General features: G+C 36.3%; 3 protein-coding genes across 5 annotated transcripts in view; 1 reads left to right on the top strand and 2 right to left on the bottom strand.

The window, feature by feature from the left end:
• LOC306851455 (chloride channel protein 2-like) overlaps positions 1-1,489 on the bottom strand; it is a 26,466-nt gene extending 24,977 nt beyond the window's left edge. For 2 of the 3 annotated variants that reach the window (XM_079387698.1, XM_079387700.1), the window contains exon 1: positions 1,332-1,489. In XM_079387698.1, the coding sequence (XP_079243824.1) occupies positions 1,332-1,364 (33 nt within the window). In that variant the 5' untranslated portion in view covers positions 1,365-1,489. The remainder of the gene's footprint in view (positions 1-1,331) is intronic. The other variant, XM_079387699.1, reaches the window with a different exon arrangement.
• A 10,390-nt stretch (positions 1,490-11,879) lies between these two features.
• Positions 11,880-27,008, bottom strand: LOC306851452 (chordin). The gene is made up of 21 exons (XM_079387693.1): positions 26,807-27,008; positions 24,858-24,961; positions 23,850-23,976; positions 23,407-23,538; positions 22,384-22,501; positions 22,210-22,297; positions 21,902-22,043; positions 21,682-21,816; positions 21,018-21,100; positions 20,778-20,925; positions 18,370-18,476; positions 17,998-18,289; positions 17,049-17,290; positions 16,595-16,708; positions 15,994-16,191; positions 15,807-15,900; positions 14,874-14,930; positions 14,678-14,781; positions 14,299-14,556; positions 12,736-12,829; positions 11,880-12,650 (listed from the first exon to the last, which is right to left on the bottom strand). The coding sequence occupies exons 1-21, from the start codon at positions 26,934-26,936 to the stop codon at positions 12,586-12,588; spliced, it is 2,832 nt and encodes a 943-aa protein (XP_079243819.1). The 5' UTR covers positions 26,937-27,008; the 3' UTR covers positions 11,880-12,585.
• Positions 27,009-65,539: 38,531 nt separating this feature from the next.
• Positions 65,540-72,089, top strand: part of LOC306851453 (solute carrier family 12 member 9-like) — a 53,900-nt gene continuing 47,350 nt past the window's right edge. The window contains exons 1-4 of the mRNA XM_079387694.1: positions 65,540-65,816; positions 69,751-69,885; positions 69,988-70,125; positions 71,064-71,372. Coding sequence (XP_079243820.1) covers positions 65,606-65,816; positions 69,751-69,885; positions 69,988-70,125; positions 71,064-71,372 — 793 coding nt within the window. The 5' untranslated portion in view covers positions 65,540-65,605. The remainder of the gene's footprint in view (positions 65,817-69,750; positions 69,886-69,987; positions 70,126-71,063; positions 71,373-72,089) is intronic.

Raw genomic sequence — 72,089 nt, 5'->3', positions numbered from 1 at the left:
AAGATTTTGCTGTAGTATTGAAATTGATAGAATTGTGAAATTTCACTGGTATCAGATTGGTTGGTATCACAACCTTATTTACACCAAAAAATATTGTGATGTGATTATAAAATTTCTTATTTTGTAATATAATATTTTGGTCATATTGCCCACCCCTAATGTGTGATACAGAGTGTTTGTTTTGGTAATTAAGAGTACTATTGAAAGAGCTAATTAATACAGTCAATGAATTTTCTCTTATACATTTAATATGTTTATGTATGGTACAATCATAATTCATGGTTTGATATTGATGCAGTATTTATAGTCTGTGAGTACAGCTAAATTATAAAAGTACACATCTCATTTTACATTCAAAGCACATTTATGTGTTTATTTCATGCACATTAATGTTATTGATCTATTTTTATTATTTTAATTAAGAAACAATAACAGACGTGCATCAGTAGCAAAGTATGTACACGTTGTGTAAATGTAGTTGTTAATAATATTAACTCCTTTTACTTTTAATTTACTTTAATGAAACATACAAACTTAATAGCTTTGACCATGTTCAGTGTCTTTTTTTAATGCTAGTGTATTAAAGACACTTCGAACCTTTGCTGTAATGGTTTCTGCTGCTGCATTTGTATTTATTATTATTTCTTCTTCACTTTTTACATGCACATTATTATTATTACTCTTTGTGAGTAAATATCCTTCATTTCATCAGACTAGTGTTATTTTAGTATTCATGAGATACTGTTGCAGTTTTATTAATAGTTTATTAATTTTTATATTTTCTGTTTTTATTTTATTTTCTGTTATAATTTGAGTAATTTTTTGTTTTAGTATTTTTTTTCATTGTCGTTATTATTATTATATTTAAATATGTCTTTTTATGTTCAGTTTTAGTTATTTTAATACAAGTTAAACTAACTGAAAATGAGCCAAATTAAAATTATTTTAAGTTTTTTTATTTATTTATTTTTATCTTATATATAGTATTTATTTAATCTCAAGTAACAAAAATATTTTTATGGTTTTAGTATTTTTTTTTCATTATTATTATTATTATTATCTTTAAATATGGCTTTTTAAAGTTAAACTAACTGAAAATGAGCCAAATTAAAGGTTTTTTTTTATTAATACATTTTTATTTTATGTAGTATTTCTATCATTTCAAGTAACAAAAATATTTGTATGGTTTTAGTTTTACTTCTGGTTAGCTATAATTCCCCTGCTCTCTATATAATGCATGTGCATTCCTATTCATCTCAGAGACACTTGCATTCACCTAAAAACCAGCATCTACCAGCAGGGAAAACGCAGAAAAATAGAGAAAGACTTACCAGATTATTTTCATCTGTACCGTCCACTGTCATGATTATGATCACACAGACACACACTTGGACTAATTGTTGGTCGTTACACACACACGTCACAAACACACGCGGCGAGCGTGGATGTGCGGTCAGTTGCGTTACAGCGTCTGTGAGTTTTTATATGTGGATTCAGTTTTTATATTGTATTCAGCTAAATATGAGGCAGGAATTACAGTGAGAGACTCCACCCACTGCGTGCTAGAGATGAACACGAGTACCTGAGTACCTGAGTACTCAGAAATTATCAATCACAAAAACAGTTCATTTTTAATATTATGATTGGCTATATTTATGTAGAAGCAGTCGACTCACATGAATGAATAAATAGAAAAGAGCTTAAATAATGAACTGAAATCTTGCCATTCAAGTTGCCACTAAATGAAGTTATAGATTTCTGTAGGTAAATGAATGTGAATCAAATCAAATGAATATTATTTTTTCAGTTTAGACAGTGCCAGAACAGTCAAATCTGTCCTTTTCTATGAACTGAATCAAATTTTGTGATTAAATTATAAATGCAAAAAAGAATTAATGAGAATTTTCTCAGTGTCTGAGACACATCAAGAGCATAAACACTTCATGGAGGAAACACATCGCTCAGATCCGACTGTTTTTACAAAGCACTGTTTACAGGTAAACACGTGCACAGACTTTTAGTTATATACTGATTTTAGCTCAAATTGGAAGTTGTTTTGATGCTCAACAGTCTGTGGGAGTGAAACGTACAGTTCCTCGTGTCCAGATGAAGAGCAGGCCTGAGATGAGGTGAACTCTTGGGTGTCATACAGATGAACAGTTCAGCAAAATGTTTTGGCAGGAGAGGGACATACTCAAAATAAAACGATGAATGCTTGTAAGGCTAGATATCTTTAGAAAACAAACACTGTACAATATTTCAATTATTTAACCACTTATGTGCATGTTCATTGTTTTCTGATGTCAGTTGATGTTTGCATGACATGCAGATAGGCAAATAAAAATTTGATATTTTTTTATTAATTGTTTGTATTTAACTTGATTTATTATACAATTAATATATTATCAATGTTCATGCAGATAAACAAACTTTTAAATAATTTTTTAGCATTAGTATGTTTTTAGTAAAATATTATTGTTAAAATATATTCATTTAAATATGTTTGTATTATTGTTTGTGTTTAATTTAGTAAAAATATAATTTAGAACTCTTTAGTATTAGTGTATTTTTATTGATATATATGTATTTGTATATATATATATATATATATATATATAAATATTTATTTTAATATATATTTATATTTATTTTATAAATGTTCATGTGGCATGCAGATAAACAAAATATTTTTAAAATTATTTTAATAAAATATTTTTAAAATATAAAAATATATTAAATTAAATTATATTAAAATATAAACATATTTATTAATTGCTTGTGGTTAACATGAGTTATTGTACATAAAACAATTATAAAATATTTTTATTAAAAAAAATGATATTATAAAATAAAAATATTGTAAATTTGTTTTAGTTTTCCATTTTTGTGATTTAATTAGTTCCTCTTCAGGAACTCGAGCTGCGTCAACGACGCTTTGGGGAACGCCAATAGCGTAACCGGCTCTGAATACCAATCAAATCTGTCCAGAAATGGGAAGGGATGTCACGGGCGAGGTGACGTAATGACCAGCTGGTACAAAAGCACGTGCGGTGAAACCGGCATCAGCTTTTTGTCATTCAGCGAAGCGCTCTGTGACTGGTGAGTCCTATTTACCGTTGTCTGTCTGTTTGTAAAACATGTCAAAGCGAAGTGGGGAGAGGAGTGAGGCGCAATACGGGCTGTGTGTTCCTCCGTGCAAAACGCTGTTTGTGTACGGAGGATACACACAGTCTGTGTGTGCTTTGCTTGGGAGCGAGGCATGCGGAGGCAGCCCTCGAGGGGGCTGATTGTCCGCACTGCGAGGGTTTTCCTCTGCGTGTGCTTCGCTCCCGAAAGGCTCTTTTCTCCGGAGAGGGCTCTTTCACTAGCGTTCCCCGCGGCACTGACCCGCTTCCGCTAAGGCGGAGCGGAGACGGCGTTCGTGGGGTTCGCAACGGGATCTGGCAGAGGGATCGGAGACGAGCGAGCTCTTTCTCCATCCGCACCTGCCGGATCCCGCGACCGCTCCCCGAGTCCGGAAGCACGCGTGGCGGTTTCTTCCCCTCGGGCAGCAGCATCGGCGCTTCTCGCGTCTTCCTCCGAGGAGGTTGACATGGGAGGCGTCGAGCATGTTGCACCCACTCTGTCGTCCCATATGAGGAGCCTGTGGAGTGTTTTGTCGAACCGCAGAGAGGGTTATACTGCGTTCTCTGCGGTTTCAGACTCACCTCCACATCTGAGCCTGCCCTTTTTTTTCCCCGACCTCCACACTGAGGTGTCGAGGTTGTAGGGAAAATATTTCGGCCCGCCTCTTCGTCCCCTCATTCTGTTATTTCGGTAGTGTCATGGGGACGAGTGAGCGCGGTTACAGAGCGATGCCGCGGGTGGAACAGACGCTTGCGAGCTATCTGTCCCCTGACGCTGCGTCGTCTCTGAAGGCAAAGGGTACGCGTCAGCAGGTCGGTCTGGCTTATGTTTGCACATCATGGTGGCATGCCAGGCTGACCTGCTCAAGGAGTTGGATGAGGGCGGGGGATTAATGCGGAGCACATCTGTGTGCTCCGCAAAACCGTTGATTTGTCTCTCCGCGCCGCCAGGGAGACCGTCAAGGCGATCTATGGCAGCCCTGGTGGCGGCGGAGAGGCATCTTTGGTGGACCCTGTCGGATTTATGGTAAGCAATCGTGACAGGGCCTTCCTTCTGGACGCCCCACTTTGCCGCCTGGCCTTTTTTGGTTCAGGAGGCAGGTGGCGGAGTTCCAGCGGTTTCTCCCTCGCCGCTCTCTAGCTCATGGGGCTGCTGGGCGAGAGCAGCCCCTGCCGCGTGCTGGCTCCTCGTATAGGCAAGCGTGCCCCCGCAGGAGCGGATTGGGGCGGTAAGAAGGGTGCGCGGTCAAAGACCTCCCAGCCAAGCAGGCGAAGACGTCTTCGGCCAAGAAGCCCTGATGTGAGTGGGATCAGGGCTTATGAGGGTAGCCCCCGCTGCGGTAGAGCGACGATCGCACGGCGATCGTCACTCCCCCCAGCGCCCTCAGGAGATCGTTCTGCCAACCCTGCCACCTATGGTGCTTCAGGGCGCAGCGGTCTCCAGCGAGCGCATATCTCAGTCTCTTCCGCCCGGTATCGTAGCGGAGCTGAGATGCTCGCCACCCCTTCGGGGGTCTCTGGAGCAGCTAGTTCGGCCGTTCCCTGCCGGGGTTCCGCTTCAGGGCACCGAACTAGCCGCTCCGGGTTACACCAGAGGCCAGTCTCGAGAGACTGGTTCCCTTAGTAGACTATTTTGCAGCGTGGATACTACTGCCAAATGTGTCTCGATGGGTCCTGCGCACTGTAGAGAGAGGCTACAGAATCCAGTTTGATTCTCGTCCGCCTCAATTCAATGGGGTGAATTCCACGTTGTGGGCCCCGAGCAGGCTCTGGTAATGGAACAAGAGGTAGATACTCTCTTAAGGAAAGATACCATCGAGGTGGGTCTTCCTTCCGAAGAGAGTCCGGGTACTACAGCCGGTACTTCATAGTTCCAAGGAGGATGGAGGTTTGCGTCCCTTTTTTAGATCTGCATCAGTTGAACCGCTCAGTCTGCAAGACTGAAGTTCAAGATGCTCAGGTAAGTACTCAGATCAAGTCCGAGGACTGGTCTGATAGCAGGTAAGTATCTCAGATCAAGTCCGAGGACTGGTTTGACACGTAGATCTAAAAGACGCATACTTCCATGTCTCCGTCCTTCCCACTCACAGGAAGTTCCTGAGGTTTGCTTTTGGGGGCAAAAGCTTACCAATATCGGGTACTTCCCTTCGGCCTAGCACTCTCACCCCACACTTTTACGAGTGTGTGGGCGCCACGTTAGCTACGGGGCGCCCGCATACTCAATTACATCGGCCTTTGGTTGATTCTTGCTCTATCAGAGCGGAGGGCGGCTCAACATTGAGGTGTTGTTCTCGCTCACTTAAAAGTGTTGGGGTTAAGACTGAACCCCAAGGAAAGTGTGCGTTCTCCATTACAGAGAACCACTTATCTGGGGGTGGTGGGGATTTGACCACGGTGCAGGCACGTATGTCTCCTGCTCGGATCGAGTCAATCCTCACGAAAGTCAGGAGGGTGAAAGAAGGCCAGTCACTCACTGTCAAGCGGTTTAGATACTGCTGGGTCTGGTGGCAGCTGCGTCCAACGGGATACCTTTTGGCCTGCTGTACATGAGACCCCTACAGTGGTGACTCAAGACCAAGGGGTTCTCCCCGAGGGGAAACCCGCTTCGCATGATCAAGGTCACGCGGCGGTGCCTACGTGCCTTGGACATGTGGAGACAACCTTGGTTCTTGTCCCAGGGCCTGGTGTTGGAAGCTCCTTGTCGCCGCGTATGCTAGCGACGGACGCATCCCTCACCGGTTGGGGAGCGGTCATGAGTGGCCACCCTGCCCACGGTCGGTGGAGGGGTCATCATCTCGCCTGGCACATCAACAGGCTCGAGATGCTGGCCGTATTTCAGTACTTCTCCTAGACCTAAGAGGTTGCCATGTGTTAGTTCGCAAGCGACAACACATCGGTGGTCTCTTATAGCAACCACCAAGGAGGTCTGCGGTTCGCGCCCCCTGTACAGGCTGGCACACCAGATCCTTGTGTGGGCTATGAGGCCTAGCTCTCCTGGTTGGTCGAGCTGGCATTGCTCCCCTCAACTTTGAGGGTCACCTTTGAGCATGCCGCTCCCTTCTGAGTGTCTTGAGCTCCCTCTCATGCAGAGAGTTAAGTGCTCCGCTCTCCAGAGATCTGCCTTGGTAGAGCTAGCATTGCTCCCCTCAACTTAGAGGGTCACCTTGAGCATGCCGCTCCCTTCTGAGCATCTGAGTTAGTACCTCATGGGGAGCCGACACCCTGTCGAGGCAGGGGCTGTTATCCGGGAATGCTTCACACCGAGGTGGGGAAGCAGATCTAGAGAGTGTTTGGCCAGGCCCAGGTGGACCTCTTCGCTACTCGGGCAGCGCAATGTCCCCTCTGGTACTCTCTACGTCATCCAGCTCCGAGGGGCTGGATGCTGTGGTACAGACGTGGCCGAGGCTTCGTCTTTATGCCTTTCCCCCGATTGCTCTGCTCCCCGGAGTTCTGGAGAGAGTGCGCCGGGACGGACACCGGCAGCTATTGGTAGCCCCGTTCTGGCCGGGCCGAGTATGGTTCTCGGACCTGATTTTCCTCCTTGACGGCTCTCCCTGGGAGATTCCAGTCAGGAGGGATCTCCTCTCACAGGCAGGAGGCACCCTTGTGCACCCCTGCCTGGAGTTATAGAAGCTGTGGGTGTGGCCCCTGAGGGGGCACAGCTGATAGCCTCTGGTCTCTCAACCGAGGTTGTTGAGACCATTCTCCAATCCAGAGCTCCCTCTACGAGGAAACTGTATGCCCTGAAGTGGAGACTCTTCACTTCATGGTGCGGAGATCGCCAGCTCGACCCAGTTAACTGCCCAGTAGGTACAGTGCTGGAGTTCCTGCAGGCTCGACTCTCCGCAGGGTTAGCCCACTCCACCTTGAAGGTCTATGTGGCGGCAATTTCTGCTTACCACACCCCTCTTGCTGGATTGACAGTGGGCGCACAACCCCTAGTTACATGTTTCCTCCGTGGTGCACTGAGGCTTAGTCCTCCTCCCTTTCGGGAGCCTGACCAGGTGCGAGCACGTCCACAGAGCTGCCATGTGGAGAAGGACGGACCAGTTGCTAGTGTGCTACGGTCCTTCTAAGAGGGGTCTGCCTGCTTCCAAGCAGACCCTCAGTCGGTGGATTGTGGATGCCATTCACATGGCTTATGAGTCTTCTGACCTCCCCTCGCCGATGGGAGTCAGGGCTCATTCCACTAGGAGTGTGGCGGCCTCCAAGGCCTTTCTCGCAGTTGTTCCTATTCAGGACATCTGCAACGCTGCGGGTTGGTCCACGCCTCTGACCTTAGTCAGATCCTTGGCCTGGACATGTGAGCCACTCCAGTCTCTTCCGTTCTCTTGCCCTAGCTGTGCGCCTCTTTTGGACACACAGGGCAGGGGTGCGGAAGTCTGGAGCCGTTGGTATCTCGTTCCCCAAAGCGTCGTTGACGCAGCTCGAGTTCCTGAAGAGGAACGTCTTAGGTTACTTGTGTAACCCTAGTTCCTCGAGGGAACGAGACGCTGCGTCACGGAGCCACACTTCCGGCATCCCTGCCAGCGCTTGCTTCATTCTATAAGCTGATGCCGGTTTCACCGCACGTGCTTTTGTACCAGCTGGTCATTACGTCACCTCGCCCGTGACATCCCTTCCCATTTCTGGACAGATTTGATTGGTATTCAGAGCCGGTTACGCTATTGGCGTTCCCCAAAGCGTCGTTGACGCAGCGTCTCGTTCCCTCGAGGAACTAGGGTTACACAAGTAACCTAAGACGTTTTTCACTTTTTACATTTATGCATTTAGCAGACACTTTTATCCAAAGGGACTTTTCATCCACTCTTGAAGCCCATTTTGAGAAACCCTGATCTAAACTAGACACATTATCTGGGTGACTTGAGTAAAGTATGAGTCATAGTGATTATATAAAGCTGCTTGCCATGACTTATTTATTGATGTATCATTTCAAAGAATGGATTGCTTGTGTGATATTTTTATAAAAACAGAAACATTTCCAGGTTTCTTCTACAGTAATCTTGGAAGAATGCTGCATTATCACTGTTATTACTTTGGGTATACATTTAGCTCATGTTGTTATTATAAAAACACACACATCAGCTGTTTTCCAGGCACACAGACTCATGAGAAGTGAAAAAGAAAAGAACAAAACAATCACAGCTGTTTTAGGGGTACGTTTCCATTGTTTCTGGGGAGATTTGAAGGAACTGGCATTGAGATTAACAGGATTGTATTCCATTGCATTTATTATAGACATTCTTGTTTGATAAAAAGACGTTTAAAAGCATCGGTTAAAACAAATGATTCATACAGATCAGTGCTTGAGCCCGCACTGTAATAGTGCAAGTCATCCTCAAATCTCTACTAACCACAGCCCAAAACTATTCAGAATACATCAGGAAATAATGGACAACAAGCTAAAGCAGGCGAAACGTTAAGAAAAAAAATGCTTTTTTGACATATTGAAGCACACAAGTGGGAAACTAATCGGCATTTTTATGTAATCTATTCAAGAAATAGACTAGATTTGAAGATTTATATTTATGCTATGCACAGGCCAGAAATGTATATGGTGTTGCATTTCAAGAGTTGCCATTTTTGCAGTATTATAACATTTCAGGTTTTACTAGAAGTGTCAAATCTGTCCATTTCCACGAATTGAAATCCATATTTAATGTTGAAACTGTAAATGCACCAAATATTTCATAAGAATTTGCTCATAGTATGACACATCAGGTGGTGTTTAGACTAAATTTTATGTAATAAAGGTGCATATTTATGCTATGCACGTGCCAGAAATGTTTTTTAGCATTTTATTGTTGTGCATTTCCAGACTTGACTTTAACTTCATCTTTTTTTCTGTGCTTCTTGCACAGGTGTTTGAAGTTACAGTAGTTACTCGTTCAAACACAAGATGGCACTTCCCAAACACTCCTGATAATCAAAACAAGTCAGGAGAAACTCAGTTGCATGGAAGTGCTAAACTCTGAGCAAAGATCAAATGCATGCATGTTTCATAAATACACCATGGCATGCATAAAACTAAAATATCAGTGAACAGAACTGACTGTAAAGTCTGTTGGCCTGTTGTTAATCTACTAAATAACCCAATGGCTTTAGTGTTATTTTGTAGATGAACAACAGACAGGATCAGCGAATGGAAAAACACAGAGGGAAGGTTTAAAAGTATTCTGTAAAAATTGATTAGCTGCTTTTATTTAGAGACTGGTGGAAAATAAGCTTCTTTCATGTTCCCTCGAGTTTTCTCCGTTTGACAGAGAAGACGCAAAAATTAAGTCAGACGACTGGAATGAGTCAGAGCGAGTTTGAGAAAACTGATCCAATCTGGTTCCTCGATGAGAAACATTCATTTGCTGTGGAAAGACGGGCCAGTGACCGGCGTATTAACCCGCTGTGGTTAATCAGAGGGGAAAGTTGTGAAACAAAAGTGGGAACCGAAGGAAGACGAGGCTGTTGGGGGGAACCTTGCGTGTCGTGATCCAGGTCCGAACTGCAGTCTGGCCAGATTGAAATTTAGAAAAATTGCAGTTGATTGACCAGTGATGGAATTATTTGCTTCATCGCCCCCCAGAAGTGCTGCTGGGAAAACAGAGAGTGCTCTGTAGGGTTTGCAGTAGTAGAGTGTCTATTTTTGTAGGCCAAACTGAGCATTTTAGCATCACCTTGAAATCAGTGGGCTTTTTGAATGGGTTTTTGGTTAAACGCCTCAATATAAGCTCAATATATGTTCGTGTTTTATTCTACGACATAAAATATGAGTAATACGCACTTGTGATTTTTTTAAAGCTTTTACTTATATTAAAATGTGGATAAAAGAGGTTGTTGGACATTAAACGTCAACAAACTGAACGTCATCATCTACTCACTAGTTACTTTCACAGCCATGCTGTGTCTATAATTGCACTTTTGCTAATTATTTTAACTATTTTTTTTTTTATATAAATACTGAGAGTTTTGGGAAGCGCAATAGTGGTGACATTAATAGTGTAGTTTGTTTATATTCTAGATTTAGTGTTTTACTTCTGCCAATTGCATTTCGGCTTTGGCTTTTGAATATTATCATGATGCAAAAAACATAAATGTTTGTTGGTCACAGAGCTTATTTTCTGCATGAATCTAAAAGTCGATGGAAAAATCCTATTAAAGATTTAGGTCCAGCTAATGGGAAACATTCCCACAAAGTATACTAACGTTTTTTCAAATTTTATATAAATGTTAGGACAATTCTTAAAGTAATTAATGTCGAACGATGTTATAACACTATTAATATTTTATATGCGTTATCATCATCAACATATATGTTAAGAGAAAATGTTCACAGAACAATCTCATAATGTCCTTATGATGTTAATTGTACTTGAATGTTCCAATAAACATTTTTTATTACCTTTAAATAACATTCTAATCACGTCAAGAAAACATTTTAACGTTCTTAGAATATTAAAACTAAACGTTCAAATAATGTTATATTTTCTGTTAAAATAAATTTAGTAGAACACTACAAGAAACATTTTTGTAAGCTTTACATTCTAATCACAACAAGAAAACTGGACATTTCAGTGTTTCAGAAACGTTTCAAAACAATGTTACCACAAAGTTTTAATAACTAAATTTAAAAGTAAAATACATTATCAATGCAGCGCTCCATAGAGATCTTTTCCAGCCGGGGTAAGCCACATAAAAAGATACGTTTCATGTTTCGCAGCATACAGATGTCCTACATCCAGACATGCACAGGAGCATAGGTCACCGTTGACCTTTGACCCTTCAGTGTCTGCTGTCTGGGGTTCCTGCAGGTGTGACTTCATTACCAGCTGTGACACCTGTAACACATCCAAACACACAAGGCGAGTGTGTAACCGAGCGTTTATTTGTCTTTGTAGCTTTTGCTGAGTTTTTGTGAAACTGTATGTTGGCAGTTTCTCTTTCTTTGTGGTTTGCAATAAATGTTGAATGAAAAATAGTGCTTTACGTTTTGGATCAACTTTGAAGTAGTTAAAATGTCTTAAATCGTTCTTCCACAAATTAAGGCCTAAATTGGAGCAGAAAGTCTTAAATTCATCAGTCACGTCATTAAATGATGCATGCACTGCAAAAAAAATAATTAAAAATTGTTTTCCAATGCAAATATCTAAACATTCAAGATAAATTTACTTGAGATGCATAATGAATATGATATCTTGTTTTCCTAAATTAAAAGTTTATTTTTAAAACTAGAATAAACATGTCAATGGGTAATCAAAAAAACAATTTTTCCTTTGAATTAAGTTCATTTTTCTCAGCTCATTTGCAGATATTTGTTCTTGTTTTAATCATAAACTCACGTTATTTTGATAAATTTCTCTGATTATCTTATGCCATTTTGCTTCTCAATGCATCTTGAATCTTTAGACGAGAAAAAACACTTTTTTGCATAGGAAGGCACAATAAAAGTTATTTCTATATTCTAGTGATTGGGAGCAGCGATATTCAAGCCATAAGCTTATTTTGTCAAATAAATTAAAACTAACGGAGATCTGTTGGAAGTTTCATTTTTTTTAAATGCAGTGTTGCTAATACTAATACATTTACTTATAAAGACCGTATTGACATATGGTGTCCATTCAATTTATTCCTTATATTTTCTGTACTTGGTCTTAAAAAGTCTTAAATTTACCTTCGTCAAACCTGCAGAAACCCTGTGAAGTCAATATGAATGTTAGTGGACATCCCACTGCAAGAGAAAGAACGACAATGTGCTTCTTTTTTGACAACATAAATTTTAAAACTGTTTATTCATCATAATTAATAAATATGCAAATACAAACAATATTCATAATATCCATCAAAATACTAAAAGAAAATAGCCATAAAATATTATATACCAGCAAACAGACCAGCAACATCAGGTGCAACAAAAATGAGTGGTCTTATGTTGATGAGTATTTGAAGCCCCGCCTCCACACCAAGCCCCACCCACAGGGCAAATCTCCAATCAGATGCATCACAACAGTCCTGCTGATTGGCTGGGATTTGAGTGTCATTATGAAGGATTGCAATGATGGCATGTGCAATTTGTTTTGAATCGTTGTGTGTGTTTTTTACTGTGGTACAAACATGTGATTGTACTTGCATTTACTTACACATGTGATGTACGAGTCTTGGATATTTTGCACCAAGTCAAATATGCAAACAAAAATAAAACAAACAATCCCATGAGAAAATCACTCAATGGGAAATTCAAACAACTGCAGCAGCTGAAATTCCTTCATCTTTTTATGCATTATCTGTTTTTGTCTTGATAGCTTTCATCTTCAGAGTGTCTTTCTCCCAAACTGTTCTCGATCCCTTTGTGTTCTGGACCTCTCCTCTGTTTCATGCATTGATTGTTTTTGCAATCCGCAGGCGTCCCGTTGTGCGTTTGAGACGACCTGATCTCAAGGCAGGAGGATGATGAACGTTGAGGAAGAAGGTATCAGTGTCTCCAATTTTTCTTTTTCTCCACCTTTTTTGCAATTTCTTCTTTATCCATTAAGTCCTCTGTAAAACAAAGACATAAAGTGTACTGAGTAAATTGTGCAGGATTTAGTAAAAAAAAAAAACTGTGTTTAGCACCAGAACTTACCCATGCATTCAGGGCAGCATTTTCCTTCTCTGCGAATGGGGTTACTGCAACTCAACAACGGACACTGTTTTCTCTGGCACTTTGTGACGCCATGCTGTAATGACAAGAGAAATTGAGTTAATTATGCCAATAATTACTGCAGGCAAAAACATTGTATTTTTATGCAGTGGTCATAAAGTGCTGTTTCAGACTAGTGGAAAGAAAACATCCAAAATACACTTTTAGGTGTTTATTTTTATCTATATATCTTTAAAAGTTTGTTTCTTCACTTCAGCAGCACTTACATACACCAAAACTTAGACTTTTATTCCTATCTGTATTCTGAAGGTTTTTACTGAGGGGGTTGTTCATATATCATTCACACAGAATTATAGAACATTTTATTTCTAAAAATATGGTGAAAATGCCAATTTTTTTAAAAAACAAGTAAGGTTTTTCTCCATTTAAGCAGCACTTACATACACCAAAACTTAGAGTTTTATTCCTATCTGTATTCTGAAGGTTTTTACTGAGGGGTTTGTTTATATACCATTTATATGGATTTATACAACATTTTGTTCCTAAAAACATGGTGAAAATGCCACATTTTTTGAAAACAAGTAAGGTTTTTCTCCATTTAAGCAGCACTTACATACACCAAAACTTAGAGTTTTATTCCTATCTATATTCTGAAGGTTTTTACTGAGGGGTTTGTTTATATACCATTTATATGGATTTATACAACATTTTGTTCCTAAAAACATGGTGAAAATGCCACATTTTATGAAAACAAGTAAGGTTTTTCTCCATTTAAGCAGCACTTAAATACACCAAAACTTAGAGTTTTATTCCTATCTGTATTGTGAAGGTTTTTACTGAGGGGTTTGTTTATATACCATTTATATGGATTTATACAACATTTTGTTCCTAAAAACATGGTGAAAATGCCACATTTTTTGAAAACAAGTAAGGTTTTTCTCCATTTAAGCAGCACTTACATACACCAAAACTTAGAGTTTTATTCCTATCTATATTCTGAAGGTTTTTACTGAGGGGTTTGTTTATATACCATTTATATGGATTTATACAACATTTTGTTCGTAAAAACATGGTGAAAATGCCACATTTTTTGAAAACAAGTAAGGTTTTTCTCCATTTAAGCAGCACTTACATACACCAAAACTTAGTTTTATTCCTATATATATTCTGAAGGTTTTTACTGAAGGGTTTGTTCATATATCATTTACATGGATTTATACAACATTTTATTCCTAAAAACATGGTGAAAATGTGTTTTTCCTGGCTTTTGTCAGTATTTTCTGATTTATGGGGTAATAAAAAGAGAGACCCAAAATCCAACAAAATAAAGCAAAATAGTTCAACCTGGCTTCATCCAATGTTCAGATTATTAAATTACATAACACCTCATTTGCCTACATTTCAGAAAATGTTTACACTTCTTAATGCAATTAATAAACTAGGGAAGTATGGTGAAATCTGTTACCCTAATCATCTGTGGCATCTTGTTTTAAATTCTCAAAATGCTCTTAAAAGAAATTTGAAATAAAGCAAAGAGAAACTTACATCACACCAGCAGGTAATGCACTTCATTTCTCCCACCAACGGGACTTTCGGGTGCCAGTGTTCACTATTCTGGTAGTAGTGTTTGCCAAACTTGCAGTGGCGCGTTCCATCCGCCTGCATCATTTCATCATCCTCTAGAGGGGGCGTGTCTTCGGCAGGACACTCCTTGCAGCAGTCTGAAGGGTTGCGTCTGATTGGTCGGCTGCAAGTGAGAGGCGGGCACGTCACTTTCTCGCAGTGTACTTCACCTGTGGAGCCCTGAGATGGAAAAAAACAACATTGTTAACTATTAATATTCATGTCTGTGTACAAATTAGGTATTTTTTATGGTTAAAACATAAAATAATTTTGTTGTGTATTATAATGTTTGTTAAATTACCTTGCAGGTACACACTGCACACTTAATGTAACCGAATGGAGGGACGAACGGATGCCATGTTGTGCCAGGTGCATGCATTTTCTGATCACCTTCAAAATAACAGCCTGAAAGAACAAATAAACATGTTAATATACAGCTGCACATTTAAAGTAATAGTTGCGATGATGTAAATTCTTGTAATTTAAAATAAACTCACCTTCTGGATCTTCCTCAACTTTTTCTACTGCAGTCGTCTCTTTGGATTCTTTCTTTTCTGTTGACACAACACAATGTAAAAATACAAATTTTAGAGGAAACATTAAACATATTTTTATGTTACTGCATCATCTTATAGTCCAAGCTAACAATCTGTACACTGCAAATCGAATCTTGATCTGTGTCTTTGTCTTGTTTTCCAGTAAAACATCCTCGAAAACAAAATATCTTCACTTAAGAAGTGAAATTGCATAAGATATTGCAAGAAAATGCATTTTTATGTGTATTTCTTACCCCATTATTTTGCCATTTTTCATAATATAAAATCTTATTAAATTTTTCTTATTTTAAGGATGCTTACATATACTAGAAAACAATTCTGATAAAAAAAAAATGTATGTCTAAAACCAGAATATTCCAACACATAAATGTACTACGTTTAAATAAAAGCTGTAGACATCAAAATGTGACCCTGGACCACAAAACCAGACATAAGGGTCAATTTTTTGAAACTGAGATTTATACATCATCTGAAAGCTGAATAGATAATCTTTCCATTGATGTATGGTTTGTTAGGATAGGACAATATTTGGCTGAGATACAACTATTTGAAAATCTAGAATCTGAGGGTGCAAAAAAATCTAAATATTGAGAAAATCATCTTTAAAGTTGTTTAAATGAAGTTCTTAGCAATGCATATTATTAATCAAAAATCAAGTTTTGATATATTTATGGTAGGAAATGTACAAAATATCTTCATGGAACATGATCTTAATATCCTAATGATGTTTGGCATAAAATAAAAATGTATAATTTTGATCCATACAATGTATTGTTGGCTATTGCTACAAATATACCTGTGCTACTGATGACTGCTTTTGTGCTGCAGGGTTACAAATATTAAACAATTATATTAATTTGACTCATTACTCACCGTCACAGATGGGACAGCACTGGTCTTCAGGCTGGATGGTGTGAGGACAGGAGAGCGCAGGACAGATCACAGGATCGCAGATCACTGTCTTCTTCTGCAGGGATTCAAACAGATCGTACACAAAATTAACCACAGTCACATAAATATGTAAACCAAAGCTACACCAGTGTGTGTGTGTGTGTGTTACCTGGCAGGTGCAGGTAAAGCAGGTGTTGTACTGCGGTGTCCACTGCGACCCATGTGCATGATGTTCTCCCTCAAAGAAGCATGTGTGTGGGTCTTTCCTCAGCTCGGCCGGGTCACGGACGAATACGAGATCGTCAAACTCTGCCTCCTCGACCACTTCACCGCGGGAACCGAACTCACAGATGTTGGGAACGTGAATCTGGAAAACGAGGATATGCATTAAACACAAAGGTTTAACATATATTACTCTGCATTTAAAGTACTCTGTTAGCATGATTGTGTTTACATACGATTTTGTGAAAGCATTGTACAATATACAAGTAGACTAAAATATATATAAAAAAATTAAATAAAAGACTAGTATTAAAATAAGGTGCTAAATAATATATATATATATATATATATAAATATATAAATATAAAAAACAAAGTTAAATACATTTATATATAATATATTTTTTAGAATTCTAAAATAAAAATTTTATGCAAATATATAAGATCAGATGGCAAAGTCTTAAAGGTTCAGCAGCGAAAAAAAGTCTCAAGGTGGAAAACAAAATTACTGTTGAAAATCTTTAAAACACTGAGCATTTTTGTACTCACCCGTCCTCGTATTTCTCCTCTTGGATTCATTTTGGTGCTGACCTGAATATAAGCTGTGCCTTCGTCCAAATGCCTCAATAACTCAACACTAATATCTTTCAGCACACCCTGAGCCTGTAAGAGACACAGAGAGACCGTTTCTGTAAATTCGTGCAAACGGGACAAGATGAACTCTTTATATTTAACCAGGATTAAATGCATTTAACCTACAAATACGGAATGCAATACTGGTTTCAGCTCATTTGGGAAAACACCAGCTTTGTTTTATAAACAAATACTTTAAAGAATTTTAATAAATAACAGCAGAATCATGTTTGTTCTGTTTCTGGCATGATTTCGCCAGAGCAGCCAAAGAAAACACGCTTTTGTTGTGCTGCAATCAGGCAGTTTACATTATCGCCGGGTGTAAATGATGCCAAATTGTGTTTAACTTCGAGGCTCTTGATTTGTTTACCTGTTGACCGTAGAAGCCAGTCAGAAGTCTCTTGTGATTGGTGGGTGAGTCGTCCATCTCGCCGATCTCGGCCAATCCGTGCAGGTGAGCGTTGACCGAGGTGTCTTCGCTCTTGCTGAGGCCGTTGATGACGATCTCGTAATGCAGATGACACTGTTCGTCCACCGAGGCCCAGGCGTGACCCGCCGCAGCCGTACGGACCGGAGGAGACACAAACTGACCCGCCAGAGGCACCGGAAGCTCTGCGGATGAAAAACAGCAGGTTTTAATTAAAAACGACTTATTCATTAATAATCAAATGATCAAAATTTAACTTTTCCAGTAAGCGGCAAATTTTGTATCCTGTATTTTAATTTTACATGGCACAAAATCATTTATAATCAGTATAAAGATGCATATATATTATATATAAGTACATAAGATCTAAAATCAATATATATATATATATATATATAAATTATTTATTAATGTTATAATTTTTATATTATAATTATATATATTAATATAAATTCATATAAATAGATATAAATTAGATATATACATTTTTATGTTATAATTATATATATATATATATATACATTAATATATATTCATATAAATAGATATAAAGCATGTTTAAAACAAGAAAATAAATTAATTTAAATGAGATGTACTGTATATATAATTTGTATTAATTTGATAATTTTTTAATTTATAAAATATAATTTATAAAAAAATTATATATATATATATATATATATATATATATATATATATATATATATGCTGAACATATAATATTATTTTTTATAATAAATTAAAAATATATATTATTATAAATAAATTTATATTTATTTATAATAATAAATTTATAATAATAAATAAATAAAATTATAATTTATTTATCTAACTTTTTTGTAACAAATAGATTTTATTTAATTGTTTTTAATGTAAATGCTGTCTTTCTCACCGTTTCGGCGAGCGTCCAGGCCGTTGTACGGCAGCAGTCGTATCTGTCCGCGCAGTTCGCTCTCCTGCTGCTCGTCCGTGGCGATGTTAATGAACAGTTCGTTCTGCAGCAGCATGTGAATGTGTCTGGCCTCGACGCGGCTGCAGCTTCCCACCGCTCGCCCGCCGCCGCGCTCCTCCGCCGCAGAGAAATCCGCCGTGATGTCGTACAGAACGCTGCGTTTACTGCGCCGCCGCGGCTTCATCTCGATCGTCACACCGACCACCGCGCTGCTCAAACCCGCCACCAGAACCTGCTCGAGAACATCACAGCGCTCAGTCGACAGACCCGGCCAAGCCATCGAGAAATGAGAGAATAGAACGGAGCCGTTACCTGGTAGTCGAGCGAGCCGTTGTGATGGAGAGTGAAGACGGCCGATCCGACGCCGCCGGTTTTCCCAGGAGTCAGAGCAGAACCGCTGGACATCACACTCTGAAGAGCTGAGAGAGGAATACATGTTACTTAATCATTTTTCAAACAAGTCAAATTGATCAGACAGCAAAAAGTTTTGAAAGTAGCCTACTGCAACAAAACACTTAGAAAGAGCGTGAAAAACATCATTTAGATTATTTTGTTGCATAAAACTAATATTGACTAACATTTTATGTTAACTTAGATGAAAATCTCACTGAATTTACATAATTTCCCAGAAATAAGAAATAGCTTGATATAAAAAAAAATTACTTGTAGTTTTTGTATTTAGAAAGAAAGTTAAGAAAACTACAGAACTGCTGGACTTCACGCTTTGAAGAGCTGAAAGAGACATACATTTACATCATTTTGCATAATCTTTTTTAGATAAAACCTACAATGTAAATAGTCAAATAGACCAGATAGCAAAAAGTCTTAAAGGTACAGTAACAAAAAAGTTAGAAAGATGGTAAAAAACTATTTTGTTTTTCAGTATTTTGTTGCATAAAACCTTGACCAACATTAAATGTTAACTTGTACGTAATTTCCTTGAGTTTACAACATGAAATAAAACCGTTTGATGTAAATGTACAGTAGGAAAAACTGTTTTGTAGTTAGAAAGAGTGTGAAAAACAACATTTTGATTATTTTTTTGCATAAAACTATGCATTAACTTCTCTGAATGTACATAATTTTACATAAAAATAGCTTGATCTACATGATTTTCTTTTTACTAGTTTTTTGTAGTTAGAAAGATGGTAAGAAAACGATGTTTTTATTGTCTTGGCACATACCTAGTCATGCATGACATTTAAACCTATTTAAAAATAAATAATGATAATATGACCTTTTTAAAATAACATTTATCAGGGTATTTGTAACAGAAAACTCTTTAAATAACTTGTGTTTGTGCATCTGACAGCAAGGGTGAGAGAACCGGGGAAAACTAAACCGAACGGAGAGTTTCGCGTGCGATTAGAGGTCCAGAGGGACTCAAACAATCAGCAGCCAGAGAAACAATCAAACCCACATGAACTCATGCGGGGTCAAAGGTCAAGGCTGGAGTCACGTCATCCCCAGAGACGAGGGGAATCAGCCGACGTGCAGGTAAATAGAGACCGTTTCGGTGTAGAAGGAAAGAAAGGCCGGCCGAGGAGTAAACAGAGAGCAAGAGCAGCGCAGGATCGCTTGGGTTTGAATTCTTCACACATAACGTCAAGCTGTTAACGGTGCAGCTGGAATCAGACAGCAGAAGCAGCGCCAGCACTGTGTGTGTGTGGACACAAGAGGCCTCACACACACACACAAACTCTCGTTTCGCTCGACTAATATACGGAATGACCACGAAACCGATCCTACAGCATTTGACCTCTGACCTCTGACCTCATCGCTGCGCATTCCTGACCTCTTCACGATCGCGATCATAATTATGAACGGGAAATCTCATTCTGGCATGAAAAATACCCGAGATGATTTATGCATGACACAAAGATGAAATATAACCCGGCGTAAATCGCAGGATAAATCCAGCCACAGCAGACAGACGGATGTAGTTACTGAGATCACAACTAAAGCCTGCTGTCATTTATTTCAGCTTCGAGCTCACAGTACAATACTGTGTTACTAAAGGATGATTCAACTAGCCTATAGAAGCCTATTGTTACATTTAAAATTAAATCTTTAATATTTCCAACAAGTCTTCCTGTTAAAGTGTTGTTGTTTTTTCTTGTAATATATAACAGTACAAATTAAGTTGATATTTATGTATTAATGGGATGATTTATAAGTTAGTTGTTGATGTTTCCTGTATTTTATTGATTGATTGATTTATTTGATTAATTATCAGTATTTATATAAAAAAATAAATGTAAATAAATTTTGGTATTCTAAAATTATATATATATATATATATATATACACAGGTTATTTTAATAAGTACATTTTATACCATATTATAAAATTATTATAAAAAAATGTATAATTTAAATAAGAAACAAAAAAGTAAATAATACATTTGTCAGCACAGGACAGAAAAGCCTTTCATGGTTCTTTAAACTGAATTATGGTTTGATTTATACCTGTATTTTTTTAATTACTCATTATTTTGTCTTATTTAACAATATATATATATATATCAGATGCAAATAAATATTAATACTTTTTAATATTATAAAATATATATAATTTAAATGAGAAACAAATAAATAAATATTAATAAATTTGTCAGCACAGGAAAGAAAACTGTCCAAAGCCTTTCAAGTCTCTTCACGCTGATTTATGTATTAAGAGGATGATTTATGAGGTGATTGTTGCCTATTGGCTGCACTTACTGTCACATGATCTCTTGCCAGAAATGTTTCCGGAGATCTGACGGGGGTTTTGACCTTCTGTTTCCACCGAGATCTGCAGCTGCCCACGGGACAACCAGAAGAGTTCACGACTGTTCAGATCGGCCAGGACTTCAGCAAAGTCAGAGTCCTACAGACACGCATCAGAGAACATGTGTTCCTTAAGATATTCTGTTTCATTCATATTCATTTCCATCAGTATATGTGTGTGTTTTGACTCACGTCTGCAGAGATGTTTGCTCGTATTTCTCTCAGCAGATGCTGTCGGTACAGCAGCTTCACTCGGACCGGCACCTTTGCAGAGACTGAAACAAAATGAAAAATAGTAGATATTGTTATTAAATTTTTTTATTTTTTTTATTTAATCTTTTAAAAAACAAATTATTATAATATAATAAATAATATTAAAAACAATTATTTTTAAAAACTTGTGCATCTGAACTCTTCATATATATATATATGTGTGTGTGTATGTATATACAAAATGAAAAAAATAAATATTCTTATCAAATTATTTATTTTTAAATGATTTAATTTAAAAATATATTTTTTATCATTTATTATAAATAATATAATAAATAATAATAAAGAAAATAGATATTTTTAAAAACTTTTGGATCTGAACTCAGATGCAAAAGCCTCTAAGTGCCGTCAGAAATGTTCTTCAATAATGAGTATTTTTCTCAGATTTCTGTGTTTATATTCAGTCATTTCACTTTCAAAACTATTCATTACCATTAAAGTGAAATTACTCAACCTACACACAGGAGCCTGATAAAAATGCAAATTTTAGAAGAAAATTTCAGACGGCACTTACAGGCTTTTGCATCTGAACTCTTCATATATACAGTATATCATTTTTATTTATTAATTTCTTTGTCCTTACAGCTCCCATGAGGAATGAGTCCCTGCAGAATCAGGATGAAATGCAGATTGTTTTCCGTGTCACTGAGCGTCAACATGGCGATTCCTCCCATCCCAGAATGCACCTCGTCAGACGTCAGGATCGCACTGAACGTTTCTGTCAGACAAACCGCAGGAAATGAGCCTACACATCTAAACACGTCAAGCTATGAGAGGAATCGAATGTAAGGTTCGACACTCACCTGCAAACAGCGCTCGGTGTTTGATGATTTTGCCCTGTATCTCCTCCTTCTTGTTGTCAGCGGTTGTCATGGAAACACGCAGCTGCTCCGCCTCCAGCTGCCGCAGGTGAGACTTCGGCAGGTTCTTCCAAACTCCACAGATCTAAACATTAAACACATTTTAATATTTTCTATTTCATTTTGATTTTAGTTCATTTTTTGTTTTTGTTGTTTCTTAGTAGTTTTTTACATTAATGCTTGTTTTATTTTATTTTTATTAACTTTAATTACTATATATTTTTTTTTATTATTATTTTTCTTCCTTTTACCATGTCTGTATCGGCCCGCGGGACTCTGAACTCAAACGCCGTGTTTCCATCGGAGTCCAGGAAGGTGATGAGGCTCGGCCGGTTCATCCTAAGAGACAAACACATGCGTAAAGTGAGCGACGGAGGAAGCGAGAGTCGTGATTGGCATCACATCTGCTGTGGTGTGAGTGTTACCTCTGGAACGAGATGGAGAAGGTCAGGCTCGTCCGGGTGAGAGTGAATCTGGCCCGAGCGACGCCGCTGGAGCTCGGAAGCCATGAGTCCGTCATGCCGGTGAGTAGAGCCACAAAATCTGTTCACATAAATCAGGGTAATCAGACTGACAATCATTTAATCATAACGTTTTCGGAAGAAATGCATAGAAATTTGTAAACAATGCATAGTTTTTAGCAAGCAATTGAAACTTTGCACATGCTTTAAGACCTTCTAAATACACATCATTTATTTTTTTCAGATTTTTCATTATTATTTTTTAAGAGATATAACCATTTAAATAAACATTTCGTGCTCGGGTCATTTTTGACCCGTGTATATATGGAGCTCCATTTGGTGTCAAAAATACTTTTGTAAAATGATCTATGAAGTTATATTAGTGTCAAAATGTTTGTAAAAATATATTTGGCCTTTTCTTCATATCTCACATACTTGAAACTGAATTTTGTTGATAAACATGAATGTACAACAAACTACTGCAGCATGAAAAATCACTTTTTCCACCCTAAAGTAAATGTTTATGCAAGTAAAATAGATTTATTTTGTTTGAAAAGTTTCAGGGTTATATTTATGTTGTTTTGTTGGAAATAAATATGTAGGTTTAATAAATTTGGACTGTTTTTGAGCCCTCCTGAGATTAAATTAAATTCCATTAATTCCAATTGGCTTGACACCAATAATTCTCATATTATATGTTTGTATAAATTTCATACAAATTTCTCACCAGTATTGACAAAAATATATATAAATTTTGCATCATAGTTTTTTTTTACTGTGGTTCATATGTAATTTGAAATTTCTCCATTTTTTATTAATAAAAAAGGGTAAATGCAAAAAAACATTTTTTCACTTTAACTCATTCATGAGAAGTTGCTGATCGTATTCAGTATGGTTTTAGTTAAAAATATTATGTTTTATAAGATAACAGTTCTTCAGTTGCACAGATTTTGAATGCATTAGGGTTAAGTGTGTTTGGAGTCTCACCGGTGGTGCTGTCTCGGTTGCTGTTCTCCTCAGAGCTGATGTAGGACCTGTCGTTGTAGGACTTGTGCAAATCATCGTCTTTCTCCTGGAAGAACTCAAACAGAGACTCCGCCTCCTTTCTCCCTGAGTCGCCTGTAACCATGGAAACCGAGATGCATGATGTCAGAGAAATCGTAGAACGCACAATAGAGCCAATGTTCTACACGGACCGGCATCCATAAACATGAGTGCAATTACACTGAACCAGACCATCTATCCACACTCGCTGCCATTTATCATTCCGTTTGTCTGCGAGAAACAGCGCTGGCCAATACTTTCCATCATTCCCTCACACTTTTTCCCGTATAACAGTGTGACGGCATTCCAGAAACGCTGGACTGTGTTTCCATTTGTTCACCATTTGCAGAAACACACACACTCACACACGTCTGCATGTGTGTTACCTTTTGAGCATGTTTTGCAGCAGTGTCCTGGAAGCAAGACCGGATCATCACAGGTTGGATCGGGACAGTCCTGTTTCATATTCCTGCAGCTCACCTTCCCAAACATCTTCCCTCGCCGGCTCCTCTGCTGCTCGGGGAGAGAGAGAAATGTGGTTTGAATTCGGATGGGCACATTTATTTATACAACTACAGACTGGCTTCACAGAAATAAACAGGAACATGCAACAATTCTGAAACGAATTTGATTCAGCTTTAAGCAGCTCTACAAAAGACAATAGAGTCAATATTCATATTTCTTTAAAAGATAATATTTAAAAAATAATTATTTAAAATAACAAAATTGTAATGTTGCATCCCATATGGCACAATTCTTTTTTTCCCCCTTCAAAATATACAAATAAATATATTAAAATAAAACAATATCAAATTTGTATAAAATGATAAATAGTTAAAAAATAATATTTTAATATATATATATATAATAACTTAAAATAATATACAAATTAAATTAATGTTGCATCTCATATGACAAAAATATAAATATACAAAAGATATATTGAAATATAATTTTTTTTATAAATTATATAACTTAAAAGTAATAATTAAAAATATATATAAAAGTAATTATTTAAAATAATATACAATTTAAAATTTATGTTGCATCCAAATGCATGCATGCAAAAAAATAATTTTTTCCAAATATAGAAAAAACGTATTAAAATATTGAATTGATGTCAAATTTTATAATTTTTTTAATTAAAAAAATCATATTTAAAATGTTTCAAAAGATATAAAATACCAATATATATTTTAAAAATATTATAAAATATAAATAGATTTTTTTAATGTATTTAAACATATTTTGCATGTTTAAAGAAAAACAAAAAAAACATTCACATTTGAAGAAAAACTATTCTTTGTCTACAACACACGTGAACATATAACATCACACGGTCAATGTTGAAAGGTTCCTCAGTTATGACATGCAGTGTGTGTTTGATGTCTTACCGGCTCGCAGTGACACATAACACAATGCATCACACCGAACGGCTCTCCGAGATCTGGATGCCACGTGTCTTCCAGCGAATAAAAGCGGCCACCGAAGGAGCAACCTGATTGAGACAATAAACAAGAGCAGCGTGAGGAGACCTCAAGGACGGGAATGTGTACAAATCAGCTTCAAACAGCCCTTTCTGAGCCAAACCTTCAAGAACACCAACTAAAACGAGCAGAGAATGTGATTTCTTCCCTCCTAACGAAATCACATTCAGCACTGGTAACCAAAACATCTCCTCGGCTTTGTTTTGAACAGAGAATGAGAGATTCGAGTAAATTTGCCATTTATTGCATCTGGAATGAGGTCAGTGATCATCAGTTGCAGTTTACGGCCTCCCTTTATAAAGCCAGACTATTAAACAATTTATTGTTAAGCTAAACACTTTCAAAGACACGCACGTAAACTGTCATATACGGAGGTAAATCATAATAAATGCCTTCGACTGTGGCTTGTGCCATTGCATCAGAGTCTCTATGGAAAGTCAGTGTTCATCTGGTTCTTAGGAGATTATTTGGGGTCTATGTTGTCTAAAACATCAGATGTATTGATGGTTCTCTAAAGAACTAGAGAAGTTAGTTATTTTTTGAGGTTTTAGGCTCCAATTGCAGCTTAAATTTAAAGCAAAACAACCAGACCAACAAATGACCAGTTTTTCATCCTCATTAAAACCTGAAATAAAGCTTCTGATTGGAATCCAAATGGTTTTATTGGTTTAACTACGTCTTTAAAATAGCATCTGGTGCTTTAAGGAGCTGAAGAACCAACGATGGGTCATCAAAAACTTAATTAGCCCCCAAAGAACCATATAACAAATCATGAACTCTTTACAGCCAAAAACGTTAAGAAAAGAGCCATTGAAGAACCTTCACAACTATATTCTCCTTTGGAGATCAAAATACTGTTATATTATGTTGGTTCTGTCCAAAATATCCCTGATGATTAATGTTCTTCAGAACTGTTTTGGTGTCTAGTATGTTCTTTAAAACATCAGATGCAATGATGGTTTTCCAAAGAACTTGGAGCTTTTGGCTCGAAATGCAACCTACTTATGATCAAAAAAGAGTTTTTCTTCATATACACTCATTAGAACCAAAAAATAATGGTTCTAGTTGGAATCCAAATGTTTTTTTTTTGCATTTGGTGCTTAAAAGAGTTGAAGATCCAATATTAAATCATTAAAACACACATTAAGTCATTAAAACATCAGATGCACTGATGCTTTTCTAAACTGAGTTATGTAGGCTTTCTTTTCCAATTGCAATGTTATTCTTATCAAAAGAAGACTTTTTCATCATATGCACTCATTAAAACCCAAAAATAATGGTTATAATTTTAATCAATTGGGTTTTATTGCATCTGATGCTTTAAAGACTTTAAGATAACGAAACATCAGAAACTTACTTAGCCTCCAAAGAACCAACTCAACTGTTACTCTATATTGCTCTTTGAACACTAAAATGCTGTTGTATTATCCAAAACATTTCTATTAATGCTCTTCAGATAAATATTTCAGTATCTATCTTCTTTAAAACACCAGATGCATTGATTTCTAAAAAAAACAAAAAAATGAAGTTATTTGTGGAGCCTTTTGGCTCTAAATGCAACCAAAACCACCTCATTCTTATCACAAAAAAAGTTTTTCCCTCTATGCATTCATTAGAAACAAAAATAAACGTTTTCCTTCATATTTAGAATAAAAAAATAAGCGTTCTTATTGTAATCCAGTCGGATTTAAATGCATCTGCTGCTTTAAAGAGTTGAAGAACCGATAATGAAGCATTAAAACACACTTAAGCTTCCAAAGAACCATATACAGAAACGGTTCTGGAGAAAGACCCTGTATTCGCTTCTTCAGTCGCGTTATATCGCTCTTTGGAGATTGAAATGCAGTTGGTCTTACCGGACAAGCCTTTGGATATCATGGGTTCTGTCTCTGGCTGGATGGGTAACGCGGGGGTCTTGAGTCTCGAACCCAGAGCCGATGCGATGCACGCGCAGCACAGAAACCACAGCACTCGCAGCGCGTCCATCCCTCACAAACCGAATGAATAGTGCAGTTCTCCCGGAGTAACTCAGTTCAGACGAGTCGTCCTGCGCACGGTGTCTCATACAGAGTCGCTCCCGGTTTTATCCGGTGTTTGTGAGGAGGGGGGCGGAGGGGCGGATCCTCAGAGCCCCGAAAACTTCACCTGCGAATATCAAGCGTTTAATACACATCCACCAACACTTATGAATGATCTGAATCACTTTACACAGTTTTGTCTCTGGATGGCGTCTTTTCCGTTCGTCCAATCAATTTAGTTTCTTCTTAAAAATCCATGAAAAAATTATAATTGAGTCAAAATTATCATCAATAATGATGATAATGATAAATAGATAGTTGTAGACAAATGCTTTTGTATTTAACCAATTTTTTATGTTTAATTAATTTTATTTAATTTGCTTTTTATAACAAGAGTACAATGTTTGCGATACATTTAATTTTATTTTTATACTTTTTGCCCTTTTTTTCCAAGTAAATATTCACCACAAGCCTGTTGGGAAACAAAATCAATTAAAATAATAAAAAATAATATTTATTTAGCCTTTTATAACAAGAGTACAATGTTTGCAATACTTTCATTTTTAGCTTTTTGCACTTTTTTCAAATAAATATTCACCACAAGCCTTCTGTTGGGAAACAAAATAAATTTAAATAATTAAAAATAATAAATCATAATAGACATTGATTTTAAAAAAGTTAAATTGGATGATTTTATATCATTTTTTATTATTATAAATTCTGTAATTCTTAATTTTGAGGTTAAAGACGGATGCATCAAACAGGCAATCTGACAAAAAGATTAGAACCCAAATTCATTTGATAAACTATAAAACATTTAAGATCCACAAAGAAGTTTTGATAGTTTAAAAATATATATATTCTGGTGCTTAAAAAGAGCCCACAAGGCAAAACATAATTCTAAATGACCTATAATGTAGCATTTAAACTTTTTAGCCTCCAAATACCTGTACAGCAACTCATACTGCTGAAGCTAAAGAACAATAGAACACTCTTTATTTTGAAAATTAATTGTATTTTTACATGTTTTCAGAGACAATTATTTAGCCAGCATTGAGCACATCTCTAAGCGCTGGAGAGCTGATTGTTGTTTTGTCTCTAGTTCTCTGGTTTGGGCCTCGCTGCTCCATGATTCTCATTTTAATGTGCTTCAACATCCATCAGCCCCCTGCTTAAATCAAAGGCTGAGTGGGGAGTCCTTTATTTCTCAAGACTTCCTACACAAGTAACTCACTGAATGCACCCTGAGAAGAACCAGGGCCTTTCTTTGAGAAGAACAATGAGGAACCGAAAGCAATTATATTTCCCTCACTAAGTCTTCAGGGAAGCCAAAAAAGTTGGAAATAAAGGCTTTAATGGAGACACACTCTTGTATGGGGTTTTGCTGCATTTGCTGGTTTCATCTTTAATGTTTAAAGTTAAAAACATCAATAAAGATCAATGATTTTATTTGTCAATTGATTTCCTTTCATATCATTGTTGTTTTATATGCCTTTTCCTTTTTGATAAAAGGGGAAACGTTCCCAGCTAACCTAAATATGTTGAACGTTTGGCTAATGTTGTCGTTACGTTATGAAAACGTTATTTCTGAATGTTCTTGTGACGTTTTTAAAATTCCGAACATTAAGGAAACATTCCATTTTATGATTTGAATTTGTTACTTTTAAATGTTCTCTGAAGGTTTTGTCGTAAATAGGAGAAATGTTAGATGAGCGTTCACCTAAAACATTTCCTAAAAAAGTTCCATGAAATATGTGTAAATAATTTTAGTTTTTATTCTAAGAACGTTTTGCTAAAGTTCCCTTTAACTTATGAAAATGTTATTTTTGAATGTAAACATTTTTTAGAATGTTTTGAAAATGTTTGTTTTTGGTTATTCGAACAGTAAGGGAATGTTACATTTTATCATTTTGCCAACATTCCATTTGAATGTTCTCTGAAGGTTATAGTAACATTTAAAAAACGTTAGACGAACGTCCAACTGAATAAAACGTTCCACAAATGATGTTTTTGTGCTAATATTTTTAGAACATTATTAACACCAGATAACGTTTTATTAACGCTATGGAAGAACGTCAATCGGATATAAATCTGGACACTTTCCCTTTAAATTTAAAGACAGTCATAATAATTAATATTAATAATCTGTAGTGTTTGTGGAAGACCTCCCTCTCTGTATGTGGTTATGGGGTCATTTCCCCTAGGCTCTAAATGATGGCGAATAGGTTAATGGAATAATAAAATAACAAAATAATAAAGCGGGTCATATATCAGTGACCCGGAAACCTCCCGGTTCCCCGCGGCCTTCCCGCATGCAGATGTTAAACGCGGCTATAGAAGACGCTCTACATGAGAAAGACGCGCAATAAACGCCAGCAGGGAACACAAGGCTTGTTCTCTTTTCACTTCTGAGATTAGAGATAAATAGAGCTGCACGGCCCAAAGATGTGTGCGAGCGCGCCTTTGTTTTAGCGAGGCATGTATTTTAATGCCCGCGCGTTGGATTTGCGTAAAAAGTTTCGGAATGTTCGGGTTTCTTATATAATAAGAGTCTCTAATAAATAAGTCGCTTTCGTTAAATTACAATATTGACATTTATAATAGATATATATATATATATATTTGCAAAATTATATTTTACGAAATTGTATATTTTTATTTAATACATTTAGGAAGGCTATATTATTACACAATTATACATTTTAAATTCAGTAACAAAAGCTGTAACTTAATTATAATGTTGTGTTGTTTTATGTATTATATTAGCCTATTATTTTAAAATTATTATTTTATTATTATTAATTATTAGGATATAATGTAGAATCGTTATAGTTTAATTTCTATCTATATAATACATTTTATTTAGGCGAAATTAAATGATTATACATTTTAAATTAATTAACAAAAGCTGTAACTTAAATATAAATTTGTCTTATTTGCTTTAGTTTTATTATTATATTCGCCTATTATTTTAAAAAAATATTATTGTTTTATTTATTGTTTTAGTTTTTACTAAAATTTGTAACTATTATAGTTGCATTTTTGTGCATTTATAATAAATTTTATTTAGGCAATATTAAACGATTATAATTTGTTTAATTTAATTTGACATTTGTTTTATTTAATTTTTATTATTATTATATTCGATTTTTTTCATTATTATTTTCATTATTATTTTTTTTATATTTATTATAATTTATAATTATTATAGTTTAAGTTGTACATATGTTTATAATAATTTATGTAATTTATTTAAGCTATAGTAAACGATTACACATATTTAATTCAATAACAAAAAAATGAAACTTAATTATAATGCATTCAATAGGCCTGCTCTGGTAATGAAGTTTCTCACGGTCGCTATGTGTTACAGCCTCATTATGCTCCGTTAACAGACATGTGAGACAGAACTAAACATCACAATATACACAGCAAATGGTCAGCGTGTGTATTAGCGTTTCCGAAGTGAGTTCACAGGTACACACGAGGTGTTTGAGCGTGTGTGTGTGTGAGGTGTGTGTAAGGTGTGTTATTTTCATGCTGATGGAGCGTCACACCTGCGCATCCGCCGAGAATGGGAATCGATCATCAATCGATCATGAGCTCTTTGCACTTCATCATGAGGTGATAACAGAAGATATTATGGACGCATTCACGACAGGAACCTCGTCTTATAATGAGAGAAGAGGTGTGTGTGTGTATGTGTATTCTGATATAAGAGTTTCTGTCTTTTCTTACGGGCAAAACTTTCAGATAATGGGCCACGATATGTTTATATAGCCTAGCTATGTCAGTATAATTGCATCTAATAATTCTCACTTGATTCAAGTTGTTTTGATTTGATTATATAAATGTTTGATGAAACTGAAACATCATAGCCATATATATCGTGGTATTGCCATGTCTTAATTGGTTTTAACCATAACATTTTTTAGTGAATACAACATAAGTCAGTATCTTGGTAGGCTATATATCAAAGGACAGTGATATACATTAAAACATTTAGTATTTTGATATGTAAATGGTAGTAATACATTTATATACTTTAAAGTACCTTTTTTCCCATTGTATTTCCATAAAATATACCATTTTGAACCACAAAGTACCATAGTAGGAATATACACATCACTTTTTTTGTCATGTGTAAAAGTAAAAAATATGATTTAATACGTCTGAATCCACTTGACTACATTGAATTATCTGTGTAAGCTTCATTATTTTATTTGTGTATTTATTGTTTTTTTCAGTATGTATTTATTTTGCAGAGGCATTTACACTAAATATACTTCCATTTGAAGATTCTGTCTATTCTTAGACAAAATATTTCAGGTAATACAGTTGCACAGACATAAGTAAAATACCATAACCATACAAACATACTGTGCTAATGCCATTAATGTACCTTGTTTTATTTTATTTTAACCATATTATTTTTGTGAATATAATGCAATCAGTCAGTAACATGGTATGTATCAAAGGACAATGATATACATTAAAATGTTTAGTATATTTTGGTAATGCCTTTATATTTTTTGAAGTGCCCTTTTTGAATGTGTACCATGGTATTTATCAAACTACCATTGCATTTCAATAAAATATACCTTTTGTTTTTGGACCACCTTTCAGTACCATGGTATATGAATATACACTGTAAAATGTTACACCCCAGGTAAATAGGGTAAAATAATGTATCTAGATTTCACCATAATTACCCAGTTGACTGATTATATTAAGTTTTGCAAACATTTTTTAATTAGTTTTTAGAAATATTATGTTTAAATATGAAAATGAGGCATTATTGTATAAATATGAACTAATTTGCACAATTTTCCTGAACACTGGATAAAGCCAGGTTCAAGATTCTTGTTTGAATTTGTTGACATATTAGAGTTAAAGATTTTTATAGAAGGGATTTTGGATTTCTTTTTTTTATCACTCTATACATCAGGAAATACTGTCAACAGATGGGGAAAATCATCATGTTTTTAGGAATAAAATGTAAAGGAATAAAAAAAAAAGTGAATGGTATATAAACAAACCTTTCTATAAAAACCTTCAGAATGTTGAGAGGAATAAAACTCTAAGATTTGGTGTCTGTAAGTGCTGCTAAAGTGGAGGAAGAAACTCATTTTGAGAAAATGACCTTTAAAGATATGTATTATAATTGAAATCTATATGCATAAATATATAAAGTGCAATAAAAAACAAAAACACGTGAATGGCATACAAACAAACCCTTCTATAAAAGCCTTCAGAATATAGAAAGGAATAAATCTCTACGTTTTGGTGTACGTAAGTGCTGCTTAAATGGAGAAACAAACTCATTTAGAGAAAACAGCATTTATGTACGTATTGTAATAAAAATCTACAGACTCACATAAAGTGCAATAATAAAACGCTTGCATGATATATGGACAAACCCCTCTATAAAAACCTTCAGAGTATAGATAGGAGTAAAACTCTAAGAATTGGTGAACGTAAGTGCTGCTTATATGGAGAAAAAACCTTTAAAGACATGCACTGTGATTGAAATCTACAGATGCGAATAGATAAGGTGCAATAAAATAAACAGTTAGAAGTTTACTTGTGATGTTTTCTTTCTACTATAGACTGAAACAGCATGTTATGAAAAGCCAAATGTCTAAAGTGACCAGTGCATAAAAACAATGCTTTTTTTTCCTGCAGTGTCTTGAATCCACCTGACGACGGTTGACATGAGTCGTGGTCCTGATGATGGTAAGTCACCGTGGCTCTCTATCTGATGAATGTTTAAAAAACTGTCAGGAAACAGTAAACACACACATCCTGTCCCAATGCACACCGAGTGTTTATCGCGTCCAGACATCATCATTACGACACACACACAGCGTCAGGCGGCTGACTCACTCAACATGTATTCATTTATATGTTCTGATGCATTTTGCAAGCAGCAAAATAGAAATAAAACACAAAAACAACAAACTAGTCACTCATTAGGCCAACTGAATCAGAGCTGGTTTGTGAGGAACATTTGTTTTGAGCAGGAACTCACTGATATGCCTTTTCAAGGGCGTCAGGAGATGAATGCATTGTGATAATGGAATAATAATGAGAAACAGATGCAGTTAACAGGTCACTAACAGGCAGAAGTACTCGTTTAATATGCAAATGCATCTCCTTCACACATATTAGGGGGGCACAGACTGTTTTGATCGGACCCTGGTGTGAATTGAAGGCCTTGCGTTTTGCTTTCTCACCTCGGTTGAACCTGGAGAACATCATATACATATGAACCAGGTTCTCGCAACGTTAATGTTTTTTAAAAGTTGTGTAAATGATAGGACAAAATGTGACAAAAATGTATGTTTATGGAACATTCTCATAACTTTACTAATATCTGATATACAGTCAAACTAAACTTTATTCAGACACCTGCAACATCTCTCACATTATCAGTTTATTTGCAAAATGGTAATAAAATATGAGAAGATGGTATGTAATGAATTCGGTTGAATAACTGTCAGCTGTTAAATTTAAGAACACAATTAGATAAATAATACCAATTTAGCTCAAACAATTAAGCAATTCTTCATTTTGTTCAGTCTGTGGTGTAAAAAGATCACATTAGCAATTAAAGAAAAACACTGAAGAATTTTTGGGTATAATATGTCACAGTTTACTTTATTTTGCTATCCTCACTTACATAAATGAACTATAGTATCCTGGACCCACTAGTAAAAAAAATGTTTTAATAATTTTTAGTGTGACTGTACATTCTCATAACATTGAGATCAACTTTCTCAGAATTACGTTTTTGTGCTTGAACGTTGTCATAATATTGAGATAAAACGTTCTTAGAATATTATAATAAACATTCAAGAAATGTTATGTTTTGGGTAAAAATAAAATTAGCAGAACATTGTAAGAAATGTTTTTGTAATCTTTAAATAACATTCTAATAACAACAAGAAAACTATACTTTCTACCGTTCTTAAAATATTAAAAATAAACATTCAAATAACGTTATATTTTGGGTGAAAAACAGTTTTTGTAAGCTTTAAATAACATTTTAATCATGATAAGAAAACTAGACATTTTAAGGTTCTTAGAATATATAAAATAAACATTCAAATAATGTTATATTTTGGTTAAAAAGTGAGTAGAATGTTGTAAGAGGCGTTTTTTGTAACCTGGACAATTTTTACATTCTTAGAATATTAAATAGAAACATTAAAAAACATTATATTTAGGTGAACATTATAATCACGGCAGGAAAACTGGACATTTTAGTGTTTTAGAAATATTTCAAAACAATGTTCCCAAAACGTTTTATAACCTAATTTTGTTACCTGGGAAAGAAAACTGAGATCTCTTCATTATATCTTGCTTCTCATATGTTTTCCCTGAGGAAATGAACTCAAACATTTTGTATGAGAATTACTGACTCATTTGTGTCTCCTGTTGTTTATTTATCCTAAGAACTTGTAGAAGAAACATTTGAGCCGAGCGGACACTTAAACGAGGCGTAACTGAGACCTCCATGTGAAAGACCAACCCATGAGCAATGAAATCAACACTTTCTCTCTCTGATAAGCCTGTGAATGTTGTTCTAGATCTTGTTTACCACTTTCCCAGAGCAAGACACTCACAGAGTTTGTGTTTACAAGGTAAATGACTTGCATGCTTGTTTTCAAGCCTTGTTTTTGAGTGGTTTATCTGAATAGAGGCCTTTAACATTCCTTCTGACTCTCATCAGACAAATACCAATCGAATCTGACCAATGCTGATCGATTTTTCAGGAGACAATATACAAGACATCAATGTGTGTGTGTGTGTGTGTGGTCTGATGAATTAATTTACTGTCCTGGCCAAAACACAAACACAGAGCTCAGAGAATGTGTGAGAAAAGAGAAAAAGGAAGAAATGAGGCACAGTTCTAGATTCATCAAGATTCTGTCAGATTATTCAAGTATTTGAAGAAAATTGTAAATTGTTGCATCTAGCATGAATCTTTTAGACAGATCCTATTCCAGTATCAACTTTGTCTCCGATGTTTTTCATGCAATTCCTCATGAGAAATAAAAACACCCAAACGAGTCAATAATTGTCATAAAATAAGAGTATTGAGCTATAAAATTAATGTTAATTGAAATTAAAATGGTAAAAAAGTAATTTTCATTACCTGAAATAAAATAAATGTTAATTGAAAAAATAAAATAAAAATCATAATAATAAAATCAGCTGCTTTGCCAAGGCAGCATATATCTTTTTAATTTAGTTTAAGTATTAAAATATCTAAATCGAAATAAATTTAAACTTTAATAAAACTTTAGAGGCATATTAAAAAATATATAGAATTACAACAACAGCAACTTTAACTATTAATAAAGAAACAAAAATGTAAAAATAAAATCTAATTTAAATTAACATAATAGTGCATCAAATCAAAATAGTACAAAAAATGAGAGCTTATCAAAGCTTAGATCATTTGATGAGAAATGTTTGAGTTTTTGTTGAGATGTCAGACTTATTATTGCAGTTTTTGGTTTCTCAGCAAATCTGAGCACAGTTGTAACGGGGCTGACGAGACATGAGACATGCGGATCCATATGCAAAGCTTTATTACAAAACATGGTCAGAAAACAGGCAGGGTCAGACAGGGGCAAACAGGTATGGCAAGGGCGAGACACAGCAATCCGTGGAGCAAGCGTGGGTCGACGATCAGCGAACAGTATCCAAAGGGGCAAGGCAGAGAGATAATCCAGAAACGAAAGCAATAATCCAAACGGGGAGCAAACGGAGTCCAGACGGCAAGGCGAAGGGTTAATCCAGGAAACACGGGCAGGGTCAGACACGGCAAGAAAAACAAGGCAAGACTAAGACTATCACTAAGGCTCTGTAATGTAGCTATCCCTGGGAGAGTGATAAGTGCTATACAATTACAGGAACAAAACAGAAACACGGAATGGCACGGTAAAGCAGCTAGCGCTAGGAGAGCACTAAATGCAGATCAATACTCGGCCCAGAGCAAGAGGAAGTCCCAGGTTAAATAGTGAGTGCGTGATTGTGAAATGAGCATCAGGTGTGTGTGATGAGTGAATGGTGACAGCTGTGATCTGTGCAATGCATTGTGGGAACTGTAGTCCAGTGTGCTGTGTAGTGTGAGAGTCAATGTGGTGAACGGGTGACCTCTGGTGGTGGTTAACCGGGAGAGCATGGACCAGATTCGTGGCAACAGTTTGAGACATTGTTGAGATATTTTATGAAACTTTAATCAGCTATAGCTATAAGATATAGTGTTATTATTCACAAATATTTGACCTCAACAATAAAGTATCCCAGAGAGACATGTAATAATAAATAGGTTTTATTATTTACATGTTATTTACAGTATTTCAGGAATATTTTTATTATTTTATTATTTCAAATTATTTTATTTATTTCCTGTAAATGAGTTGTGTGGCATCTTTGGTTATTGTACAGTATTTCAATCAAGTGTGTGTTCAATTCTCAGTCATTATTCAAAGGATGACAAGCGTCATTTTGGAAACACAATCTCTTGCAACCACTAAATATAATACAGAAAATATAGTCCCACTGAACATAAATACACAAAATACAAAATAATTTCACCACAAGAAGACAATAAATGAGCTTGCTTTGGGATTTTTTTTCTAAATCCTCTGCCCTACAGGTGGCGCTGTTTGCAGAGTTTTTCAAGAAGCATTCATGATGCTACTTTATATTTTGTCCAAAACAACAGATCTCTACGGAGCCCCTAAAGGGACATGGTGGTGGAAAAAAATATTTTGACATTTTTCTCTCACAAAACCAGTTGAGTTTGGACAAACTCTTCCTGTTCACTTTACTTACTTAATGTGGTTTAATGTTTTAAAACAGTGACATTGGAGGACCAAATTCGATAATTATAAATACTGATTAGGCTATTATTACATTATTATAAATATTAAATACATTGTTAGGCTAATATTAATAACCGTATTAATAACATTGCTATTAATAAAGCAGAATAGCTCAGAATATGAACGCAACGTGCTGCACGTTAAGCTTTTTCTCCCTCAAAGAAAACGCTTAATGAACGAAGACATGATTTAAAAACATCAAATCTGTTTACAGTTTATATTATGCACAGAAAAGCAGATGCGTTTTCGTCCCCGTAGACAAAACATTATAGAAAAAACTCTTAGCACGTTGCTTTTCTATGCACAGAGTATATTTTGAATAAAATATCAAATTTGGGCTTTTATCACTTTTTGTAATATATATATATTAAGCCACATTAAGCGTGCTTTTCAACGCTTATCATGCAGTTCAGCTCATATTTTGTGGTCATCTGCTTGCATGCAGACAGTACATATTTGTAATACATAATATAGCATATTTGATTGTTTTTATAATCTTCATTAAGCGTTTTTTATGAACCACTGCAAGCTGTTTAATAAACAGGGAGTGTTTGTCCGAACTCAACTGGTTTTGCGAGAGAACTTGGCGTGTAACGGTACACAAATATGACGGTTTGGTACATACCTCGGTTTTAACGTCATGGTTCGGTATGATTTCAGTACAGCAGGGGGAAAAACTAAACTTTTTTTTTTTCTTTAAATACATTGTTATAGTTCAAATGTTCTTAGTGATATAAATCTATCTCAGCTTATGCTTAAAACTATAGGGAGCCCTTTTACATTATAAGGTTACAATTATGCCTAACAACTTAACCCAAACTTAAATTTAATTACTTTTTATTTTTAAATAGATGATCAACACTCAACATAAAAAAAAGTGTATGCAAATATGTAAATTGCACATAATGCAGCTTTTAAATGAACTTATAAATAATACAATTTCTAGGCTATTTGTTCAAATTCATTCAATTAAACACTGGCTGTCATAGCATGTTTTATAACAGATTAATTTAAACATACATTAAATAATTAAGACTAACAGGTTTAGTAAAATATAATGAGTATATGGTGTAATATTTGGCGAAATGCTCCTCTCTAGACTTGATTTCTCTAGTGAACTAACGAGCTGTGGACACTGATGACTTGTAAATTAAATGCTGCGTGACATTTTATTTCCACTGTTTTGTTGACGTCTTTCTGCGGTTGAAACACTGATTGAGCGATTACAAGAGTCATGTTTTTTCACATAAAAACTAGTAGTACAGAGAAAGGAATGCTCTGCTCAAGTCTGCGGCATGTCACGGCTCAGACACGGGAACCGGAGCTGATTGCGGTCGCTCGAGTCAATGCTTGAAAGTGAGAGTGACGCGACACGTGGCCAAGTATGGTTGTCTTGCTCGAGGGCACCTCAGTCGTGTTATTGAGAGTGGAGAGGGTGCTGTACATTCACTCCCCCACCTAGAACTCCTGCCGGACCTGAGACTCAAACCTGCAACCTTTGGATTACGAGTCCGCCTCTCTAACCATTAGGCCACGACTGCCCTTGTGTCGGGTTTATACCAGAAGTGGCTCTCCGAGGCGTTTATACAGCGTTCTGTCATGCCATTAAAATAAAATAAAAATACTGTATTCGTTCGGTACACATGTGAATATGTGTACTGTTACACTCCTAGAGAGAACATAAAACTTTTGCGAGAGAATGCAAATATCTTTGTGGGAGAGCGCAAGAGTTTTGCCAGAGAATGTAAATATCTTTACAAGAGAATACAGAAGTTTTGACAAATATTTTTTCCTCCCACCCCGATTTTCTTCCACCACCATGTCCCTTTAGGGGCTCCGTAGATCTCAGAGGGCAGCATAATGTCACTGTCTAACTAGGGTGCTGCCTGGGTAGAAAGCACGCTAGGTTTTGGAACAGGGTCGTTCTGTACTGTTATTGGTCTCAGACAGTGAGCTGATGCTGGAGACGAGACCCGAATCTGAGTCTGAAATCGTGGCTGAAATCTCCTCAAACTTCTGAATCACGGCCCTCACCGACCCAAACACAACGTCCCGCCTCCAGCGCCCGCTTCCCGACCCTCCTGGACCACGATAGGCAGAACTGTGGCTGAGGAAGACGTGATTAGGTGGTGGCAGGCCAGGGCGGAGCTTAAGTCTTCCCTGGCCCAATTGAAGAGCAGGACAGAGGGGGGCACTGAAGTGGGCGGGGATTGCAGCAAGAAACTCTTGAGTTACCGGATTGTGAAAGGTTATCGAAGCTCCGCCCACATTTAGAAACACGCCCACTGTCTTCAGCTGAGGAGGAACAGAGGGGAGGAGCTCACGCTGTCCGTCAAACACCGTGTGAAACGCAGAGCCACGCCTCTCCAACCACCAGCCACGCCCATCACATGATGAAATCACTCCTGAGGAAGAGGAGAGGAGAATTATGATTTTATTTAAAGTTTTAGTAAATTTAGTTTACCTTTCAGTTCTGTTTTGGCCTTATTTGGTAGTTCCTGTTGTAGTTTAGCTAATGATTAATCATCGTTTAGTCCTTTCACCTGTTTTGTGTTAATTATCTCGTTTGCTCCTTTGTTCCCGGGTTCTTTATAAGCCTTGAGTTCCCTAGTCTAGTTTGTCGTGTCTTAATGTTATCTTATGTTATCTAACGTTATATTGAGCTTTTGTACCAGTGACTTGATTTATATTATTAAAATACCTGTGTTGCCTCGAACCCTCGTCTTCTTGCCTGTCTGGATCTACTAGCCATAACAAATTTGTTGTGTGTTTTTGTCATTATTATTATTATTATTATCATTATTTACGTATATCTATATAATTTTTATTATGTTTTAGTTTTTTGTTTATTTAGGTGTTTTAGTACTTTAACTTAAACTAACCGAAAATGAGAAATGTTGCCTGAAATAAAATAAGTTTAAGTATTATTTATAATTTTTTATTTATTTATAAAACAATTTTCATTACTCTAAATAAAATAAATTATAGAATAATAGTCCTTAGACAAAATAAGCAATAAATGTAATCATTGAAATCGGTGTTGTTGTAATCCAACAATACAGTACTGTTATAGTTTGTATTAATAGTTTGAATTAGTTTTTATTTTTACATTTTAATTTTAGTTAAATTTTAGTCAAGGTGTTGTGTTTTGTTTTAAAATTATGTTTATATATGTATATATATATATATATATATATATATATTTATTTATTTATATTCATGTATGTGTGTGTATATGTATATATATATATGTGTACAAACATACATATTATTTTGTTATTTTAGTACTTCAAGTTAAATAATTAAAGCTAGTAGAAATATTTTTATATATTTTATTTTATTTCAGTAATTTTTTAATCTTAAGTAACAATTTTTAAAGTGTTTAAGTTTTAGTTTTATTTTATGTTAACTCTAATTCAATGTTTTAACACTTTTTCAAGACACTTGCGATGCCTCTTCAGCCCACACTTTGACAAACCTGCTCTACATTTCCTCACGTGAGAGCTCTTATTATTTTATGTATTGAAATATCTTCATATATGCATCACCAGCGCATCAAACATGATCACTGAAAGCTGCTGTTCTCTCACCGATCCTGTAGATGGCGCTGTTGCAGACATCCACCTCCCAGTAATACTGTCCCCTGGAGATGCTCACACTGCCGCACACCTGAGGAAGCGGACAGGTGTCCTGATCGCTGTGGTCATGTGATGAGATCATGTGACCTGTGAAGGTGACAGCAAGGGCGGAGCTTGAGAGGTGAAGCGAAGAATCGGAGCAGGACGAATCGAGGGTGAAGAGCAGACCTTCAGAAGAGAGTTACAGATTATATACAATATATATAAAACACACTTTTGGATTGCATAATAGATATTGTGTGCATGTTCTGTATCTCCTTATTATTATTTGAGCGGATTATCCAAAGTTTTGCACTAAATTTGGATTAGAAATGTAAATTGTGCACATGCTATTTTGTAAAATACGAGTGTGTAGTATGTACTGTAGTGTGCAGTATGTACTGTAGTGTGTAGTGTGCAGTATGTACTGTAGTGTGTAGTGTGCAGAATGTACTGTAGTGTGTAGTGTGCAGAATGTACTGTAGTGTGTAGTGTGCAGTATGTACTGTAGTGTGTAGTGTGCGTGTAGTGTGCAGTATGTACTGTAGTGTGTAGTGTGCAGTATGTACTGTTGTGTGTAGTGTGCAGAATGTACTGTAGTGTGTAGTGTGCAGAATGTACTGTAGTGTGTAGTGTGCAGTATGTACTGTAGTGTGTAGTGTGCGTGTAGTGTGCAGTATGTACTGTAGTGTGTAGTGTGCAGTATGTACTGTAGTGTGTAGTGTGCAGTATGTACTGTTGTGTGTAGTGTGCAGAATGTACTGTAGTGTGTAGTGTGCAGAATGTACTGTAGTGTGTAGTGTGCAGAATGTACTGTAGTGTGTAGTGTGTAGTATGTACTGTAGTGTGTGTGTAGTGTGCAGTATGTACTGTAGTGTGTAGTGTGCGTGTAGTGTGCAGAATGTACTGTAGTGTGTAGTGAGTAGTATGTACTGTAGTGTGTAGTGTGTGTAGTGTGCAGTATGTACTGTAGTGTGTAGTGTGTGTGTAGTGTGCAGTATGTACTGTAGTGTGTAGTGTGCGTGTAGTGTGCAGTATGTACTGTAGTGTGTAGTGTGTGTGTAGTGTGCAGTATGTACTGTAGTGTGTAGTGTGCGTGTAGTGTGCAGTATGTACTGTAGTGTGTAGTGTGCAGAATGTACTGTAGTGTGTAGTGTGTAGTATGTACTGTAGTGTGTGTGTAGTGTGCAGTATGTACTGTAGTGTGTAGTGTGCGTGTAGTGTGCAGAATGTACTGTAGGTTGTAGTGTGTAGTATGTACTGTAGTGTGTAGTGTGTGTAGTGTGCAGTATGTACTGTAGTGTGTAGTGTGTGTGTAGTGTGCAGTATGTACTGTAGTGTGTAGTGTGCGTGTAGTGTGCAGTATGTACTGTAGTGTGTAGTGTGTGTGTAGTGTGCAGTATGTACTGTAGTGTGTAGTGTGCAGTATGTACTGTAGTGTGTAGTGTGCGTGTAGTGTGCAGTATGTACTGTAGTGTGTAGTGTGCGTGTAGTGTGCAGTATGTACTGTAGTGTGTAGTGTGTGTGTAGTGTGCAGTATGTACTGTAGTGTGTAGTGTGCAGTATGTACTGTAGTGTGTAGTGTGTAGTATGTAGAACGCTAGTGATCCTTATTGAGCGTCTCACCTGAAACTGATTTTTCCATTTCTTCTTCAGAAAGATCCACACTGCCATCTACAGGACGGAGACGCCCATGAAATAGAAAATTAAAATGAGAAAGAACATCAGAAAAAAACAACAAAAAACCTGATGTAAATACACTTATGTTTACTAAATGTGTAAGGATATAGATTGAGGGAATAATTCCATGTGCTACAGTGTTTTTACTATGGTTAAGAGTGTTTTTAGGCACAGTATGAAGTGGCAACAGCAGCAATATCATAAAAGACACCAACATTCAATATACACTTACAGATAATACTAATAATCAAAAGAATAATTGTAAATAAAATAAAATGTTAAGAAAAAGATCATAATAATAATTTAAACAATAATAACAATAAACAATAACAATGATCAAAATAATAATAATAATTATAATAATAATAGTAAATAATAATAATTTATAAAATAATAAAAACATAATACAGAAAATATTATAGAAACAAAAATAATTGAAAATAAATAGTTTTTGCAAGTGCTTCACATGCAATTCATCCAATCAGGTTTTATTTAATCTTAGTTTGTATTTAATTAATAATATTTAATCAATAATAATAATAATAGTAAAAATATAAGTAGTAATTAATTTATTTTTTCAAGTTCAAATGCTGTTAATTCAATCAGATTTTATTTCATTTTAGTTATGAAAGCAAGATTTATTTTTAAATATGTGAAGGTACAGTGTTATGTGTCTTAATTCTTTGTATCAATATTGTAACAATAATGTAGAAATGTTTATCGTCACAAACTGCACATTGTTTCATATGCTATTCTTGATAAATAGTAAGCAGTATGTATTATATACTACACAGTATGCAACAATAATATTAGACACCAATATTCATTAAGTTACATAATAATAATAATAGTAATACATATTATTTAATTTAATAACTAATATTGCTTGGTATATTAATATAATATTTATGGTCTTCCGGTTTAGCGTCTGCCATGTGAAGTCGTAAAGTCGGGAGCTCTGTAAACTGAGCGTTATATTTACTTTCCACATAAGTTAATTTGTCACAGTTATTCCATTATTTTGTGAAATTTGTCATAATTTCGCGCCTTTGTTGTGCCCATTTTCGACCCCCTGCCAAATTATTACCCCTCTCGTTGAAATCGCTATCTGATTGCCTAATCCTAACCCCTCCCCCCACACCTAACCCTAACACCTACCAATACTAGGGGGGTAATAATCTGGCAGGGGTCAGAATTGGGCATAACACCTGAAAGAAATATCATCCCTGCGAGAAGAGGAGCACAATTGACCCTCTAACGCAGACTAGCCAATGGCAGTCGAGTATCAGTTGCACGGCGAGCAGAACTAGGTTTCAGCTCCATAGAGAAACATCGGTTTTATGGGGTTTATGCTTCAAAAATGCAAAAACGATGTGCCTGGGGTACTTGTAACACTGATTCCAGGTATCCTGAGAGGATGGGTAATATAATGAATTTTATTACATTTCCTGAATCCAAACAAAACAGAGCAAAATGTCCCTAAGTATTCAACCCCAATCCAAATGAAGACAAAAACTTTCATTTTCTGGTTGTCATACACTCATTAAGTTACTATTTTCATCTGCCCATGCAGAACGTTAATGTTATCTTGTGCTTTAGCAAGGTATCTCTGGCTAAAACTAGCTAACGTTAAAAATAGTGCTAACGTACAAACCTAAATGGTGTAGGTCAAAAACACATAAACGGAGGTCTACATTTGACTTCATATTAAACTGGTTAAATGTACATAATTTATTTGTACCCTGCGATACATGAACAGTGTTGATCCTGCATGTTGTCATCCGCGATCGTGATATGAGACTTCTCCCGCTTGCATTGTGATCTGTAAACCCTCACTTCAAGTTACCCACCGTATTTATTTTTAAATGTTTTATAAATATAATTCCCTCCATGGAATATGTATTTCCCATTTGGTGGCCTTATGTGTCCAAAATTGTGAAAAAACATTGTGGGACAAGGTTTTCACACTGACCGCTCTCATTGTAAGACAGTGAGCAACTCCGTTTGTTTGTCCGAGGGAGCAACAGAAACTAAGGGGGGCGGGGCTTACCGATAGGTCAATTCGTTAACGGCGGTAACTTCAGAAGTGAACACGCACGAGGAAAGACTGACTAGCCTGGGAAATGCGACATCAGAGTGGATGACTGGTTTGCAAGTGCTTGAACCGACCGTGGCCTCCTTACGGAACGAGATTGCTGCTCTTCAAGCTAAGTGCACAGATTTGTCGCAGAAGCAATTTGCATCTTGTGGGTATTCCCGAGGGTATAGAGGGAACACAGCCCACAAAATGCATTGCAGAAGCACTGCAAGAAATATTCAGCCTTTGTGAACCCCCGCTTCTGGCCCGAGCCCTTCGTACGCTGGCAGCACGACCCGCGGAGGGTCAGCGGCGTTTGTCATGTGCTTTCACCGATTGGACGTCAAGGAGGACATTCTTCGGAGGGCCATTCAAGCTAAACAGCTCAAATTCAAAGACAGAACTGTCTACATTTTCCCTGAATTCCCTCCTGAGATTGCAAAGAAGAGGGCAGCGTATTACGACATGAAACGAGTGCTGAGGTCCCGATCTGATGTGAAATATGGCCTGAGAGGTCTGACCGGCTTTCAAATCACACATGACGGTGTCGAGCACAAGTTTGATACACCAGCTGAAGCGATGGACAAATAATGACCCCTTAAGAAAAACTAGACACAAACTGTTTGGTTGAGGTAACTGAAAGGTCAGCTGGCTAAAATTACTGCCTGACTTTCATTGACTAATTTCATTTCAGACTAATTGAAAGAAGATTGTATTTTTTTTACTACCTCTTCTGTTGTAGACATTATTGTTATACAACCTGCTTTGTCTTGATGAGGTAAAGTGAATTAATCTTTGCGGGAGTTCTCGATGTGGTGCAATAATAATGAATAGTTGAGAAAAAAAAAAAAAAAAAAAAAATTTGTTTTACTCCTCCCTTTTCTCTACTCTTTATAACAATATTTAAAAATTCAGTTTCATGTTTTGGTTGTAACATGATCTAGTAGTTTGCAGAGTTACGTTCGAGTTTCGATCAAAAGTGACTCGTATCACTCCGTCAAGGGTAGTGTTAGCTTGGTTCATAGGTGGAAATAAGGATCAGGGGAACAAGGGTGGATAAAAATCAAGAGAAGAAAAAGACGTCTTAAAGCAATAACTAACTCTACAGCGCTTATTGATAGTCAGTATGCTTCACATCCCTCTCCTGAACTTTTTGAAGAACGTCAGTTCTTACAGGCAGAATATGACATATTATAAACCGATGAGGCTGAAAAATTGACTCTATGTGCTCAACATAGGGTTTACGAGCAGAGTGATTGGACAGGGAAGTTACTTGCCTGCCAGATTCGTGAGGCTGAAGCGTCTCGAATGATTCCCCAACTAAGATTACAATCAGGAGCCATTACTGTAAACTATGGCAGTCGTGGCCTAATGGATAGCGAGTCGGCCTTGTAACCTGAAGGTCGTGGGTTCGAGTCTCAGGTCCAGCAGGGATTGTAGGTGGAAGGAGTGAATAACCAACACTCTCTCCTCCCTCAATACCACGACTGAGGTGAGACCCTTGAGCAAGGCACCGAACCCCCAACTGCTCCCCGGTCGCCTTTGGCTGCCCACTGCTCCGGGTGTATGTTCACTACTGTGTGTGTGTGTGTGTGGATGGGTTAAATGCAGCACAAATTCTGAGTATGGGTCACCATACTTGGCCACACACCACTTCCCTTTCCCGCTCCCTATAAAGAAATTAATTCAGAATTTAAAGAATTTTATGAACACTGATGAATGAACACTTTTGTAATGAACACTTTTCTTAATGGAATCGAATTTCCCACAATTAAAAAGTCTCGTGACTCTTTAGAGAAGAACATTCAAATTGAAGAAATTAAGGAATCTATAGCATCTATGAAATCTGGTAAGGCCCCAGGGTCTGATGGGTTTCTGACAGAATTTTATAAAGTCTTTTGCCCAATTTTATTTTTGGTTTTCTCAGAAAGTCTTCAGAATGGTTGTTTGCCTGCAAGTCTCTATCAAGTGACTATTTCGCTGCTCCTAAAGAAAGACAAGAATCCACTAGAATGTGGTTCATATCATCCCATCTCTCTGCTAAATTGTGACTATAAGATTTGAGCCAAACTTTTATCAAAGGTTTACAACAGACAGTGTTACAACAGAGAAACAGATCACAACGTACCCTAATCAGAAGCCATGGATGAACAAGGAGGTGCTGCTGAAAAAGCTGCTGAAAGCTTTCCTGCTGAAAGCCCGCACCACTGCTTTCAGATTTGATGACGCTCAGGCCTACAGCATATCCAGGGCTAACCTGAAGAGGGCCATCAAGAAGGCCAAGCACTGCTACAAGCTAAAGGTAGAGGAGCATTTCTCCAACTCTGACCCTCCAGTCCCTCCAAAATCTGACACATTCTCATTTGGAACAATTCTGGAGCACTGGAGATCCCAAATGGAAGCCTTTTGAAAGAATAACGGCCAAATGGCGTAATAAAGGTAGTCAACTGTTGGAAACGGACCTGCCAAAATCCAGAATTGGCATCTAACTTTGTGAAGATTTTTGCCCTGCCTAACTGGCCTAGTGTGTGGTCCACTGAAGGCAAAATAAACTTCTCTCGCCTAACAGCATTGTTCAATTTTACTAGATCAACACACATTCTCACTGTGTTGTCAGGCTTGAGTACTGGAACCATCCCAGAACACCAGTCGCTGGGTCCCTCAACCTTCTGGATGATGTCGAGCTTCTCCATCCTAGATAACTCTTCCTTGACTTTATCCATTAAAGGTACTGGGATCCGTCTTGCTACATTAACAGAATATGGTGTTGCACTGGGATGTAACATGATACTGTATTCCTCTTTCAGCTCACCTAAGCCTGTGAAGAGTTCTGGATATTTACCCTGCCACGGACATTCTGTGATGTTATCCAGTCTAGTGATGAGCCTTTCAATGGCATGTCTGCCCAAGAGTGGTGTGAAGAGATTTTTGACCACATAGATGTCTTCCTCTATATTTTTTTCATTTTTCAACATGCCTCCCTGGTCCCATTAGTGTTTTCTGTGTTTTCCTTAGGCCAGTGTTTTTATTTGAGGTTAGTAGTGTGAAGACTGATTCCAGTATCGCTGTGACGTCTGCCCCAGTGTCCATTTTCACTTTTACTGGCTGCTCCAAGATCTGAACAGACGTGCACCAGCCTTGTGCATTTGAATCTATGGCTCCAAGGAAGGCTTGCCCTTCGTCTGAATCACAGTCCTCATTAACCTCATGAAGCACAGTCTTTGAATGGCATTGGCTCATATAATGGCCTGTTCTATTGCATTGGTGACACACATCATCTTTGGCTGGGAAGAGATCCTTTACATGATATGGTGTTTTTCCACATCTTATGCAGTGTGATTTCTTTGATGTATCTTTACGGTTTTTTCTGGAAACTTGGCCAATCTCTTCCTTTTTCTGACTTGTTTGGCTTTTTGGACGAATCCTGCCTGTATTTCTCTTAGTGTACTGCCTCTATTTTTAGGTCTTCGTCCTCCTCCTGCCTAAGTTCAGCCTGCTGTTTTTTCACCGTTTCACTCTGTCTGGCCATAGTTATGGCTTTCTCCAATGTTAGGTTTGGATGCAGTTGAAGACGCTCTGACAGTTTGGTGTCTTTTAATCCGACGACAATTCTGTCTCTAATAAGTTCATCTCTCAGAGTTTCAAAAGCATAGCATTCTGATAATGAATACAGTGCAGTAATAAAATCATTAACTGGTTCATCTGGCTCTTGCTTTCTGGAGTTAAACTTTGCTCTCTCATAGATCACATTTATCTTGACAGTGAAGTATTCTTTGAATTTGTTCTGCACAGTTTCATAGTTTCCACGCTGTTCTGTAGTCATGGCCAATCCACACACAATGTCATCAGCTTTGTCTCCCATACAGTAAATCAGTGTGTTAACTTGGTGCAAATCCGATGCTTGTGCCAGGTTGCTTGCAACTCTGAACCTTTCAAATCTTTCAAAGTCATTTGGCTTTGTAAAATCAAATGGGTCAGGCGGTCGGATTTGATATGACGAAGCGGGTGCTGGTGATTCATCCATTTGCTTTGTGTGTTTTTTTTTTGTTTTTTTTTTCAACCCTTTTCAAACTTTGGCGTTTTAATCAGTCTCCGAATTTATAGTATGCTTCTGCGAACGCCTCACTGCCTGGTGCAAGCGCCCCGGTCGCCGGACAACAGCACCCCTCCCCAGCTCGTTACTTAAGATACGATGGGTAAGCACATGGTGATCCGCTTGCTGCACACGGTTTTTTTTCCTGTTTACTTCTCCCGCGGTGCTTATGAAGTTATTTGGCAGCTTATGAGTTGCTGGAGACAGTTCTAGCCACGTCTGACACCATGTTGTGTTGCAGTGTATAAGGAGACACCGATCACCAGCGTAGCAGGTACATAACTCCTCTTTATTGACCTCTCCCCCTCACTTAGGAGCAATCTCACCAATCAGATATCACAACAAATTCTATGTGATATTAGTCATTTTTAATACTATTTAGGGCATATAGGGTAGATAGTATGCACATTGGGATGCAGGGCATGTTTCACCCCGCGAACAGTGGGATTGGGTGAGCCATGGACGGCGCCGTCGATATCCCCGCGAATGGCGGGCTTTAGAGAGCCGTGGACGGCGGCGGACTTGGGCGAGCCACGGGACACAAAACAGGAACAAAACAAAAAACTTTAAAAAACGAACAAAACAAAACGGTGTGAGTGGGCGCCGCTTACTGTTGTGGTCTGGTCTTCTGTCACGGTGCACACGAGGAGGATATAGGAACACGGAGACGAGGATGTAAACTCAAATAATAGTCTTTAATGACTCCAAGCAAGGCAGGGCAAGACAAGGCAAGGTAGACACAGACAGGAACACCGGAGTAACGAGTAGACCAGACGACACGAAACTGAACAGGCAGGACTATAAATACACAGGATACTAACTAAAACACAGCTGAACAGAATAAACTAATAATCACATTAAACAAGGACAGGAAACAAACCAAATATGGACACAAGAGGCGAGAACACATGGCACACATGACAGAGGATATATATACATATATATATATTAGTTACATTTTTAATTAAATAAAAAGAAATGAACTTCATGCTATTTAGAATAAGTAATATTTTCAAATATGTGATGATATCATCCATGTCTCCATTCATTGTAGTGGTGTTGTGTGAATACTGTAATATATAGCTTCTGTTTTGCACACTGTTCCCCATGCAGTTTTTAAGAAATAGAATGCAGTATTCAGTATTTCTGCACTCACCCATCTCCCATCTCTGTTCCTCACGCTTCCCTCTCTCTGTAGGGTCAAAGGTCACCGTGGGATCAAAGGGCAGACAGGTCAGAGCAGATGACCAGTCAAAGCAGGGCAGCTCAACGCCATGACAACAGTTCGGGCAGAGAACGATTGGATGAGAGGAGGAGGCCCCGCCCCTGCCCCCGCCCCCATGGTGATCAGGCCCCACCCCTCCGGTCAGACAGCGGCCGCAGAGAGTGTGAGAGCAGGGCAGAATGAGAGGAACGTCAAAACCACGAGCACATGACGGACAGATGCGCGTCTCCTCGTCTGTGACGTGTGTCATCATTCACACACACACACACACACACACACACACACACACACACTCTTGAACTGATAAGTCACAGTGAGCTCAGATCCACAAAACGTCTGCAAACCATCCGTCTGTCACGACCAGATTCCCTCTGAGGTCCCAGAATTCCCTCGTTTCATGATTAAAGACGACACGCATCCCAAAATCCTTCAATGCTGCTGCTGGTTTACTGTGAAAGGAACAGGAAGAAGTCGAGGCTGAGAGCGAGAGACAGACACAGAGAGAGAGAGAGAGAGATGCTCCCTTTATTAGCCTCTCCATTGCTTGTGGTTGTCATGGTGACAAGCCCTGCACCCCATAAACAGACGGACAGAGAGTGCTTTTGCTCTTTTATTTATGATCATGATAATGTTTGCTTCGCAATTTTAATAATTTTATAATAGCATTATTATTATTATAAAAATTTTTAATAATATACTTTAATTGTATAATTATAAGTTATTATAATAATTTGTTATAAATGCAGATCGACAAATAAAATAAAATATTAAAAATAATATAATGAAATGACATCTGATAGTACAGTATATAAAAATATCACGTGTGTGTGTGAGATATTTTTATATATTATCAGATGTCATTACATTTCATTATATTAATATTCAAATATATACTGTATATATATTTTGTTACAGGAACCCTGAATGAAGTGTAATAAAGTAATTAATAAATTAATTAATTTAATAAAGCTTAATTAATGGATTGCAATTTAAATATTTTATAATAATAATAATGTTTTATAATTTTCATAAATTACCATTTTCAATTTAATATTTATTATAAAAATATGTTAGAATTTTAATTTTATTTCGTTATAAATACTGCAGCAAATAAATCAGAACAATAAATAAATAAATAAAATATGAAATGTCATGACATTAAATGAAATGAAAAATACTGTATTTATCTAAGGAACCCTGAATGAATTGTAATAAAGTAATTATTAATTTAATGAATTTATTATTAAATGTTTTATTCAATAAGTATTTTATAATAATAAATTATTAAAGAAAAAAATCAATGAAATTTTTAAATTCGGATTATTTAGTTATAAATATTGATCAGTAACAGATCAAATGGAATGTTAAAAATAATATAATGAAATGTAATGACATGAAAAAATCTGATAGATATACAGCTGTGCTCAAAATTATTCATACCCTTGGTAAATATGATAAAAGATGGCTGTGAAAATAAATCTGTATCATTAATCCTTTTGATTTTTTATTTTAAAAATTTACAAAAATGTAGCCTTTCATTGGAGAATAAGAATTTAAAATGGATTTAAAATCTCATTATGAAATAAATGTTTTTCTCTATTACACATTGGCCACAATTAATCATAGCCTTTTATTCGACATTTTTTGCAACCTCCTTTTTCCAAGATATCAGCTCTGAGTCTTTACCTATAATGCTTGATCTGACAAGAGATCAGAGACCATTCCTTCATCTAGAATCACTCCGGATCCTTCAGATTCCCAGCTTCTTCTCTTCAGTTCATCTCACTCATTTTCTACAGGGTTCAGGTCAGAGGACTGGAATGGCCAGAAGAAGCTTGCTTTTGTTCTCAGTGACCCATTTTTGTTTTGATTTTGATCTTAGTTTGTGGATCATTGTCCTGTTGGAGGATCCACCTGCAGTCCATTGTAAGATTTCTAGCATGGACAGTCAGTTTGACATTTTTTGGTATTTGATAGAATCCATGATGCCATGTGTCTAAACAAGATTATCCTCCAGCAGAAATATAGGCCCACAACATCAAAAATACAGCAGTATATTTCATTGTACACATGGGGTACCCATCTTGAGTGTTTGCTGCTAAAAAGCTCATTTTTTAGTTTCATCTGATCATAGAAGCCAGTCCCATTTGAAGTTCCAGTCATGTCTAGCAAATGAATATGCCGGAGTTTGTTTTTGGATGAGTGTTTTCTTTTCTAGAATTTTCTTGAAACCCTCCCAAACAACATGTGGTGATGTAGGGGCTGTTTGATCTTTCTGACCCCAAGTCTTCAAGATGTGATTCAAGCAATTCTTCAGCTGTGATCCCTGGAGCGTCTTTGGCCACTCAAACTATACTCCTCACCTTGCTTTAAGACAAAATAGACCCACGTCCTCTTCAGACAGATTTGTAACATTTTCTGTTGATTGGAAAATTTTAATTATTGCCCTGAAAACGGGAATTTTTAATGCTTAAGCTCTTTTCTTACAGCCACTTTCTTGTGAAACTTAACAATCTTTTGCTGCACAACAGAAATACATTCTTTGATTTTACTCCTTGCGATCAATGATTAAGGGAATTTGGCCTTTGTGTTCCTCATATTTATATTCCTGTGAAACAGGAAGTTATGGCTGGATAATTTCATGTTCATTATCACCCTGGTGTGATAAAAAATGCAAATATGAATTGGAATATACTTCAGAGATATTCTACTCATATGAATTTTTTAGGGGTACCAATAATTGTGGCCATTGTATACTAGAGAAAAATATTCATTTCATAATGTGATTTCCCCCCACTTTTACTTTTTTTTCTTGCTTAAATTAAAGGTAAAATTTTTTTTTTTTTTTTTACAATTTTTGAATGAAAGATCAAATGGAAAAACAATGCAGAGTTATTTTCACAGCCTTCTTTGATCATATTTACCAAGGGTATGAATAATTTTGAGCACAACTGTATATACTAATTACAGTAGCTTTATTTTTTTGTAACGGAACAAACTATTTTTTACTAATTACATATAAAATGTTGGAATTAAAGAAGATTGAATGAAGAAAATGTATTTACAATTCTGACCATCAATGTCAATAAAATTCAAATATGTTATAAAATAAAAGGCTAAAAAATAAAACAAAGAAATTATTATTTTCTCTAGCAGTGGCACATTGGTTTATACACTCAAAAAAATTATTTGGTCTAAATTTGCATTTTATGTAATTCAATTGCATAACAATTTTCCATCCATTTAGATTACACAATTAAAGCCATCAGTGTAATTTTCGCACCAAAATGTCAAGGGTCAAGAGCCCAATAAAAGGAAACACTGATGGTGATTTCAAACAAAACAATAAAGCATCTAAACCTCTGTTAATTCTCAATAAGAGCTTAGAAGTCTGACAGAAATAAACTCAATCTGTTTGAGGAGTTGTTTAATCAGATCTTAAAGGATTTAATGAACAGCTGCTGTTCATCATTAATGATCAATCAGCACATAATTATCTGCTTAACTCCAGCACTGCTTCAATGCTGCTTGATCACTCTGTAGTGTGGAAACACATGAACACTGAGCAGTGTGGGGGCTTTACTGTGAACTATATAAATCTTACCTGTTTTGTTCTCGTATGACTGATGGATATGAATCACATTAAGTTTATTGATTTGTTTTATGTTAAAACTATGTAATCTAAATGGATGGAAAATTGTTATGCAATTGAATTACATAAAATGCAAATTTAGTTGAGTGTACATAAAGAGCAAACCAATGTGCCGCTGCTAGAGAAAATAATAATAAGAGAATTAGACTGTTTTATTAGATGGGGGCCGGTGAGGGACCTGGGGGCGCTGGCCCAAAAGAGGTTGAGAACCACTGTATCATGTTTTTATTGTGTTAGTTATTATATATATATATATATATATATATATATATATATATAATAAAATAAACGAAATAATGAAACAATAATTGTAGCCTAATCATTAAAATATTTGATCATAAATATAAAATTAAAAAATGATTAAAAAAAAAACATATGTCATTGTATTAAGATCACTATCAGTAAAACAGAATGAAAATAAATGCAAAATTATTAAAAAAAAAAATTCAAGTGACAAACTAAAGTGCTTAAGCCACGATGTTGTGAAGTCGTGTCATGTGACTCGCTCTGATTAATGACTGAGAGCGTTTTTCACATCTTACGCCTCCAAACTGCGTATGACGCTCTGAGCTCTGCTGGAAACGCAGATGTAATGACCGTCCCTGCAGAGCGCAGCGCAGCGCGGAGCGGATCTCACGCAAATGACGCAGGGCTGCGTGACGGAGACAGACATGTGCGCAAACACTACAGGCTGCTGCGTGGGTAAGAGCGCGATCACGCATTTAACGCGGAAACACAGTTTTACATTTTCTCTGTATGTTAGCTTAAAGCATCTAGTTCAGAAATAGTCTATGATATATATATTTGGATAACACTTTGCTTTGTGCTTCATAATGGTTTTCTTTTTTAAACTTTGGTGATGATACAGTCTGTAGTTGGGTTATATAACAAATATATATTATAAAAACATATGTTCTATGAACATATGGACAGTTTATATTGGTTTAAAACATTGTTTCTTGGTTATGCAAACTCTAGAAAAACATTTGGGGAACATTCTATTTGAGCATTTTGCAAACATTAAAGGAACGTTACTTTTTAATGTTTTCAAGTATTAATAATGTTAAAAAATGTTAGATGAACGTCCAACTAAAGCGTTTCAGAATAAACTTTCCATGAGTGATGTATAAATAACATTTTTATGCTAATGTTTTGTGATTGTTATTAAATATATTGTAGGTTATATTAATTTTACTGGAAGAATCTTTGTGGATAACTTTGTTATATAAATATTAAGACAAAATGTTCTTAAAGTAGGGGAGAGTAGCACATTGTAACACTTTTTTGATTTTGTCAGTTTGTGTAAATCCACATGGGTTCAGAATATCATTTTTCCATCCACAGTAATTTCACTCATGTCTAGTACAAATATGTCACTTTGTTTCATAATTACAGTGTATACGTTTTTCTGTATTTATCCTCAAAAAATGGAAGCGAAATGTGACAACATGCCCCGTGGGTGGGGTACATTGTAACATTTATATTTAGTCATTTAGCAGACGCTTTTATCCAAAGGAACTTGCAAAGTAGAAGCAATCAGACCAACGAGAGAGCAACAATATACAAGTGCTGTGACCAGTCTCAGTTAGTCTAGCACAGTGCACATAGCAAGGTGTTTTTATTTTTAATAAATTAAACCGAATAGAATAGAATGGGTAAGTGCTAGTATTAATTGGTCAGGTGTCTTTAGAAGTTTTTTCAAAATGGTTACAGATGTAGCTGCTCGGATTGAGATAGGCAGGTCGTTCCACCAGCTGGGAACAACTCCGTGAGAGTGATTTTGTGCCTCTTTGTGATGGCACCACAAGGCTGAAGAAGAGGGGTGTGACGTGAGCTTTCTTCGGCTCTTTGAAGATCTGGATCAGTTGCAGAGGCTTGATAGTACTTGCCCGCCAAGAGAGCATTACAATAGTCCAGTCTGGAGAGAACAAGAGCTTGGACAAGGAGTTGTGCGGTCTGCTCTGATAGGAAGGGTCTAATCTTCCTAATGTTGTATAAGGCAAATCTGCAGGACCGGGCCGTTGTAGCAATATGGTCTGTGAAGCTTAACTGATCATCAATCACAACTCCAAGGTTCCTGTCTGTCCTGGAAGGAGTTATAGTTGAAGAACCTAACTGTATAGAGACGTTGTGATGAAGTGCTGGGTTGGCTGAGACAACGAGCATTTCTGTCTTAGCAAGGTTGAGTTGAAGGTGATGATCCTTCATCCAGCCAGAAATGTCTGTCAGACAGACTGCAATGCAAGCAGCTACTGTTAGATCATCTGGTTGGAATGAGAAGTAGAGTTGAGTGTCATCCGCATAGCAGTGATAGGAAAAACCATGCTTCGGAATGATTAAAGATGACATTTAGATGGAGAAGAGAAGTGGTCCAAGTAATGAGCCTTGAGGAACCCCAGTAGTAAGAAGTTGTGACTTAGAAAATTCACCCCTCCAAGACACCCTGATTGACCTACCTGAGAGGTAAGACGTGAACCACTGGAGTGCTGTTCCTGAGATGCATGAGGGTGGACAGGGGGATCTGGTGGTTAACTGTGTCAAAAGCAGCGAGAACCGAGAGCAGTGCGGTCTCAGTTGAGTTGCCACTTTTGACGCCAGATTGGTTGCTGTCCAGGATGTTGTTCTGTGCAAGAAACATGTTGAATACAACTCGCTCAAGTGTCTTTGATTTTGTCTGGCCAGAGGAGAATGACACTTTTTCGACACACTATTTCCCCGTCTAAATAGTGTAAAGCTGATGTAAAGCCACTCAACTTTATATCAAGCTGATGTCAAGCTGCTTTGACACAATTTGCATTGTTAAAGACAAATAACAGTGACTTGACTTGACTTTGCAATGAATGGTCTGTTGATTTCTAAACGTGCTGGATTTAGAGAAGGTTTCTTAAGTGTTTTTTAATAATTAAAAATAATCTGATTTTGGAGTTTGAAAATGAACACATTGCAACCAGGCATGGGACGGCCAGCATAAACGAGCCAAAATGCTTTACATGTCTCGAAATAATAATTTCTGAACATTAAACATTGACTGTCAGACTTTATTCACCCGTTTCTTGTAGTTTCTCATTAAAATTCATTAAAGTAAATAGTGTAAATTACATCACTAATGTTATAGAATTTCATAGTTTAATAACGGTGGGGCACAGTGTTACAACGTAGCCCATCTGCTCAATTGGAATGTAAAATTGGTTAGTGTCTTCTGCTAGTTATCAAAACTGATATATAACAGATTGGAGATTAAAATAATAGCAGATTTGTCTAATTTTAAATGAATAATAAAAACTGGTAAAATGGTAAAATAAATGTTCAGCGATATCTTCAAAAGATTTTTGAATTTTGGCACACTTTTTTCCTCTATATAATGTTGATATGGTAACTAGTAAATACTGTAAATTTTGTTATGCTAGCGGCCCCTTAGAAAACTATTTTTTTTTTTAAAACACATTAAATTTTGGGTGAACATATAGTTAGTAGAATGTTGTAAGAAACATTTTTGTAACCTTTAAATAATGACAAGGAAACTAGACATTTCAACATTTTTATAATTTAAATTTGTTAACTAGGATGCTCCAGTATAGGGTTATTTATTTATTTATTTAAAACTTTAAATTTTGTGTCTGTATAGAAACTGACAACAATATTCACTTGAGTACAAATTTCCCAACTTGTGTTTGTGAATCTAGAGCTGTTTTGGTTGCTGTAATTGCTTGATATCCTTGTGCAAAAATATGCAAATATTTAACAGCGTTACAACATCAATAAATATGTGGCAGACGGATCAGTGCTGGTTAAGACCTAACAGGTTGGTTGGTTTACACTTTCCTGCAAATCTCTGTGACTTTACTGAGCGTCTGATTCTTTGCTGCATTATAGTATATTTTTCTTGAACTGTTCCAGATTTTGTCCAATAATCTTTTGCATGATAAGTTTATTTGCTCTTAACATGTGCTTTGCAGACTGTGTGTGTTTTCAGTGACACACTGATGACAAAATAGGAACATTTGTATGTTACGAGAAGAAAGCCCTTTATTGAATGCAACATTGTTCACATGCTGTAAAACTATGAAGGTCCCAACATATCAGGACATGTTGAGGCAGAAGACTCTTAGAAATGTTATCTGTTTCCTCATGGATGTACAAACACCCAGCATGAAGATCCGTTTGCCCTCAAGATATTTACACTACATGTGCCATGTAGGAGAATAAAATGAATAAAATGAAGTGAAATGACCCAATTAAAATGAAAATTTGCTGGAAATGTACCCTCAGGCCATTCAAGTTTAGGATGAGAGTGTTTCTTCATCAGGTTTGTAGAAATGTGTGTCTGCATCAGTGTCTCAGCAATGGATGCTCTGCAGTGAATGGGTGCCGTCAGAATGAGAGTCATCACAATAATCCACACCACTCCAGTCCATCAGTTAACATCTGGAGAACACAAAAGATGAGACACATCCAGCATTAAGACATCAATACATTTACAATGCTGGAAAACTTTTCTAGTTGCTTATGATTTACTGGATAAGAATTAAGTATAAGTATTTTTGAAAAATATTGTATACTCTTCAATTATTTATTTATTAATTTCTACCATCTTGGCATAACTAGTAAAATGTATAGTCATTATAAAATGCCCTTTTCTTAATTTCCATGGCTTTTCTAAGACTTTCTCAAAACCTGGATCTTCAAAGACTAAAAGCAGTTTTTGAGGAGGTGAATGAAAACTATTAAGAAATATGTTGGGCATTTTTATTAGTTTGAGCTCGGTTTAATGCTTGTTTTGTCTTCTTTTAAATCTCGAGTTAAGAAAGCTTGTTTTAAAGTAGCTAAACGTGGCTGTGTTGATCATGTACTGCAGGTGTCCTGCTCCTTCTGCTCCAGCTGCAGTTTGGCCAAACCAGACCCATCGACTTCATCTGTGACCCCGAGGTGAGGAGACGCATGGATGTGACGCAGACACTGGAGCTGCTCACGGTACACGCATTCACACATGCACGCTTGAACACATAACACTCATCAAAGCCTGTACAGACACACAGTAAAACCCTGCTGTTACAGACGCACTGCTCCGACCAGCTGCCCGCGGCCGTCCTGCAGCCCTGTGTCCGGATAAACATGGCAGCGTGGAAACAGACATCAGTGAGTACAGCTCTCTTCATTTATTTATTTATTTCCTCCCTCCACATTTCATTTTCAGGGTTAAGGTTCCTTTCAAACTCGACTTCTTTGATCCCTGTAATTTTTTTGGCTTTGTTTGCGTGTGCAGACCGATCGGTGTATGACATCAGTGGTTCCTTATGCTTTCGAAACGCTCTCGAGGTACTCTGATGTCAAACACCGATCGGTCTGAGCCGCCCCGCTTTAAGTTGAAGTCAAACACACTTTAATATGAACGTGTATTTGCATCGCTTTGACCGTAGATCCCACCTTCTCACACACACCATGATTGGTCAATTATGTGCAATGCTTGCATGCTATTGGTCAAACTACTTTTCGATCATTACCTTCAGCAAGCATGAAAACAAAGCCAAAACTAATCCTGGCCGTGTCAGGGAAAAATTATATAGGTAGTTTACATGATAAAAATTACAACAAATGCCTCTAGTTTTATTAATTTAAACAGGCCTTTGAAGTTTGGGCAAAACCTCATGGAAGTGATGTGTTCTCGTGCATTTAATTTTTTCATATGGTGATTGTGCATCATGAATGTATTTATTACACAACAATGTGTAATTTTTCAAGTTAATCAGGTCAATTTTGATCAAGAACAATACACTGTGGCTTTAATTCAGCGTAAGCGGTGCAGCAAAAACAGACTCGGTGCCGAAACGATCTGCGTGTGGTGTGAATACGCTCTGTTTACACATGCAGCCAACATTTCCCGGATATTTTCTACTTTAATTAAAATTATGTTAATCTTCATCTGCAAGAGTCAACAACAGATATTTTACTGTACTATACTCATAAAGCAGGAAAGCGCTCAGAACAAACAAAATAAAGGTTCTCAGGTGCTCATTGCTCATTCAGAGCTTCAGTGAGCAGTGAAGAAAGCATGGGCTGAAACATCTGCTGTCTGGTCTGTTTTTAATGCATTTGGCACTTTTGTCACTTTTTCACTTTTGCATATGAAAAATAAATAATTGGATTTGGTCAGTTTTTTTTATTTTAATTTTTTGGCAATGTGCGGACAAATTCAGCTACCTATTGGACTGTACCATACTCAGCCATAGCTCGTGATGCGATAAACAAGAAAAAGGTGCCTAAATTAGAAAGACCAAAGAAATCGAGTTTGAAAGGTGACCACTGAGTGATGTGCCCACAGCCATAACCCTGAAAATGAAATGTGGAGCGAGGAAATAAAGACAGAAATTAATGAATGAATAAATAAATAAACGAACGAATAAATAAATAAATACATAAATAAAATGAATAAATAAATAAATTAATATTTATATATTTATTTCTGCATTTATTTATGTATTTAATTATGTATTTAATGATTTATTTATATATTTAATCATTTATTTAATTTTGAGTAATTTGGCCCTCCATAGACTAAAACTAGAAACCTAGAACATTTCATTTACTGAAATAAAGTAAAATGTAGAAAAAACTTTTTATTATTTTATTTTATTTTATTTTATTTTTATTTCTAATGCAACATTTCTAATTTTTATTTAGTTTAACTTAACACTAAAATAAATAAAGCCAAAAATGAAAATTAAAACCAAAATTAATAATTAATTAAAAAAATACAGATATATAAAAAAAGAATGTCAAAAACACAATAAAATAAGAAAAACTTTAACTAAAATTTAAATGAAAACAGAAAAATAAAAACTAATTCAAATTATTAATATACAACTAGTATTTTCTCAATTACACTAAAATAACACATTATACTAAAATACTGATCTGTTGAAGTAATCTATCGACTTCATTCCCTCAAAATTAAAACCTGACGTTAGAATATAATGTTCAAGCGCTAAAGCTTGGCAAGAACACGTCTATTCTGGATTTTAACAGCAATAACTGTTTGGTGTGAAGTTACTCATTCGAGACACACACCCATCAGTTCCAGCAGAAGCAGGCGTTTGTACGTGACTCTCTGGATGCTCTTCTTCGCTCTCTGGGGATCGTGAAGGAAAGCTCGTCCAGTTCCTGTCAGACGGATGTCTTGAAGACGCTGGAACGCAGTCTGAAGAACCACCTGCTCATCGTGGGGCGTCTGGAGCAACAGGTTTTCATTTCGTTCAATTCTAAAAATGCAAAACGCTCTTAAAACACTAGAAAGTCTGTGGTGCATCTTCATTTAGAATGCTGCAGTTGAGGTCAAAAGTTTACATCCCCCTTTCAGAATCTGCACAATGTTAAGTATTTTACCAAAATAAGAGGGATCGTACAAAATGCATGTTATTGTTTATTTAGTAGCTACTGACCTGAGTAAGATATTTCACATAAAAGATGTTTAGTTGAATTTATAAAAATTACCCTGTTCAAAAGTTGATTCTTAATACTGTGTTGTTAGCTGAATGATCCACAGCTGTGTGTTTTTTTGTTTAGTGATAGTTGTTCATGAGTCCCTTGTTTGTCCTGAACAGTTAAACTGCCTGCTGTTCTTTAGAAAAATCCTTCAGCTCCCACAAATTCTTTGTTTTTTTTGGCATTTTTGTTTATTTGAACCCTTTCCATCAATGATTTTGAGATGCATCTTTCCACACTGAGGACAACTGAGGGACTCATATGCAACTATTACAGAAGGTTCAAACGCTCACTGATGCTCCAGAAGGAAAAACCATGCATTTAGAGCGGGGCGTGAAAACTTTTGAACAGAATGGAGATGTGTACATGTTTCTTATTTTGCTTAAATATCATACTTTTTCATTTAGTACTGCCCTTCAGAGGCTACAGAAAACAGTTACATGTTTCCCAGAAGACAAAATAAGTTAAATTTACCCTGATCTTCAAATTCAAAAGCTCTTAATGCATGGGTTTTCCTTCTGGAGCATCAGTGAGCGTTTGAACCTTCTGTAATAGAACTTTTGAGAGAACCTTACTAGAACCTTAGATAAAGTTCTGAGAATGTTGTTCCTTTAGGTTATAAAAACGTTGTGGGAACATTGTTTTGAAATGTTTCTACGATGTTAAAATGTCCATGATTAGAACATTATTTAAAGGTTACAATTTTTTAGAACATTCAAGTACAAATAACATCATAAGAACATTCTGAGAATATTGTTCTAAGAATGTTTTTGCAACATTATGAGAATGTATATCAAAAAAATAAAAATAGTTCCATAAACATTACTTTAAGAACCTTTTGTCGTAACTTTTTGTTTGAGAATGAGCGCTTCGCTGAAGCCAAGACAACAAGTGGCATGTAGACAACAATCTTTATTAATTCAGATTCATGAAGAATATGACTTATTCCATAAGGCTGTATTCATATTATTTGATTAGATAAGATTTTCTTGAAATAAATGCAGATAAGACATGTTATTCAGACCACACATGTTAGTCTTCACCAGAATAGCTCTGATTCCTTTTTGGAGTGATTCTGTCTTAAGAATGCAGAAGTTAAACATTTGAATCTAAGGCATTATGAAGCAGATGACCTGATATCCTTGCAGAGGTCATGAACAGTAAAATCCTGTTCCCTTGAATGGATTACACAACCCTGATTAAGGAAGTTACGCTCTTAAAAATAAAGGTGCTTCACGATGTAAGGGGGTTTCCCTACAGCGGTTAGGATCGTCGAATGACTAAAGAAACATTATCAGCACCATGGTATAAAACTGTACATTTCTGCCACTTATACCAAAGACGGAAATAAGTGCAGTTAGAATAGCTAAATATGTGGGAGAGCATTGCTATTGAGTGACTATATTGTATTACAATAGGTAGCACTTCAATATTAACCTTGAATCAAGACTAGTTAGCACATCATTTGTGACCCTGGAGCACAAAAACAGTCATAAGGGTAACTTTTTCAAAACTGACATTTATACATATTCAAAGCTGAATAAATAATCTTTCCATTGATGTATGGTTTGTTAGGATCGGACAATATTTGAAAATCTGGAGTCTGAGGGTGCAAAAAAATCTAAATATTGAGAAAATCTCCTTTAAAGTTGTTCAAATGAAGTTATTAGCAATGCATATTACTAATCAAAAATTAAGTTTTGATATATTTACGGTAGGAAATTTACTAAATATCTTCACGGAACATGATCTTAATATCCTAATGATTTTTGGCATAAAAAAATTATTATAATAATTTTGAGCCATACAATGTATTGTTGTCTATTGCTACAGATATACCTGTTACTCATGACTGCTTCTGTGCTGCAGGGACACATATGTTACTCAAGATAGGTTTGGGACAGGAACACAGAAGTTGTTATCGCTGTTTATTATTACAGTTTCATCCACTCATTGCTGTCAATGCAAAAAGAAAAACAAACATGTATACACACACTGCCGCTCAGAAGTTTGGGATCAGTAAGATTTCTAATGTTTTTTAAAGAAGTCTCTTCTGCTCATCAAGGCTGTATCTGTTTGATCAAAAATACTGAAAAAACTGTAATATTGTGAAATATTATTGGAATTTGAAATATTGGTTTCCTATGTTAATATACTTCAAAATAGAATTTATTTCTGTGATCTGCAGCTGTATTTTCAGCATCATTTCTCCAGTCTTCAGTGTCACATGATCTTCAGAAATCATAATAATACACTGATTTAATATCAACGTCGGAAACAGTTGTGATGCTTCATTTTTTTTGGGGGGGGAACCTATGATATTTTTTTTCAGGATTCTTTGATGAACGAAAAGGTCAAAAGAACAGCATTTATTTAAAATATAAATCTTTTGTAACATTGGGGTCATTAAATGAATACTTTTATTCAGCAAGAATGTATTAAATTGATACAAGGTGATAGTAAAGACTTATATTATTAGAAAAGATTTCTATTTTGAACAAATACTGTTTTTTTATTCATCAAAAAAGTATCACAGGCTCCCAAAAAAAAAGCATCACAACTGTTTCCGACGCTGATATTAAATCAGTATATTATTATGATTTCTGAAGATCATGTGACACTGAAGACTGGAGGAATGATGCTGAAAATACAGCTGCAGATCACAGAAATAAATTACACTTTAAAGTATAATAAAATAAAAAACTGGTATTTTAAATTGCAATAATATTTCCCAATGTTGCAGTTTTTTTCTGTATTTTTGATCAAATAAATGCAGCCTTGATGAGCAGAAGAACCTTCTTTAAAAAACTAAAATCTTACTATCCCAAACTTTTGAATGGCAGTGTATATGAAATAAATAAATAAAAATGTTACACTTGTTTCAGAAAGTAACATTCCCATTATATTTTCAAGATGATAAAATGGAATTTTTAAAACATCGGACACATTGAAAGAACATTCAGAAATGCCATTTTCATGACTAAATGGGAACATCAAAACATTCTTGGCACATATTTTTATTATCTGGGATAACGCTTGTCTCTGTCTCCAGACACAGATTTCCACACTGACTCCAGAACGGGGCTGCGAGGGTCAGAAAACGGCCAGTTTGACTCAGACTGTGCGTTTCTACAGAAAGCTTCTGCGAGGTCCAGTGCAGCTCCTGATGCTGGATCTCACACACATGTGCACAACACACACACACACACAATCCATCTCAGTGCACTAGTTACGCCTCTAAACATCCCCTTAAAGTGAAATGAAAGACAATTAAGGAAATTCAGGAAGTGCAAAAAAACTGATTTGGGAAAATAACACTGGAACAGGAAAGGATTTACTGATCAAATGGAAAACCAGGGGCCGGATTCATGGAAATCTTCTGAAGAACTTTTTTTAAACTTTTTTTAAATCAAGATAAAATCTAAGACATTAATAAGGAGATTCCTAAGTGCAATTCTTTAAAGCATTTCAGATATTTTCTTACATTCTTATTTGTGTCCCTGCAGCACAAAAGCAGTCATCAGTAGCACAGCTATATCTGTAGCAATAGACAACAATACATTGTTTGGGTCAAAATTATACATTTCTCTTTTATGACAAAAATCATTAGGATATTAAGATCATGTTCCATGAAGATATACCGTAAATATATCAAAACTTCATTTTTGATTAGTAATATGCATTGCTAAGAACTTCATTTGAACAACTTTAAAGGAGATTTTCTCAATATTTAGATTTTTTTGCTCCCTCAGATTCCAGATTTTCTAATAGTTGTATCTCAGCCAGATATTGTCCTATCATAACAAACCATACATCAATGGAAATATTATTTATTCAGATGATGCATAAATCTCAATAATAAAAAAAAAGCTGTTATAAGCACGGACCTCAAAACCAGTCGTAAGGATCAATTTTTCATCATGATTACTTTTATGATTTTTGTCATAAAAGAAAAATGTATAATTTTGAGCCATACAATGTATTGTTGGGTATTGCTACAAATATAGCTGTGTTACTGATGACTGCTTTTGTGCTGCAGGGTCACTTTTAGTTAAACACATTATTTCTGTTCTCTAAAAGTCCTCTTTTTTTAATGTTTTGAAAACATTTTTTCTTGGTGATGCGAATGTTTATGAAAACATTCCATTCAATCATTTTGCAAACAATGTGGGAATGTTTTCTGAACAAGCATACTGCATAAAGAGATGTTAAAATGACATCTGCTGCATGTATTGGGTGCTCAGGGACTACACACGTGTCAAACTGAACAGAATGTGTTGAGATGGGTGACACATCTACTGTGTAATGTCATTTAACACACAACGTGTCATTTAAACACATTATGTCTAACTGAAAATTATCAGAAACTGATAATTAATGTGTTAATATGACAAAAATAATAAGCATTATCATCAATTTGTAATTCTAGACAATTGAAATAAAAGCTTATGACTGGTTTTGTGCTCCAGGGTCAAATAATATAATGTGTAGGCTACATGAAATTAATTTCATATTGTAAATATATATCTTGTAGGTTATAAAGTAAATGTTAACAACATCAGATTAATGTACAGTTTATCATTTATGTAAAGTGTGCTTATTCATGTGGCTGATATTTCTGTCATTAAAATGCATGAACTGTGTGAGTGTGTTTAAATAGATTTTTCCGCAGAAAGAGGTGTATATTGTAAAGTAGTCTCTATTTTTCAGGTACGATGCGTTTATATTATAAACCTTTTATGTTTTACTCTTCGCTGTGATTTTATAATTCAATATTATGCATACAGATGTGAATAATCCTCGAGGCCGCAGCTGATTGGCTGCTCTCGCTCTCGGTCACATGACTGGAGGCGGCTGTAAACACAGGCAGTCATGTGATCGCAGCCGGAGAGGAAGCTTCAATCACGGCGACATGTCTGAGCGTACGCCGCTGCTGCATTACCGGCTCTCCGCCAGCGTCAACGAGTCCGGCGAGCACCGGAGAGATGAGCACGAGCCCCGGAGCCCCGCCACCGTCCGGCGGAGACCCGCCGCTACACAGCCGCCCAAACTCAACACCTTCTTCGGCGTCGTGATTCCAACCCTGCTGTCAATGTTCAGTGTGGTGTTGTTCCTGCGGCTCGGTGCGTCAATCCCTCACATCAACACTCAGTAGATAGATACTGCCTGTGTAGTGCTCTATCTGTCTATCTGTCTGTCTGTCTGTCTGTCTGTCTGTCTGTCTGTCTGTCTGTCTGTCTGTCTGTCTGTCTGTCTGTCTGTCTGTCTGTCTATCTATCTATCTATCTATCTATCTATCTATCTATCTATCTATCTATCTATCTATCTATCTATCTATCTGTCTGTCTGTCTGTCTGTCTGTCTGTCTGTCTGTCTGTCTGTCTGTCTGTCTGTCTGTCTGTCTGTCTGTCTGTCTGTCTGTCTGTCTGTCTGTCTATCTATCTGTCTATCTGTCTGTCTGTCTGTCTGTCGTTCTATCTATCTTGGTTACTGTGGTCAAGAATGGTCCACTGAGACGGTGAGAGTGTCTGACTGACCTTTAAAGTGATTGTTTACAGTTTGTATTGTTCCTGTGTGCCGTTTAGTGGCGGCTCTCTGAGAGACATTACATCAGATTCACACGGGAAAAAAATTAATATTGGCACAGCAGCCTGAAACGTAATTTGACAGAAGTTTCCTCATTTGTAAGTCGCTTTGGCTGCTAAATGATACTAAGTCGAGAAGGTGTGTGCAGTGTTATTTTAGTAGTATTTATAGTACTTATTTTGAAATTTGCTTTTTACATTTTTTCAGTTCTAGTGTAAATTTGAGTAATTTTATGTGCTTTTTGTCATTTGTTTTTAACTGTTTCTGTACAGCTTATGTATTTTTAGTTTGGGTTTTGTCAGTTTGTCTGAGTCTGAGACACTGATCAACAGCTGAATGTGATGTAATCGGCGTGAGGTTATATATGACCGGAGACTCCACACACGCTTCACGTCTCTCAGTATCTCTGATTTATGAATGTTTAATCAGCATACTGTACATTACATATTAACATTACAGTACATATTAACTGCCGACACACACAGGCTGGGATCTGTTTGTAGTTAGGGATCGTTTGGCCTTTGTGGGTGGTTTTTCCTGTTGTCCCACTGAAATGACGACTCCTTCACATCCGCTGGTTTTAACACTGTTTAGGTTTAATTTTTGCTCTTGTTTGTGTTTTAAGCGCACTGGCTCAGTGAGAAGCCGCTGCGGTAAGATGATGATGTTCATGCCTCGATTTGCTGTATGTATCATATGTGATGGGTGTTCAGCCTGGATGTGGAAACACACACACACACACACACAGACACAGACACGCACACACAGACACACGCACACACAGACACAGACACAGACACACACACACACAGACACAGACACGCACACACAGACACGCACACACAGACACACGCACACACAGACACAGACACACACACACACACACACACACACAGACACAGACACACACACACACACACACACACACAGACACACACACAGACACACACACACACACACACGTTGGTTTTTGTGGTTTATGGGGACTCTCCATAGGCGTAATGGTTTTTATACTGAACAAACTGTGTGTGCGATTGCCCTACACCAACCCTACACCTAAACTTAGCCCTCACAGGAGACTTTGTGCATTTTTAGATTTGGAAAAAACACACCATTTAGTATGTTTTTTAAGCCTTTTGAATTACGGGGACATAGGCAGTGTCCTCATAAACCACCTTCATATTGTAATACCTCTGTCATACCCATGTCATTATACACATTTGTGTCCTCATAAACCACATAAACATGCACACACACACACACACAGACAGACACACACACACACACACAGACACACACACACACACACACACACACAGACACAGACACACAGACACACACACACACACACACGTTACATGTGATCAAAGTCAACATGAAAGCAAAACTGACTGTGTTTTTAATAAATGATTCTACTCTTATTGGAAATGAGATGCATAATATTCATGTCATTCCAGAGAAAGAAAATGTTGTCCTAAAAACTATTTTTTTATTGATGTTTATCTTGCTTGTGTGATATGGAAGGTTATTTCCACCACGGAAAAAAATAATAAAAAGTTAATTGTGACTGACCATTTTTTTTCTTGTGCAATTATATGTATCTTTAATATTTAAATGTTTGATTAACTCGCAGTTCCTCCTTTTTTGTCATAAAATATAAATATTATAATATTATTATAAATATTAATTTTACAGTTGCAAGAAAAAAAAGTCAGATTTGTGAGAGAACCTTTTTTTATATTTTCTATTCCGTAGCAGAAACAAAAAGTGAGAATTGTGTGATATAAACTCACAATACTGAGGGAAGAAAATGGTAAGAATTGTTAGATAATACTTAGCAATTTAATGCTGGTCAATGTGATAAAAGTCACAGCAATAATATCAAATAATAATGCATGTGAAACCTGGTCAAAAATACTCCTTAAATGATTGTTTGCAGATTCCCCACAATGCAATGCAATCTAAACATGATAAAAATAAGTCCCGCTCTACGTTTGTGTTGGATGTTGTTGAATATCGTCTTGCATTCTAAAGTACATGAGGTTATAGAACAAAACTGGATTTCAAATGCTATTTCATGTTGACTTTAAACCTGGACACAAACACCTTCTCTCCATTCTGTGTGTGTATTTACATATTTGTATGTGAAGTATCATAATTCATGCATAATATGTAAAATCAGTTTTAACAAGTCAGACAACATAAAGAAGTTTTAGTAACACTTTATGTATAATGCATTATAGATGTATTCATAATGCACATTGTAATGCATTATATTTTTCATAAGTATTATAACTTGTTATAGTTATTCATGAGATCATATAATGCATTATTTGGTGCATTACAAGGCATAATTAATGCATTAAAGCTACATTTATAATGCATTATACATAAAAGCCCCAAGCAAAGTGTGTGTGTGTGCATGATCACATGCATGCAAATGTGTGCAGGTTTGCTGATGTATGTGATGATGCTTATGCTTGAAATGCTTTTAAGTGTTTTAAATGTCCTTTACAGATTTTTGTATTGTTTGTTTTTGTGGTTTTTCATTGGATGAACAAGGTGCACAACAGTGCAGCTCACTGAACACAGCACAGTCACGTCTGCTGTGACTGAGGTCCATTGAGCGCAGCACTAATCTAGAACATCTGATCTGTGAATGAGCTACACGAGAGTGAGGCCGAGGATGCATCGGTTTGTGTTTAAACTGCAGTCAGGACGCTTTTACTGCCATTTTAAAGCTGAAGGGTGTAAAAATGCAACCTGTGTGAGTGGTCTTTTTGTCTGACCAATGACATTTTCAGGTCCAATTGGCAGCATAATCGTAATATAAATTTTGTACGCACATTCCACAACGCCTGTTATGTGAGTGTCAAAACTTTGTCTGCATGTTTGTGACTCTAAATGAGAAAAAAAGACATGATTCTAAGAAAAGACATCGTAGGTTAAAGGAATAGTTCACCCAAAAATGCAAATGTGCTGAAAGTTTACTTATCCTCAGTTCATCCAAGATCAGGATGAGTTTGTTTCTTCATCAGGTTTGTAGAAGTGTGTCTCTGCATCAGTGTCTCAGCAATGGATGCTCTGCAGTGAATGGAAGTGTTATTATGAATTATGGACTCGTATTTTAGTTATAAATGTCTTAATGCTGGATTAGTTTAATCTTTTGTCTTCTCCAGATGTTAACTGATGGACTGGAGTGGTGTGGATTATTGTGATGTTTTTATCAGCTGTTTGGACTCTCATTCTGACGGCACCCATTCACTGCAGAGCATCCATTGCTGAGACACTGATGCAGAGACACATTTCTACAAACCTGATGAAGAAACACACTCATTCTAATCTCAGATGACCTGAAGATGAGCACATTTACAGCACATTTGGGCAAACTATTGCTTTAACCTGTATTTCATGAAATGTAAGGGTTAATATGGTGTTTAGTGGTGTAACCGGTGCTGTTTTGTCTTACAGGTTTTGTTGTGGGTCAGTGTGGTCTGTATCAGACTATAGCGATGCTGCTGGTGGCGTATTTCATCATCAGTATGACGGTTCTGTCAGTGTGTGCGATCTCCACTAACGGAGCGCTGGACGCCGGAGGAGCGTATTGTATCCTCATATCATGCAAACATAAACATGCATGACTCTTCCTGACGTTTATTTCCTTAGCTGTGTTGTTGTGTTTGTGTGTGCTTGTGTTTGCATCCATAGACATGATCAGTCGTGCTCTTGGCCCGGAGTTCGGCGGCAGCATCGGCATCATGTTCTTCCTGGCTAACGTGTGCGGTAGTGCCCTCTACGTGCTGGGACTGGTGGAGGCCATTCTCACAACCTTCGGGATTTCTGATGGTAGGGTGTGCATGTGTTTGCATTAATTGTATTGGTGTGCATAATCCCATTGACACTTGGAAGGGTAAGTAGCACAATATGAGTTCAATTAGTGCGACAAAAACACATTATCCAGTGAATCCACTCTGCATAAGTGTTTTCCTCTTATCTATGGATGGCAATGCTTTATGTTGCATGGGCCAGCAATGGCAAGGTCGTGGGTTTGAGTCCCAGGGAATGCATGAATTGTTATGCAATTTAAAGCATAAATCCCTTTAGATAAAAGCGGCTGTCAAATACTAAATAATGTAAAAAAAAAAAAAAAAAGGAGAAAATTTCAGTTTTCCCCGTGTGTGGCAAATGGTGAGTGTACATTTGAGCCATAAAGCAGTGCTATTTTAGTATTATTTATACACTGTTCAAGTATTAGTATTTATTAATAGATCTTTTAATTTTAGTTCAGGTTTTAGTAATTTGCTATGTGCATTTTGCATTATCATTGTTTGTTTATATAGCTTGAATTTTTTACGTTTCAGTTTTATTAATTTCAGTACTTCTACTAAATAAATAAATGCGATTAAACAAATGGATAAAAATATTTTATTTATTTATTTATTTGGTTTGTTTTTGCAGCATCAATGTCTATGAATTGCAATTAAATAAATTAATACAAATATTTAAATAATTAATTAATTAATTTATAATTAAATCATAAAAAACAGTAGCAATCACTATTAATTGCAGTTAAATAAATAAATATTTTTATTTTTATTTTTAATGTTTTTTATTTTCCAGCATTAATGGCTATAATTGCTATTAAATAAATAGGTAAATAAATAAATAAAAATATTTATTATTTATTTATAAAAAATAAATAAATTAATTTAAACGTCATTATGAAAATGTCACTTTATTTCAACTAGATTAATTTTAATGAGTATTTTTATGCTATGTCTCAGACGGCTCGTCGCTGACTGGCTCTCGGTTCGCGGCTCTGCCGACCGGTTACTGGTGGTCTCTGCTGTATGGGACAGTGATTCTGCTGCTGTGTGTGTTGGTGTGTCTGGTCGGGGCTCATATCTACGCTAAAGCCACCTTCCTCATCTTCATCATCGTCATGGTGGTTTTAGGGACCATCTTCATCAGTTTCTTCGCCGTGCCGTTTCGAACCATCCAACTACCACCCGGCCACAGAAACGCCTCGCTCGGCCCGATGAGCGCCAACTTCACCGGCTTCAAGTTAGACACGCTGTTGGGAAATGTGCAAGGTGAGAGGCGTTATGGTGTGTAACTAGCTTTAAGCGTTTGATATCATATCTGAGAACAGAGAAATGGGACACACACTTCTGTAAAAGACCAAAGGCCACTTCCTGAATGAAGAAACAGATGCATTAACATGATATCATTTAACCAGCTTCATGATTAACCGAGTCGATCGTCACATGTGTAAAATGCACGTTATCAGTAGCTACAGTAAGTAAAAGCAGCTAGTTAATTCAAACCCAAGCATGGTTTTAGTAACGTGACATTAGATCTTCAGTTCTCATATTAGTGTCGCTATTAAAATAGTGAACTTAAGACTAGCATCACTTTTGATTTCAATTTAGTAACATCAGGTCTTCCCACATTGTGAGTTGGTGAAAAGCTGAAAATTAAATTAATCATAAAAATGTGAAATTAAAATAATTAATTTGAAAGAACAAAGAAAAAAAAATCAGATCAAAATCTTTAAAACTTAAATAAAAAGCAAGAAATATTTAATATATTAAGATGCATAATATATATATATATATATATATATATACACACACACACATACAGAATTTAATATATAAAAAATAAACCAACAGTGAGCAATGTATATTAGTAACTCATTACTTGTATGTATTATATAACATTACCAGAAAATTATGCATAATTAGAAATAACTTACCCTAAATAAAACCCTAAAGTTTATGTAGTTAATTAATATTACGTATTAATGA

This window comes from Barbus barbus, assembly GCF_936440315.1.
Source record: "Barbus barbus genome assembly, chromosome: 31".
In the NCBI taxonomy this organism is placed as follows: Eukaryota; Metazoa; Chordata; class Actinopteri; order Cypriniformes; family Cyprinidae; genus Barbus; species Barbus barbus.
The sequence above is the reverse complement of the archived record's forward strand: the minus strand, read 5'-3'. Positions and strand labels throughout refer to the sequence as shown.

Bases quoted from the DNA above. Each gene is read 5' to 3' on its own strand.
- LOC306851452 (XM_079387693.1), bottom strand. From the start codon at position 26,936: ATGGACGCGCTGCGAGTGCTGTGGTTTCTGTGCTGCGCGTGCATCGCA. The intron at 22,044-22,209 runs GTAAAAGGAAGA...TTTAATGTTTAG, and splicing joins CGCGGGCCGATACAGACATG to ATCTGTGGAGTTTGGAAGAA. The intron at 14,782-14,873 runs GTGAGTTTATTT...TTGTTCTTTCAG, and splicing joins AGTTGAGGAAGATCCAGAAG to GCTGTTATTTTGAAGGTGAT.